The following is a 60,948-nucleotide window of genomic DNA, read 5'->3' on the forward strand; positions in this document are numbered from 1 at the left end:
TTAATCGAAATGATTACGTAATGATGATTCTCGCTAAACCTCCATTAGAGGGGGTTGAGAAGCCTTGATGAAATCTTGATTCCGATTAACGTAGATTCGTCGTAATTTCCTTTCCACTCTAGAAACGTTTAGTTCACCATGAGAATGGGTTTAATCGTTCACATGCTAGTTATTAATTGGTAGAAATGCCATGTGTAATTAGGGATTAGGAAGAACCAATTGTTCTCAAGCGCTTCAATTCGATTACGACGATTTATAGTTAATGGGATTAAGTCGAGTTAAGGTGGAATCAATTCCCCTCTAACTCCTTAATTATCATCGAATAAACGTAGCATTCCCTTAGTTATTCCCATCATCGACTAGTTGCATTTCGTGGGTAGTTGCATCGTAGTCTAGTTGCCTTTTTCGTAAATCTCTCATTAGACTTTAAGTAGAGAGTACGAACACGTGAGAACACATCATACGGAAGGACTAGGAGTGGAACGAATCACTCTACTCCACTATATCTCATAGACTTGAGAGTAGAATCTTTGATAAAACATAGACCCATAAGTTTAAGTTTAGTTTTACTTGCGTTTAGAGTTCATCGCTTTATTTCGTAGGTAAGACTATTCATTTTATCATTATCATTCTTCATGCCAGTATCTTCACTCTTGTATTTCTTATCCAAAGAATCCCAAAGTTCCTTAGCCGTCTTAAACAAACTATACACATTGTATATATAATGATTCAGCCAACCCGCTAAGGACATAATTTCTACACAAGAAATCAGCATGAAACTAATCATCCTTAGCCAAAACCTTCTCCTTGTCGGTTTCATCAGGGCATACATTAGGAGCTTTATCCCATAGAAACCTTGCCAAGTTAAGGGTGGTCAGATAGAAGAGCATTTTCTGTTGCCAGCGCTTGAAATCAGTTCCATTGAACTTTTCAGGCTTCTCCCCATGAGGAACATAATGGAGAACAGCAATAGGTACTGCAACATGAACAACATCATGGATAGCAGTAGTAACTGGTGGTGTTGTCATTTCTTTTATAGAAATACACCTTGTTAAAAAACCAAAAAAAAAAAAAAAAAAAAAAAAAAAAACACACAGAAACAAATTATGTTTGGTAAAGAAGAAGAAGATAGAGAAATCAGTCTTAAGTTGTTAGGAATATACAACTTAAATGTACTTACTCTTTACCAATCACCAAACAATACAAACATTTTGTCTTGTAAGTGTCCTGTACTTCTTTGTTAAATCTGAGCCTATTGTAGAAACACTATGTCCTTAAGACAGATTTTCCCCCATCACGGTGCTTGAAGGTTGATGGGAAACTGTCTCCCAAGATAGAACGAATTTCCTTCTATAGAAAGCTAACACTTCAATTCTACAGAATCAGCGAACACAACATAGTATTTGACTAAGAATAGAAGGAGAAGAGAAAGATCAGAAATGTGTGATCTGGTGTGTCTTTCTCTCCAAATTCGTCCACTATTTATAGGTGAGTAGTGCCTTTTCGAAACAGCACAGTGACTCTTGGAAAAAGTTAAACAACTCTTTGAAAAGTCACATGTTTCAAAATGACGCACCATTTTGGCATTAATCACTATTTCGAAAGGTCGCACTTATTTGGCATAATGCACTATTTCGAACAAGTGCACCCTTTCGGAAAGGTGTATCTCACTTTACTGTTTCAAGAGAAACTAACTAGCCTGTTGGACCCAATTCGGATTGGGCCTTATTAAGAAATAAGAAAACTGGTAGTCCAAAAAGAATGTACACACTAACCAAGCCCAAGCCCAGACCGAAAACCAAGTCAGACGGCGGCGGCGCGCGTGTGTGTTTTTCATTGACCTTGACTATGTTCGGCTCCACGAAAAATTAGTGGTACCCCTTGGGGCCCAACCTAAGTAGCCACAATTAGGCCTTATCTACTTAACAACTCTTTGGTTTTCTTCCCATATGGGACTAAGTGTGTCACACCCCGAATTTTGGTAATTCAGATAATATAAATAATATCCTACTCCTCGATATCCGAGATGTGACAACAACCTCAAAACCCAATCTATTTCATAACCCTAATGAATAATAACACATGCGGAAAATCTAAATAATAGAAATACTCAAAACACTTAACTCATCATTATGAAAACTTGTGATCAAAATTAGGTTACAAACTTCTTCACTTAACAATTCGGAAAATAAATTAAAGCATATGTCCCTAACAAATTCCACTACATCTCTGAGGAAAATGAAATGACATCTTATTAAAAATAAATGCTAACATCAATCACGAGCAGAGTGGGTCCTTTCTGCAAGAATAATTAGTTTAACCTACTCTCCTGCAAAGCAATTTGTAATAATCATATCATAAAACGAAACTTAACTTGTAAGTCTTAAATCACTAACCACACCGGAGGAAAGTATCATATCAGTAACATTTATCAAGTGTCCCTAATAACACGTCGTCTCTATGTTTTACCTAGTTTCCCTAGCTACCACAATCGCTTCCCTATGCCGAACATGTACATCCACATGCCTCCCCTCACATAATGAACCACTCTGTGCGTAGTTACCCTAAGCGGGATATCGCATACCAGGTAACCCCCACACGAACGCCATTATGTGGGTATTGCCACTATTCAGCATAAAATATCGTGCATCTCGTTCTAATTTTGCGAACGAGATAATCAAGCCACTATTCAGCTATGATTGCCCTACACATGGGTCAATCAACATCTTATACACCCTATACAAGGGCCAATCATATTATGTACGCCTTACACAAAGGATGAGTTGTGGTAGCTAGGTTCTAGGATTTTCGTTACGTAATTTATTCAAATTTATGTCTGTCTCTTAAAATTTCCAATCTAGTCACGTGTCACAAAATTTCACAATATCAACGTCAAATCTTTCTTAGATAATGACAAACCAGTTTATATAGGCTTCCATAACATTATACCATGGGATTAGTCCATAAAAATCAATATAACAATGTAACATAATAAACAGTCAACACTCAATGGTCAACAGTTTGGTATTCATCCAAACAGGTCTTATCGCAAACCCGTAGGTAAAACTCTTCAACCCATGGTCCTAATCTAACTAACCAAAACACAACCCAAAACCAAGGCCCAAGCCTTTATAACATGGCCCCCCAAAAGTCTAAATAGATTTAAATGACTCAACTTGACCCATTTTAAATCATGTGAGCCCAGCTCAAACAAAAAATAGAATCGGCCCAAAGAAACAAAACTGGTGTGGTCCTGCCCAAAGTAACAAAACTGGTGTGGTCCGGCCCAAAGAAACAACACTGCTATGGTCCGACCCAACCAAAATAGAAACCAAAACAAAGAATCAGGAGCACTGGATACCGATCTCCTTCACCCTCACCAGCGCGAATCCCGGCCACCACCAGCTCTCCTCTTCCTCCCCTTTCAACCCAGTGGTTTTGGTCCTGGAGAAAAACCCTACTACTTTAACAAACACAAAACTCCAATACCTAAACTTCGAAATCACTCCCAACCATAGATTCGACCGCCATTAACGCCTCCTTCCAGCTTTTCAACAACACTCAAACCCCCCACCACCACCAATCCTTAATCAACCAACACATAATACAAAATAACAGTTCAAAATAAAATATCAACACCACCACAGTTCAAAAGTATAAAGGATAGGACGATGTTTGGGGATCACGCCTCCATGAACAATCACGTAAGAGTTTTCCAGTCCTAAAATCTAACCGGTTTTAACAATAACAAGCAGAATAATCACAGAAGAGAAAGAGCATAAAAAAATAAGCGGAAACATTGTACTACAGTAAAACTGTTATCTCTGTATAGACGAGAAAAAAATAGAAAACTAAACTACTCACCTCTCTGTTATCGCGAAAAAGAATATAGAAGAAAATTATGCGAGAAAACAGATTCCCAAGCTAGCTCGCACAATCCGCCCTGTCTCTCTCTGTCCTTCTTTGTTTTAGCTTGTGTGTGTTGTTTGTGTTTTAAGAAAAACCTACTTTCTCCGGAGACCATTCTAAAGAATTTACCTACCATATATTTTGTTTAACTTCCGATTTTACTAAATATCCCTATTCATAACTATGGAATATTATTTTCTATTAAAAGTAGTATATCTATTATGTTCCTTATGTTAATATCTTGTTTCCTCTTTTATTTGAAACTTTCCGGATATTAAAGATAATCTATACACAACATTCAAAATTCAAAATACTAGTTTCCTATAGTAATATTTTTCGAAATTACTATTTAGTCTTCCCTCCTTTCTCTTTCTATCAAAAGTCAAACCCACATTTTACTAGCACGTTGACCAGAAAAATAAATATCAAATACATAAATACTAAATATTGTTACGAAATAATGTAAAAATAAATAGGGGTCTTACAAAGTGTTTTTCACACTTTCTCACATTCATTTCTCTATAATTTCATCTCAAGTGGGGTTTGGGAGACAAATTCCTCATTCATTTCTCAATGGATTTGAGTAATTCCAAGTTCAATGTGTTCACTATACTTTGAACTTTCAATTACAACAATTTTTCTAACAGTCAGTGCATACCAAGCATCACAAAGAAAATGGTATGCACAAGTGTCAGTGCATACTAAACATCACAAAGAAAATGGTATGTACAAGTGTCAATGCATACCACCTCTTGGTATGCGAGGTATGCACAGATGACAATGCATACCAAACATTACAAAGAAAATGGTATGTACAAGTGTCAGTGCATACCACCTCTTGGTATACGAGGTATGCACAAACGTCAGTGCATACCAAATATCACAAAGAAAATGGTATGCACAAGTGTCAGTGCATACCACCTCTTAGTATGCAAGGTATGCACAGACGTCAGTGCATACCAAACATAGAATGGTAAAATTGGAAAGAGCAAAAAAATTAAAAAAAAAAATCAAGTCTGTCCTTATTAATAATTAAAATGTGAAATTTGGTTTTTATAGTAGTTCTAAACTAAAAGATGTCCTTATCAATGGTTTCAAAACCCAGCTATCGTAGACTATCTTCATGCATATATTTTATTTAGTTGCGGCATCTTCTCAATCTTCTGGAGGACATAGTAACACCCTGCTCCACTCACGCCCCACTGCTATGCAGTATTACAGTTATACTAGTAGCTCAGATTGTTTACGCGGCCTTCTTTTTATGAACCCAGGGTTGGCATACCTCTCAATCTGATATAAGAGTCTAAACTCTAAAGTCCCTAGATTCTTTCCTGGCGAGTCATTTTGCCTTGATGAAATCACTTTAAGACCCCAAAGTGTGTTGCTTGTATTTTGTTAAGGGTCTTTTTGTAGTACGTCACACTATATTAGTGCGCTTTTGAGTTTAGTCACACGAAGTTCAAAATTTTGATTTTAGTCATACTCCGTTAACAAGTCTGTCTCAAACCGTTAGTTAACGTATTTGATAGGTTTGACCATACGTTGACCGTATTTCAAGATGTTTTAAGGGCTAATTTTTTGTAGATAAGATGTTCTCACCATGGATATGATCTCCACAAAAAATTGGGTCCTTTGAACATTTCTAAGTTTGCCAAAAAAAATTTACAAAATCGATATTTCTGAACCGTTGATAAAAATTCATAGGTCGAGAGCAATCTTTCTCATGGTTAAGAGTTTTCAAATGAGTTGAATTTTTGTGGAGATCATATCTACAAGGAATCAAGGCTTAATTCATATTTTTAAGGGGTATTGTATAAAAAGTGTTGTAAACATAACTTACCCCTATACGGTCATTTCTAAATTATAACCTACCCCTATACGGTCATTTATAAAAAGTGTTATATATATATATATATATATATATATTAGAAATTTTTTTTTTTTTTTAAATTAATGAACCAAATACGGTCATTTCTAAAAAAAATTAACCAAATATAATGAACTAAATACGGTCATTTCTAAAATAAAATAAAATATATATTGTAGAAATTAAAATTAAAAAATATATATATATTGTAGAAATTATTATTTTTTTAATTTCTTATGATGGATTAGTTCATTTCTAAAAAAAATTAAATATATATATAGTCAACATACGGTCCAATCTAGTCAAATACGTTGACTAACGGCTTCAGACAGACTTGTTAACGGAGTGTGACTAAAATCAAAATTTTAAACTTCGTGTGACTAAACTCAAAAGCGCACTAATATAGTGTGACGTACTACAAAAAAACCCTTTTGCTAATCACTCAGAAATGAACAAAATGTAATCAACGTAAAAACTCTCCATCAACATGTTTTTATTTTTGTTTTCTATTTTCTTGAAATTTAGAAACACTACCCACGCGTCCCTAAAATTATACTACCACTCTCCCACTTTTCTCTACTTCCTGAAATATATTAGAAACACCCTTCTAAGTTTCTTGCCAAAACGTGGATCAAAGACAAATTGTTGACATTGTTGCCATTTTCAGTTACGCCTTGAGTCCATACCTTCAAACAATACTAATAGGGAGAAGATAGAGATGTTTTATCCAATGTAATGTAAAACAAAACAACGGTTTCCCTTAGTTCAGTTTTATATAAGATTCTCCTTCAGCGAACTGAGCAAAGTCCAGGGGCACTGGCACATTAAGCTCAGAGCAGACGAGTTGTACTATACGCCCAGTCACAGCTCCAATGGAAATTGTATTTACAAGCACTGCGATTGAAAACTTGTGTTTTATGTCACAAAAGCCAGTTGATCCACCAAGACCAGAGTGCCCAAAACCAGTGACCCCCTCTTTCGAACAGTTCCTCACAAAACCTAGCCCGAACGCCCCACCTGGAAGAGCCAAACTCCCATAATCGCCTACACCCAGGAATGCATCATGAACATTTGGACCGTGGAAGATTCTGTTGACACCATCCTTGTGACAGGTGCTATGGTTATGGTCTCCAGTCTTACTTGTGTCCTTTGAAGCAGCTACCTCATTTCCTCTCTTCTCATAGTGCGACGATGCAGATTTGGGGATATGAGGATTGCTGCCAAGTAGTGGCTTGGAAGAAGGTGAATGTGGTGGAGGGACAATCCCTCCAGCAGCAAGGCTAGCATAGTACCTTGCTAGCGCTCGGGCCGAAAAGTGCCCATTTGCTGAAGGCACGATGGCTCGGCGTACTTCTAAAGAGCTGAATAGGTTTGCAAGCAGTGGAATCAATTTGGCAATTCTATCAGGCTGAAAAGTGGAGGGGAGGTCAATTCGAGTGACAGTCCGTTCCCTCGCTTTCAAGTCTTCAGTATCAAATGTAAGTGATGCTAGTCGGGATTCCACACCTGAGATAACAGTAAAAGGATTTCTTATAAACAGATGGAAGCAAATGAAAACTCAATAAACGAAAAGGTTGAAGATCAGAGTGCATTTGGTAATTGAATATTATTAAATAATTATTTAAACATTGCAGTAGCAGAGATCGTGACTCTTAAAATTTTACCTGGAGGAATACCAATATAAAGTTCGCCTTCAACATTGAGAGGGTGAACAATTGCTTCTTCCAGAACCTCTTGAAATTTCTTCCCAGACGCATGCTGTTTATTTCCAAATGACTTATTTAAAACGGACTATGCACAATAGTATTCGAATAGGGACAAATCAGGATCCCCATATTCAGTGTGCAAGGATGCATTACTCAGATGTGGAATATCAAAGAATCTATACTAGAGCCACAAGGCAATGCAAACTTCGGATAGTCCGATACATGAAAGTAATACATGATTGGAAGAAATTTAACATGTCTCACGTAACATTTAACATGGGTAGGTAAAATTACATACCAGAGGCAGAACATCGTGTTAAAGTCTGTTTTTACCAGTACATTTAAGTACCAAGAATAGTTAAAGTTAGTTTTAAAGGCACAACCATAGTGATGGATGCACCGCCTTCTTGATGACAAGCAATCAAAGCACCAAATGCGTGGAAAGGAACTCATCCCCTTTTGGCATGAAACCCAACTGGTTTTTTTCTTTTGCTGAAGGTGAATTTGATGTGGATAGTCGTGGTTAACGGTAATTACGACATATGAAAAAGGTTCAACATGATACATTTTCCCAACAATTTACTAATTCTTGTAGAGGCAAGGATATTTAGTACTGATAATAATACATCACTGCATAAAAAAATTAAGATGGCTATTGTGTTGGAAGGGAAATAAAGTAAGGGATACCTCAATAATACCACCACATAAATAACCAAACGATGAGTAGTGATACAATAGCTTGTGGCCAGGTTCACTTTCAGGTGTGGACGTTTGAATACTGTTTAAACATGCATTCCAGTCAGACATCAATGGAGGATCCACGATAGTGTTGGACATTGCATTATGCAAACCAGACGTATGGTTTAGCACATGATGGACCTAAAAATCAGTCGTTATAAAGAAATTACTTTCGAACGATATATGAATATTATATGATTGGCGCATAGTTGATAGATTTAAACTTTTGATTCATATATAAATGTACCTTTATCAAGTCTTTTCCATTTATTCCAAATCCAGGCCAAATATTTGCAATGTTTTCTTCAAGATTTAGCTTCCTGACAAACAACATGCGCTAATATAATTATGGCGACATGCTACGATAATCTTAAACACTGCAAACTTTAATAAAAGAAAGGAAACAACAAATGCAAGCCCTTAAACAAGATGTGGACGCTATGTAATGCTGATCACTTTGTATCTAGGAAAATAGATTCAGCTCAAGCAAGCATTTAGAGGAATAATCTGAAAATAAAACAAATTGTAACAGCATCACATAGACACAGAGGGTAGTGTAGCAAACAAATGCCATCATCTCCTATTACCGTAGCCTTTTTATGTACAGCACATCTTTTTTGTAGTGCATGTAAGACTTAAGATTCAAGCACCATGTTCCTACCTAAAAGTCCATGTTGTCCAGTGTGCACATATTTATCATCTATTGAACCAATTGAACCACTAATCTTGTTCAGAACAATTCAACCCAGGGGAAAAGCGGAAAATACATTAATCGGGATAAAAAAGAAGAAATATATATTGTCAAGATGATCTTATGTATATCAATAGTTATTTGTACCATACCCATTATCAACCAGCCAATGTAACATCCCCGCAGCGACTCCCTTTGTTACCGAAAAAACTGGAAATAGGCTGTCAAGCTGGACAGGGCGAGGGTCATCTTTTCCAAGCATACCAGCAGCAGTATCTATAACCACCTCTCCATCTTTATAAGCACAGACCTAATGAAAACACAATTCAACACACTAAGCTCAACACAGAGAAGCAGATTATCTGGCTTCTCTTAGCCATTTTTCTTTTCATTTTGTGCCCCCGTTAGAGCACTGATTAGTGTAGAGGAGGATGCTGCTAGTAAAAACATTATAAGATTTTGTTTGTTTGTAGTATATATTACTGGTAGGAGTGGTGGGCCTCTGCGTAACCCCTGCTTACGCTTTGGGAAAAAAAGGAGCATTACTGATGGTTGTTTCCTCCTCACATGGTCGTAAACTGTTGTTTGATGAGTTATGAATATGTTTTAATGCCTATAAGCTAATACAATCCTATCGAACTTTCCTATAATTTTCACAGAATTTCAGTAATGTCCTCGTCCAATATTGTACTTCAAACCATGTTATATATATAAATTGTTGACCGACTACCATTTTACACAAAGAATTGAATGATCAAAATAATTAAGAAAGAGCACTAGGACAAGAAAGAAAAAAACCTGAATGCCACATATTTTGTTATCAGCAGCGAGCCTAATAAGGAGTTGCCTTAGCTTGGCCTCCACATCAGAGTGAATAGGTGAGTCGTAGATAAACTGATGCGCATTTAGTGCCGATCCATTTTTAACATCTCTGCCATCCAAATAAACTCAACAATTAAAATTTAAAACAAGAAGCAGTAACAGCAAATTAAACTGAGACTCATATATAAGCAATCACTCACCCGTATAGTTCGGCTGGTTCCATATGTGTTACGTTAGTATGTAGATAGCAATGATCTGAACTCTGAAAAGAAAGAAAGAAAGCAAGTTTTCATCTGAACCACACGTTTGGCTCTATCTCATTTATCCTTAGCCGTTATTTTATTATATTTCAACCACACATTTGTTGGTGCTTTCTCTAATTTCAAAAGAGGCGGCAATCGAACGTTTTGTTTAGTGTGTTTGTCCATTAGTGTTATTTTAAGTTCTGCTTGCTGCACCCAGTAAGCAGCATGGTCCTTTCGACATGGTACACCCGTAGTTCGGGATTTCAGAATTTTTGGAATTCCAACAAATCAAAAAATTGAAATTTATGTTGATCCTATTATATTCGGATTTCGAAATAATTAATATTTCAACTCTATATTTATAATTCCAGTTTTTAAAAAAACTGAAATATTATCCTCACAAACACTTATATAGTACAAAATATCTCGATATATCGGATATTTGGAGATATCTATCCATATTTGAGGAAAAGATATTTAAATATCAATATGTTTAGAGATATATTTGCAAATATCAATTATATTTCTAATATTTGCGATATTTGTATATTTTCATGCGATTTTTGTGATATTTGCGATATTTTGTATATATAACAATTTTATTTAATATTTATCATTATATTTCAAATAAATATAAATAATGTATCATGATATATCAAGAAATATCCACAATATTCACGATATTTGTCGATATTTTGGATATATCCACGATATTTGCATGTGAAACAATGTCAAATATCCCCAAAGAGAGGGATATATCCACGATACATATCCAGAAATTGAATATCGATAAATACCCATATCCTGATATTTTGTACTATGCTTCAATCTATTTAATCTAAGAATGAAACCATTCTCCTCGGATCAAATTTCTGCTTGTTTTGTTTGTTTTCTTACGATTAATTAACTATTGTGTAATTTTATTCAGAAACAAATTAGGGGTGAATTTATAACCCTAATTGATGAAACCTCGATCTACTGATTTTACAGGCTTACAGCTATAACTTGCTTGTTTTTTTGTTTTTTTTTTTACTCCTCGATATTTCATATATATTAGTTTTCAAAATATAAAGACTTACATGTCAAAAAGTTTGGTGAAGGCTCCAAACCAGACAATGTTGCTGCCCATTTAGCGATAAAATGAGCTTCCCCATTACAGATTCTACTTATAACTTATCCACTTACAACAAAAGGAGAAATCAAATGAGCTAGTAATATTTGATATTTCTAATACAAATCAAGACAGGAGTACAATTCTCAACTGATGTCCCGATATGACCTTGATGAGTGGAAAGAAAAATGTAAACTTTCATGCGCGGTTTCAAATTGACGTTACATAGAGTCATAGACACAATGCTACTCTTATTTATCAACTTAGCGGTGCTTACTGACTTGGTACCAAGCGTCCAGGTCTTACTTTATATATGAACCCATTTACTTTATATATGAACCCATTTAGTCTAGCCTCTAGGTCGCCATTCCTTAGGTTTGAATCGTTGGCGTGGAATTTACTCTGGTTGCAAATTTTAAGTAATCAAGATGATTATTTAGATCAAGATAGAAACATTACTATTGTCGATATTTGACAACAACTTTTTTTTTTTCAGCATGAAAATTGTACCAAACGCGATGAAGCCGTAATACAGTATAGCTATGTCGTTCTTAAATTGTTAAACTGGCAACAGTGTATATAAGCATTACCCTGATCATGCAAAAATCGAAACTACCACTGCACCGCTAACAGAACCGTACCCATAGTCCCATACCAGTGAGTGATTTTTTGCTCCCAGCGATATTGCTCCAAGGGCTCCAAGCGGGACTCTAGAACCAACCACTTGTCAGTAAAATTAGAAAGCCAGTTAGGCAAAAACCATGGAAAATCTTGACTTCCTATATTACCCTTATAAAATACAAAATGAAAAAGAGATAACGTACGGTGCTAGGTTTCCACTCCCCCTTGTTATTTCATCAAGAGAAAAATCAACAATGTTCTAGCCATAGCCCACAGTTTTGAGCAACACTACAAATTTTGATTTAGTTAGAAATATAAGTAGCCTTTCATTAATCAATGTTATTAGTAGTAGTTGAAATAACTCAAATAAGATTGAAATTTTGGAATGGTTATCAGTGGTAGCTTTTCATTACCACCGATTTCGAAGCCGGAATCACATACTCAGCGGAGAAGACAAGGAGAAATTTCATTTTGTTTTGATATAAGGTAAAGGACAAATTAAAAAGTCGAAAATAAAATCAGCTACAGCTAGGCTGGTTTTCAAATGATGTTGAACAAGTGGCTGGCTGTAGAGTCCCCTGGGAGGCCTTGGAGCAATATTGCCAGCTATTATTTCATTCACCGGATTAGTGACCCTACAGGGGCAATACTCACTGAAAGGCGCCAGATTGGAGATAGATTGACGGAATTCTTTGCAACTTTAATGACAACTTCTGAACCTTCTTTTGATTCGGAGATTCTAAATGTAGAGACACCAATTTTGTCCACTGAGGATCTTCTTTGTCTCGCGAAGCCAATTGACAATAAGGAGATCTTGTTTGCCTTAAAACAAATGCACCCTTTCAAAGCTCCAGGGCCTGACGGTTTTCAAGCAATTTTCTTCCATCATTTCTGGCACCTCGTCGGACCACAGGTGTGTGATGCGGTAAACAGATTTTTTACCCAAGGATCTTTTTCACTACAACTCAATCATTCTTTCATTGCTTTAATCCCAAAAATTTCACATCCTACATCCCCTGAACATTATCGCCCAATCAGCTTAACTAATGTAGTGTACAAATTAATCTCAAAAATTATTGTAAATAGGTTACTCCCTATTCTGAGGAAAATAATCAGCCCTTATCAAACCGCTTTTCTTCCACATAGAAGTATCCATGACAATGCTCTTCTAGCCAATGAGTTTTATCATAAAATTAGAGGTCGTGGAAATAGGAAATCCAAGTTCTTTGCTTTAAAGATTGACATGCAAAAAGCTTTTGATAAACTTGAATGGTCTTTCCTTAGAATTGTTCTTTCCAAATTTGGATTTCCTATTGACTGGATTAACCGCATTATGTTTTGTGTGGAGAAAGTTTCTTACTCTATTCTCTTAAATGGAGCTGCTCATGGTTTCTTCAAACCAACAAGGGGTCTCAGGCAAGGAGACCCTTTATCTCCGTATCTATTCATTATATGCACTGAGATTCTATCTTTGAATTTTCTGAAGTTACAAAGACAAGGTCTAATTCATGGCTGCCGTCTTGCAAGACATTGTGCTGCTGTTTCCCACCTTATGTATGCCGATGATCTCTTTGTATTTGGGAAATGTGGTCTGCCGGAGCAATATCACTTGAACAACTTGTTATCAGAATACTGCAGAGTATCTGGCCAGACAATTAACAGAGACAAGTCTCAGATTCTTCATCATCCAAAGCTCCACAGGAGGCTTGTTTATTTTCTCCCCAAATCCTTCAGAATGCCTTCCACCAGCTGTATGCCGATCTATTTGGGAATACCAAATCTTACTGGTAGAGGCCGCATTCATAAATTTGTTCAAGCACTCCGGTTTTCAAAATAAGCTTGCTGGCTGGAAGTCGAAGATTCTATCTAAAGCAGGCCGTTTGACCTTGGTAAATTCTGTTTTATCTTCAATACCGACTCACACTATGTCTTGCACTTTACTACCGGCAAAGATTGTTGACACTATGGATGTCATAAGAAGGTCTTTTCTCTGGGGGCACTCTCCTTCTGAACGCAAGATGCATTATTTTTCTTGGAGGCTTGCTTGTACTGCCAAGGGTAATGGAGGACTTGGCATCAAAGACCTACAGCTTCAAAATTATGCTCTGTTTGCCAAAAAAGCTTGGGATTTGCTACATCAAAATTCCATGTGGGCGATACAGATGAAGGGCAAGTACTTCCATTCAACAAGTTTTCTCAATGCAAAAATCCGAAGCAATGACTCCATCATGTGGAAGCAACTCTGTGCGGTACGAAAGGTGATTAGAGCTGGTTGTTTTTGGAACATTGCAACTGGTTCATCAATTAAAGCATGGGAGGATGCTTGGATTTTAAATGCTAACGAACCTCTGTCGATGCCTCCAAAACCACAGGCATGTGATTTGGAGTTAGTTGCTGATTTTATAAACCATTCTAATAACACATGGAATTTGGAATTGCTTCGTCAATTTTGGCCGACTGATTTTGTTCATAAAATCACTTCCATTCCATTGTTTCACACGACCGATAGTGATAAACTTGAATGGAAGTGGACCAGTTCGGATGTTTTTCTCGTCAAGTCGAGATATAATGGATGTCTACATTTGGTGAATTCGGAAGTAGTTTGGTGTCGCGAACAAAGGTTTTGTTCAAATTAGTATGGAGACTCAAGTTACCTTTTGAATTAGATTTTTCTTGTGGCAATGTTTGCGGTGTCATCCCCACGTGGGATCATTTGGCATCTCTTCATTTTCAAGTTTATGCTAGTGTACTCTATGTGAGACTACTTCGGAGACTCCATTTCATGTTTTTTCAATGCACTTTTGCAAAGGTCGTATGGTGTGGCACAAATTGCTTGACAATGATCGACGACGCCCTCTACTCTTATGCTCGGGGATTTTAAACAAAGAATTTTCCGGATGTTTAATACTGAAGGGAAGCGGCCCGAAGGGATATTCAAGTTTGCCTGCTAGGACTTTGGGTTTGTGGTTCATTTGGCTTGCAAGGAATGACTCACGTTTCAACCGCAATGTCCGGATCCTATTTTTACATCGAAAGATTTATGGACAGTACCGCAAATTCTTAAAGATATCCTTGATGAAAAGAACACAAGGAGCTTATCACTATATATATTAAGTGGCATCCACCTATTGAAGGATGGGCAAAACTCAACACGCACGAGTCGCCGCCCTTGCGAATCCGGGATTCGAGGTGCCGGTTGTGTTTTTACTTAATGGCTAATGGTCGGGGTTTATCATGGGTGCTGCGATCCCAATACTTCACACCTCCAACAATTTGGCTGAGTTTTTTGGCTATGTTATATGGTATCCTTTTGGTCGTGAGACTCGCATCCGCAAGATTGAACTGAAACCGATTCTCACCATTGTACAAATACATGACCGCTACAACGGTCGATACAAATTGGTCATTGGCCGAAAATAAACAGGGAAATCATGTCCTTGTTACAAAATTTTGAGGAATTCAGAATTCTTTGGTGCTACTGGAGGGGAAATTCAAGTCGCATCACTGTTTTGCTTCTCATCTTTGCTAGTTTGGCATCGTCGATACGTGGAGAACACACCGAAGTTGCAGAAAAACACTTCTTGGTCTTTAGATGACTTAAGTTTTTACCTCCTTTCTCTTCGGTTTGGTTACATCGCTCACCGTTCTTCTTTGCTTCCTAGCTTTTGATGCTTGGGGCTTTTGTAAATATAGAATTATAAATAAATAAGATCTTAGCTTTCGATCAAAAAAAAAAAACAGCAGTAAGCCCGTAACAGAAACCTACAAAAAGCTGTTGCGTACTACTCAAGCCAAACAAACCAATTTCTACATTCTCAAAACCACTACTGTTAACCATTTTACCCAATACAACGTGTACATTTTACCCAATTCTAACGTAATAAGTCTATCCTTTTCCCAAAAAATAAAGAAAATTACCATGCCATCATCATGAAAATGAAGCAGCTGCTAGAAATCACATAAAGCTATCATTTCAAGAGCAACACCAAACAACTAACAAATCTACGTAAACATACTAGATAGAAAACATGCAACAATACTAATTGAAGAACCTTGATGACCATGCATATAACACCCCGTCTTTTTCTTTTATTTTTTCATAGTATAATAATTATTATTATTATTATAATGGATAATAGATAAAATAAAATAGGATAAGTGTTAGTGGAAATAGGAGACGTGGGTTTATGGGATAAACCTTCCCTATTTTGGGGGTTTTTTTTAATAGAAAATAAACAAAATAGGATTGGTAAAAAACAGAGAATTTTATAGAAAAGAGAAGTTTTTATGGAAATCTACGAATAGCTAGCTGACAGTCGAAGCTAATCACGGGTGAGTAGTTTTTTTCTATTTCACTGAATCTAGAGTTTGACATGTATAAAGAAATAATTTTGTTGTCTACAGTTTTCGCGCATTTTTACTGCCCTTCTATTATTATCCTTGGTACTGTTGTTGTATCGTTAAAACTTGTTAAATGCTAGGATATTGCTCGGTTGAAATTCTAAGATTTGAAATTAAACCGTGAAACTCTGAAAGTGAAGTGTTTGTTAACTCTGAAGTGATTTGTTAAACCCTGTTGAACTCTGAGATTTTAAAGTGAACTGTTAAAAATTGATTAATGAAACTAGGAAATTTAATCTGTTAGAGCTCGGACGAGGCTGTTAATGGTGGGCAAGCCTACAGAAATCACCCTGTATAGTATTTTTGGATTGAACCTTGATAATCTTGTTGTTTTGTTGTGGTATACTTGAATGAGGTTTGATTGCAGGGGGTGTGTGAGTGTTGTAGAGTGAGGGGAAGGCGCTGACGAAGCTTGTAGAAGTCAGTAATGGCGTCATCAAACCAAAAGAAGGAAATTGTTGAAATTGTTTTAGTTTGAACTCTTTTTTGTTTTGATTGTGAATTGTTGGTGGTTTATGGGTTGTTGATGGTTGTTTGGGTGCTGGAGAGTGTGTGGTTGAAGCTTTGAACAAGCTTTAATGGAGGTCGAAATTCCCAGATCTAGTTTAGAGGGAGTGGATGGAGTTAAGGGTTTTAGTTTACCTTTTGTTAAAGTTGTATGGTTTTTCCTCAGGAGCAAAACCGATCTGATGAGGAAGGGAGGAGAGGTGGCCGGAAAATGTGAGCTAGTGGTGGAGGGGATGACCGAGATTTGGATCCGGTGCTCCTAGTCTCACCAATTCTAATTCTATTTCGATTGGGCTTGAGCCTAAACATTAGTTTGTTTGTTGGGCCGGTTTCTAATTTTTTGTGGGCTTAAGATTATTTTAGATTGGGCTCGGGAAAGATTAAACCTTTTGGGCCTTCTTTGGGTTTTTGGTTAGATTGACCCTTGACCAGTTGACTGTTGTTGACCAGTCAACCCTTTGACTGTTGACCAGAGTTGACTTTTAACTCGGATTATGATTCGGTCTATTAGGATAGGTCTAGGGCTATTAGCATGTTTGTCTTTAGGCTAAGACCTTTCTATATACGGGTGTACGTGTATTAACTACTATGTGATATTTCAGCTTTTATAATATACGACGTTATGACACTTAGACATCGATATATTAATAACGCGTAAACAATAATACAAGAAACAAGATACTCTTTCGTTCTTTGAAATAATATATGCAATAAAATTCAATAATGCGTAAACAAATTTACCGTACTCTTTTAGAACTCTCCACGCCTCAAGTTTTGGAAATAAGTTTTATGACTGATGATGTCATATGTTAGGTGGCATTTATTGAATATGCCATAAATGGCCCGTTAGCGTTATAAATGAATATTCATTGAATGTGTCATGAATGACCAGATTGTTTGGACTGCCCTAGATAATAACTAAGATATTCGCCTTGCGGGTTAGTTGTATTCATTGATTGTACGGGTGTGCTTGGACTTGCATTTGCATAATGATAGGATATTTATATATGTTTATTTAGAATTTCTAACTTCCGTTTACAGGAGGGTATGACTTAATAATATTTTGTGCAGGGACGCGGTCCTACCCTTATCCAGAAGTGGATATCAGTAAGTTTTAATTCAGTTACCTAGTTATAAAAACGAGTTATGATAATGAGTTAATAGAATGGAAGTCTTGTTTGGGAAGAAACTATGCCAGTTGAAATGACGGAACTACCCGTCTTCTAAGCTGAAAAGGATTAAGTTATGGGAAAATATAAAGTGATTGTTTGGATAATTAAAGTATGATATTGTTTTATGTGGTTAATCTACTCAGGCCAGCAAATTCCATTTTGCTGACCCATACACTACACTAGAATTTGTGATTTGCGACGGTCAAATCCGTCGTTTTTTCTGATTTGCGATGAATTTTAGTGTCCCACGTTCCCGTCGTTAATCGCCCTGTCGTTAATATTTGCGACGGGATAGTCCGTCGTAAATGGAATTAGGAAACGACGAAAATATCCGTCGCAAGGTCGTCGCAAAGAGAAAAGACAGCCTTAGCCGTCGTTGTTTAGAAAAATTATTTTTTAAAAAAATATGCAGGCCAAATGACCTGCAACTGCTAGAGTGGCTGATTCAAAAGAGATCCCCCACCAAGCTACACAAACATACTAGACAATTGTCACATACCAAATTTTAACTTCATACCAAAAGAAGACCACATAGGAGTTTCTTAGATAACTATGAATACATTTAAAAAGCACATGGTAACTCCATTGCATAAATAGCATTATTTGCTAAGTGACTCTTTCAATCAATAATTTAAATGAACAAATGAATAAAAATCAAAGAGCTATTAACTAAACTTCATAACAAACTATAGGCTTTTGCTTTCCATCACTTGCACCATGCTTCCATGCATATTCTCGATAAGCCAGCCCTTAAGCCAGTGTAACGTAAGGAGCCTGCACCAACACATTTTTTTAAAAAAAGATATAACTTGATTCTAGAATCTAAAAATAGGACATATCTAATAAACAAAAATTGTTATAAAAGGGAGCAATACACGAGTTCATCATATTTGAAGACACAAAAAGCTAGAATATAGTTTATTCTTTAGACAATTCTAAGCATGAAGTAAAACAATCTTCTTCCGGTCAATACCTCACACACATAGCTGCATACACTTTAACATGCATCATAACCTTATAAAATAATAAATATACTAGCCCTTTGATAAATCTAACTTCAGTAAATCATTTGGCTTATATGATACTAGAGGCATAGGGCTAGAATTCTGTCAACATCAATAAGTTACTATGTAAAAAAAATGTATAACCTTAGTTACACTAGGATACACGAAAAGATAACTTACTTGGATCAGTTAAAACAATCAGTCCATCTACTCCGAGTGGTTGTGTAGGCACATGGATGAAAATACATGGCTTACTAGATAGTTTGATGTGTAGCATGGGCAACAATCTTTCTATACATTGCTACATAATCAACCTGAAAACAACGAAGTAATATATTTCGACTTAGTGAGGGCTATTTCACCATAAAAAGGTACATATCCATGCAATAAAAATGATATAAAGGTTCCTCAACCCTTTTGCTATCCATTATACTATTCTAAACTACAAACCAACCCATCTAGAAATCAAGTCCATCAATTTAGGATTAACTAAACCATGTTGTAATATCCAACTTGGTGATAACCTGAATTCATTCTCTCTGGCCATAATAGAAAGTCCAAGAAAAAAAAGACAAGTGAACAACCCTTACTCAAAAACCAACAAACAAATTCAAGTTCAAACGATTAAAATGCTAACAAGCTATAAGACTTCATTGAAATGAAAGGTTCACAACTAAAAGTAAAGATCAGAAAAATTAAATCATCACAACCAACAATAATATTGAATTCAAAAGAAAACAATATAGAGTAAAGCTCAATACTAGTTTAGTAACTTAGCTACAGTTCTGCGCACTTCACAGAGTTAAAAACTTATTTTGTGCAACATTGCCAGAACTTACCTGATTCAAAGAATTCTGTGGAGTTGCATATTCAGCTGCCAGAAACACAAAAACCTGCAATATTTGGAAGGCAATTAAATGAAATATGAACTTCAACATAAGAGTTAGTTCCAACTTATTGTACATAAACTTCTCTTTATACTAATGTCTGGCATTGAAATTAAAACTACATTAACGGTATCAACTTAGAATGCCTGAGAGCAACACTTCCAAGCAAAACTAATTTTATCCGAAAATACATGAGAAAAGGAGATGGACGACAAAATAAAAAGTTTTAGGAGCTCATCCTACATTACATGAACAAATTAATTTCATATAATTGAATCCCTACGGAAAAGGATGGATACTATTTGTTTAACAGTGAACAGATGAGGAAAGGCATCCCTCAATTCATCACTGGCTGGCTGCGTGTCTCTCAAACATTACAGCCCATACCAACAAAGAAAGCACCAAAGAAGTCCATGGCGAGGCGCACCACCCGGCAAAGAAAGAACACCCAACAAAGAAATAAGCACCAAAGAGGTCCATGGCGGCGATGGCGGCAAAGACACACGACACCCAAAGACACAAAGACAAAACAAAATAGTTAGAATGAATGTCTAGAATGGCATAACCAAAAGCAGTTAGAATGGAGCAATTTGAACAAACCAAAAGCACGTACTTTTCAAGAATGGCATAAGAAAAACTATTGAAACTAAATGACACATGAGTACTCACAATTCCATAAATCAGATGAGTAAAGCAACAAAAATGCTCACACCAACTGAACAATAAACCATCATCTTTGTCTCACAAAACGCTTCAACCTTGTCCCACTCAAACTCAAATCCATTCCCTCAAACCAATTGCAAGAGTCAAACAACAAAGAACCGTCTAAAACCAATAGACAGGACATTAAAGGTAATAACAATAGGGTATTTACTCATTACCAATATAAGTTGATTTTTTTTTGCAGCTCATTTCTTTGCCACGCACTAAAGTCTCTAAAGGTGTTTTGCCACCAAAGGAATCACACGCATCATATATTCATTTAGAGAAAACCACCATTCTAACAATAAAATTTTATACTAATCCTAGAAGCATTTCATTTGGAACTTAAAATTAACTCAACACACTAAGAAACAATAGAGACAATACATTAAATTGTATCTACATACCTTAATAAACTCTTCTGAAAGACCAGCTTCGTAAGAATAAGAATTCACTTCTATTAAATGAAAGAGTTTGACGGGAATTGTCTTGATCGTCGGATATCCTGGAGAAGAAGAAGTGTTATAGAATGATTTCCTGCAATTCTTACCAGTATGGAATGAGTAAAGAATCAAGCTACAAGTCTCGATCTATATGAAATGGGTTTCTTTTTCAGCTATCCTTACCTAAAGGCACCGGCCGGTAGGGTAAGTCAGACCTATACTAGGAGTCTCAGACATACTTATGAAAGCCGGCGAATATAGCAGCATTTGGGGAAGCACTAACTACTAGTTAGCGGCTATTCGCAGAGACTCAGACATGTACCAAGCTAAATAGGACTAGTACGGCTACAGTACCTAGTCGTTGGTTCTCAAGTTCCAGCTGTTGGGCCTTACTTAAAAAATAGAAAATAAAAAACGACCCAAAGTACAATTGTGACTTCTGTTGAGTAAAACGACTTGAATAATTAATAGGATGTAATGCAAAGAATGAAGGTTGATAAAAACATTGTGACTTGCCTTTGTATCCCCGAAATGTAGTTTGAATTTGAATTGCTGCAATGTTCTCAATTGGCTTTTCATTAAGTCCGGGATGAGAAGTACCATTACTTAACTCTTTAAGAGATATTTTTCAGTAGTTGAAGATACCTAACACAATTACATATGATAACAGATGGGAAAAGCAAAGCAACAATAGTAATGATGCTATTTAAAGAGTTAAATACAAGAATGCCCTCTCTAGTTCACTAATAAGACAAAATGGCTCCCTAAAGTGGAATTTTGTTAGAGGAAGGTGTTAGAAGCCCTCTCTAGTTCTTCTTCCTTCCCTTCAAGGATTTCTTCAACTAAAAGAAGTAAATAAAAAAAAAATAAATTAACATGATAAGTGCACAATTTAAGTTCTGAGCACAAAGGATTTTTTAAACCTTTCGTGGTATAAGCTAGTTAAAACTTAAAACCCGGCAGCTATAAGCATCCTAACTACTGGAATTTAAGCTCCCTCTTGCTTTTACAACCAACTTCCACCACTGTGTTACAAAAATCAGTAAACTCAATCAGAATCTATCCTGTATGAATGCTCTAACTACCAAAATAGTAAAGAGTCATGCGTTGACTTCTGAATTTTCTATGGACAACTCTTTCCTAACTTAACTTCTAAGTTCTAACCAAGCACCCAGTGCTTTGATATTTGATCTAGCAAAGCAGACCGGATACTTGAAAATTATCTAAACATAAACAAAAGGGTTAAATTAAGGCCTACATGGAAACTCTTTAGTAGTTACTTCCTAATTCCATCATATCATCATAAGCAACCAAATCATAATGTGTGAATCCTCTTTTCTAAACCATGTCCTCCATCTGAATAGCTACATTTACCACATTCACCCCTAAAAGACCATACTACTAATAACAATACTAATTCCATTATTGTGTATATTGGAAAACCATAAACAAAGGCTTGAGACGTATCTAATATATCAAGTGAGCCTCATCGAATTGAGCTCTGAAATCAAGATTGCAGAACTGTATTTAGATGCAAAATCACGTAATGCATTCAAAAATAATCTATATAAATAAAATTCGAAATCTTTATGTATGAATTTAGATATGTTTGTATGCATTCCGACTTGACAAAAGTTGCAAAAATGTTAATTAAGTAAAAAATGCCTCAACATAAACCACATGTTCTCAATTCCTTGACAGCAATCTCAACACCTAGCTTCTCTCCAACCAAGTTCACCAATAAAAACCAACCTTTATAACAAATACCACAATAAACGCACTAACAACTCAATCCCCAACTCCTAATTCCTTCAAAAAATCCCTAAATTACTTACTTAAAGTAAATAATTCAAAATTTTACCATTTTTTACTCAAATAAACCATAAAAACAAAAAAGAAAATAAGATGTAGCTGAAGACCAGCTCGTGATGAATGAGAAACAAGCTTCTTCTTATCCTTATCCTTATTTGCAGCTGTTGTTTTACCTGCTAATAATTAGTACAAGGCCATACATCATGTTAAGCTGATCTGAGTATAATTCAACATTGGAATTTTCTGCTCCAAATGAATGTGACGCAACACGTTCTAGGATTTTCTTGTCAACCCCAACACGAAAATCAATTTCTCAGCACCGCTCAACCAATTTTTTGAACCCTAACCCACAAACAAACAAAAATTAAAAAGAAAAAAATCAATCCAAATGCTATTAACAATTAAATAGAGTGTCTCCAATTAATTGAGAAGAAAAAGTATACCTTGAAGCAATAAGAAGGAGATGAAGCACACTGGTTTCGAGCTGAACGAAGAATTAATGCTAAACTTTATTTTTGAAGGGAAATAGGGTTTAGTTGAGTAGCGACGGCATCGAAGCAAACTAGAGACACTTTCGCCTTTCTTAGATTAAGGACAAAAAATGTGGTTCGCTTATTTTTTGGGCCAAAGCCTGGCGACGGGTTTTCTAATTTTGAGACTCAAAATCCCGTCCTAAATTTAAGACAAGGATTTATGTCTTAATGGGTCGTCCTAATTCAACAATTCTAGTGTAGTGATGTTTGCTTTGTTTTGGCAACGTGGGTGTGTTCTTGGGAACATAGGTGGAAGGCAATAGAACCGCGGCGTGTGATTTGGATTATTGTATGGAGCAGTCAGTTAGTTCTTTTATTAGGTCTAATCTTTTTGGAAGTATGTAATAACGTAGTTTCATATTCATCATGAAATGAGAATACGATGTTAAAGACCTATTATTTTTAGAATGTTATATTAATGATTTTTGGATGGAAAATAGTCTTTTAATAAAGTGAAACTGAGAAATTTTGGAGATTATTGTGCAGTTTAAATTGATTCTTTTATGATATGGGTTTTAGATTTTGACATGTGTTGTATCCATCCCGTCATAGCGTGGGTTTTACCGAGTGATGTTTGTGATATTTATATTTCAAATATTCACTTTGTAATTGTTTAAAAATTCGGGTGTGACAACGGATCTTCTACTTGCCTGCTTTAGTAACAACAATATGATCACCAAACTTAACCCCAATCTGATTCAAAAAGAAAGCATGAACAGTATTCCTTATTAATAATTGCCTGTACTTTATCAAAAAAAACAATCATAACTATCCATCTCACATCAAACTCTTTCCCTAATTAAACAAATCTTCCCAATCTCAACTAAACCCAAATCTTCAACATCTCTATAACCCAACTCTCTCTTCACGACTTCACCAAATCACGTACATCAACATACCTACTCACTTTCACTTTCTGCTCATTCTCTAACTTGTTCACAACTTTCTCAACATCAATACCAATGAAAACATTATTCGAATCAAATAAAAAGTCTTTCAAACACTGAGGAACATTATTATCAGTATCAGTTTCATCAAGTGAGAACCAATACAAAGAGATAGAATCTCGAATGGGTTCTTGTTAAGGCCTTTTTTATTGTAGTGTAGTTCCCGGTCGACTGTTAAACCGATGATTAGTGGTTGTTTTTTGTTCTTGTTTGATTTTTGAACTTCGTTTAGCCATTTCTTCATTGTGAAATCGGTTCCAGCATAGAGTGTTAAAAATTTTGTTGGTGAGTTGTTATTATTGGTGGTGATTTCGATTGTGAAAACTTCGAACCTAGGTGACGGTTGTCGATGGTTTCTTTTCACTGTTATTTCCATTACTGGTGTTTTCGCTAGTTTTCTTTTTGCAGAGAGAGTGAGGGTGGTAAGAAAAAATAAAGAGTGAATACCTCTGTTTATAGGGAAGTGGTGGTCTGTTTAGTCTCCAGATTCAATCCTAGCCGTTAATATCTCAGAAGTTGTGATGTGGTTTAAGGATTGAAATAATTAATAATGTTTGTATGATGTGCAATTGTGCAAATACAATATGGTCAGTATAAGTATATCAAGCGACCAATGGTTGGCATTTATTTGATTCATAAAACTTAACAAGGTTTGTTTTGTAACTTTAAGATGCCAAAAAATTGTATACACACGCATCCCTTGGTATGAGTGGCCCAGATTTGATAGCATAGCATACCATACTACGACTGCAAGACCATGGATTTAGCCATTAAGAAGCGTATGCTTTCTTGATGATGTATGGTGCATTGTGATATAATGTGGGCCTTTGGATCAGTATTTTTGCCATGCAATACACACGCACCCCTTGGTATGAGTGGCCCAGATTTGATAGCATACCATACGACCTGCGCACCATAGATTTAGCCATTAATTAATGCCCATAGCTGAATTTGTCCACAAAACTTTGTCTCATACTCTCATTAGAGCTGTCTGACTCTAGAAAATTCAAATTAAACCGAATTATAGACTACATAGGATTTTGAAGTTTCATCCTTGAGAAAGTGCTGATTTATGGATTTTAAATCCAAAACTCAAAAAGTTCTAATTCGGTTTTTAGCTTAGTTGATCGTGGCCTTACAGCTACAGGCTACTAGTAGCAGGATATATATACCGGAACATTTCTCTCCAAATCTCTGCTAAGAAAGAAAAGATGGTGGGGCTATATAATGTGGCCTAGTAACAAAATTGTACTACAAGTACGTCGCGCACATTCACACCACAATATGCGGCTAAAGGGCTAAACAGCCTAATTCACATTTCACCAGCCCAATTCAGGCTAATGGATATGTAATTTTTTCTGTTTTAGCATTCTATTGCAGTAACCAGTCTTGTGTTTGGTTAAGCTGAACATTGAATAATTATTCAGCTTATGATTTTGGTTAATATTTGAGGAGTACGCATGTTGTTTTACGTACTTAATATACAAAAAGTAAGCATATCATTTTACTTGATATCTATTTTGATATATATACAGTGGTAACAACATTATTATAGCTTATGGTTTTAGTTAATATTTTAGGAGTACGCATGTTGTTTTATGTACTTAATATACGAGGAATAAGCATATCATTTTACTTGATATCTATTTTGATATATATACAGTGGTAACAACATTATTATGTATTCATTTGTTTATGTTCTTCCGTCCGAGTTTTAAATAACGATTTTGATATATATATATTGGTAGCAACTAATTTGTTGTACAATTTTGCTTCAATATCATAGGTGCACCGAAGGCACAATCTCTTATATAATTTTGTGAATTGAAAATATTTCTTATATGTCACACTTAATTTGAAATGAATGTGACATCTCATTTCTCTAAATTAAAGTATACTTTTTGCCTTCTTAGCTTAGTGGTAGAGCGCGTGGTTTTAACCACGTGTCGTTGGTTCAATCCCCATAAATGATGCAATTTTCATGAGTTTGTACTAATCACAAAAGATAATATAAAATATTGCCTAGCTCTATGTACTACTTGAGTGCTTTTTCTAACCATTCAAATGAAACTCGTAATTGATTTTTTTGTTAGCATTCCTTTAATGGCTGCACCTAATGGGCTTTATGTTGTATGCATCAACTATAACAAGGCTATGCTTGCACTACTATATTTCTTCATTGTGTGAGATATATCTGTCAGAAATTTAAGGGTTGGAAATCAATTGATGAAGTTCAGTACAAACTCATTGATATTTTTTTTTACGAGTATTGTCATGTTGAGCTAGAACTTCCCCTAGCACTGCTTCAGTGGTAGGAACATAATGTATGTTTACGTCCACAACATCACACTGTAGTTGTATTATTTACTTCCGAAGTTAAGATTGATGATGTATGTAAGATACCTCATCCTGCAACTACTGGTCACATAATCTATCTAATACTTACACACTTTACCGATCTGGAAAGTAAAAAATAAAACTCCACGTAAAAAGTGGTACTTAATAGGAAAGTTCCATTGGGTATTTCCATCATGTAGAAGACAATCATCATGTGTCTCTATATTCCTAACGGTTCCAGTTACCTTCTTCCTGATACACGATAGATAATAGAAAACCACTTTTTCATTTTGTCCCAGTGTTCTATATTACTTTGATGTTGACGATGCTTTATTTTTTTGGACAATTGTTTTAGAAGATTAGCAGTGCTATAATTGATGATGGCCTGATCTGTTGTATGTAGATAAAAGAAAACAATAGAAGACAAGGACAAAATAACAATGTAATAACCAAAGCGCCAGATAGGGTCAGTCCTTAAGAAAGATTTCGCCCCTTCAATGGTGCGAAAAGGCAACGGTGGCGTCTTCCTCCACAGGATTCAATGGTTAACAATGCCCCGACTTTGCACTAGAAACGGACTACCCTCTAGAACAAAGAATATAACTCTCTCGGGCGGCCGACGGAAGAAAGAGAATAGAAGAAGAATAAAGCAATCAATGGTTTCTGTTTCTCTGATTCGTTTGGGTTGGGATGAAGGGATGTGTATTCACGATTTCTGGTTTTCTCTTGGATTGGATTCGCTGGTGTATAGAGGCAGCAGCAACAGCACGACTTCTGTCTCTCTCTATACTCGAGTTCTATCTCCTATCTCTCTCTGCCTCTGTATTGTAATATGATCTCTCCCTCTATGAACACAGCAGTGTTTATATAGAGGGATCATACGGTTACCAGATGGGATGGTAGAAGGACACCTCTCAGAGTCGGTTTCACAAACCAATTCGAAGTAGAACTCTAGCTAGCCGAAACTTGCTGCAAAAGCAAAAACCAAGTTTAGGCAATTGGTAATCCACTACCCACTAGACAATAAGCCCAAGCCCAAGCCCGACACAACGCGACTCGGCTCGGTGCGGGGCAGGCGCGCGTGTGTGGCTTTGGGTGAGTCCTCCCTCATAACACAAAAGCCTTTGTACCCTAAGGGCACGCCCTTATGTTGGAGGAATTTCTCATATACCTCACTTGCTAGTGGTGGTTCACCAATGTGGGACTAAACAACACACAAGTATTTTGAAATACTCTTGGAGATTCCAACAATCCCCCACTATTTCAAAATACTAATAGTCCCCCACTATTTTGGAATAGGATATTACAAAAGAAATGGGTTAACAAAATGCCAGAGAGAATCGAAAAACCAATGCATAAGATATTGGTGCTTTTCGGGCTTGAACCAGTTATAGGATAACATGTCTTATAATACGTGAAAGTGGTGGATTAAAAAATCTTTGAACCAATATTCCCTTGTAGTAAAATAGAGGACATGCACCCACATTGCTCTTTCATTATATGCCCGTTTCAAGGTTGTTGCTTTTTGCCCCTTTACGCTGCGTGTTCTATGAATGCTCTAGAGTATTTGCCTGAATACTCATAAGAACCGACCCAGTTCTACATTCACGTAGGTGGATATCTATCAAGTGTACATTGCAGTTAGAATACACTATCTCATAAAAAAATAATGGACTATGGATTCCATTAAGAGTAAAATAACTCATCCTTTTCTCATTGCAATTCAAGTTATACAAAGTATACAATAATGCTATCTAGTCATAGGGTGGGACGTCTCAAAGAAAGACAATAGCATACCGTGAGCGCGGCAGGTGGTGACTTGTTTTTCCCTTTGAACCTACTTCATGAGATCTCCAATCACATAGGTGGGGTTGTCGTCAGTGTCGCCCTCTATCTAAGGCAAAAGTCCCATCCCTCTCGACGTATCAACCACTTGTCTCCCCGTGGTTTTGTCGGAGGATCGCCAAATTTAACTCGACCTCACATAATCTAGAGCCACAACTCCAGTTCCAACAAATGCTTTATAGACTGTAGTCTCGCATTTAATATGCCTGCTTTTCCCATTATACAATTTGCTCTTTGCCTTTGCTATCGCGGCCTGACAGTCACAATGCATAGGTACAGCTGGAGGCGGTTTTGTACCAATAGGAAGATCTGCCAAGAGGTTTCTAAGCCACTCAGCCTCAGCACTTGCTTTATCTAAAGCAATAAGCTCGGACTCCATGGTTGAACGAGCTATCAAGGTCTGCTTTGAAGATTTCCAAGCGACTGCACCTCCACCTAGGGTGAAAATATAACCACTAGTGGACTTGATATCATAAGAATCAGATATCTAGTTTGCATCACAATAACCCTCTATCACAGGTGGAGTTTGTCTAAACCGTATGCCGTAATTCATTGTTCCTCTCAAGTACTTGGCTAATCTTTCTAAGGCACTCCAATGTTCCTGGCTAGGACAATGAGTGTATCTGCTTAGCCTGCTAACTGCATAAGCAATGTCAGGTCTAGTGCAATTCATCAAGTACATGAGACTACAAATAATTTGGGCATATCTAGACTGAAGGACACCATGTTGAGCATTTTTCCTCAAGTTCACTATTTGCCTCATAAGGTGTCGACCGCGAACTTACTATCATAAAAGTTAAACTTCTTCAAAAACTTCTCAACATAATGCTCTTGTGAAAGCGTATAGCCATCATCAAGTTTTTTTATGATTTTGATTCCAAGAATCACATCGAAACTCCCAAATCCTTCATTTCAAATTGGGAGGATAAAAACATCTTGGTGTTTCTCACAACATCAAGGCTTTGGGACTCATGATTAACATGTCATCCACATATAGACATATAATCACATATGTATTCACATCAAAAGATTTAAAGTAAATACATTTATCAGCATCATTTATGTGATATCCATTAGACATCATGACACTGTCAAACTTTTCATGCCATTATTTTGGTGCTTGTTTCAACCCATATAAAGACTTAACTAACTTGCATACCTTATGCTCATTCCCTGGTATTATCGTATTACCTCGAACGCATCATATATATTTCTTCATCAAGATCACCATTCAAAAATGCAGTTTTTACATCCATTTGATGAATAAATAAATTATGAATATCAGCTAGAGCCATTAGAACTCTTATAGAAGAAATCCTAGTTACAGGAGCATAAGTATCAAAATAGTCAATGCCTTTTTTCTGGGAGAATCCCTTGACTACAAGTCTAGCCTTGTATTTCTTAATGGAACCATCTAGTTTCAATTTCTTTTTGAAGATCCACTTGTAACGTATAGGTTTCGCCCCAGGAGGTAGATCCACTATCTCCCATGTGTGATTAGCTATAATCGAATCTAGTTTTGAGTGTATAGCATCCTTCCAGAAAGGTGCATCTCGAGAACTGATTGCCTCATTATACGTCACAAGATCATCATCAAGAAGAAATGTGTAAAAGTCATCACCAAAATTGGTGGATTTCCTGTCTCTTTTATTCTTCCGAATTTCTTGTTTAGAAATTTCAGGATCTGTTGATTGTTGTTCACTAGGAGCAACCAACCTCTCAATGCCAATTTTCAAAGGAAACAAATTCTCAAAGAAATCAGCATTTTTACTCTCTATAATAGTGTTAGCATCGACAAGGTTATTATTAGATTTTACTACTAAAAATCTATATGCAGCACTATTATGAGCATAACCAATGAACATACAATCAACAGTTCTAGGTCCCAATTTTCTCTTTTTAGGTTTGTTCACAAGAACCTTAGAAAGACACCCCCACATTTTGAAGTATGTCAGGTTAGGTACATGACATTTCCATAACTCATATGGTGTCTTATTCCCTGTTTTCTTGTTGGGTATCCTATTCTCAGATATGGCAAGCAGATATGATTGCTTCCCCACAAGTTCAGGGAAGCTCGAACTTACAAGCATAACATTCATCATCTCTTTTAGTGTTCTCGTTTTTCCGTTCGGCTACTCCATTAGACTCGTGAGAGTATGGTGGAGTAGTCTCATGAATAATGTCATTCTTGTCACAAAAAGTCCCGAAGGGGTTAGACTCATACTCTCCACCCCTCGTCGGACCAAGTCTTTTAATCTTACAGCTTAAGCCGGGTTTTCAACTTCACTTTGTACTTGAGAAACATCTCACCTGCCCTCATGCTTGTTTCTAAGTAAATATACCATGGTGTACCTAGAGAAGTCATCTATGAATGTAATATAATAAAACTTCCCCTCTAGACATGGTACTTGAATTCACCCAAATCCATTATGAATAAGAGTTAGTAATCCAGTTTATCTCTAGAAACAGTTCTGGGGGTTTCTTTCAGAGCTTTAGTCTCAAAGACATATCTCACATTTATCATTAGAAAAATCAGAAATATCGGACAATAAACCACATGCTTTCACCCTTTTCATATCTTGAACATTCACATGTCCTAGTCTACCATGCCATATATTAAAAGAGTCAAGCAAGTAAGCGTAAGCATTCATTCATTCTTATTAATAATAATGTTGTCAAGTACATTCAACATGAAAAGACCAATTGTTATTACAATAACCTTTACCAACAAAACCCTCATTCTTTGTCGAACAAACTTGTCACTCTCAAAAGTCACCTTGACGCCTTTTCCCATGGGGACCACGAAATCAGATTCCTCGAATCTCGGGAACATGAAGAACATTACTAAGTGAAAGGGTTTTCCCCGGTTAACTTCGAAAGAATCTTGCCTGTTCCTTCAACAGAACGGACCTAGAGTCACCCATATAGACCTTTTCATCTTTCACTAGTATGTAGTCCGAGAAGGCTTCAACATCACCACAGACGTGGCGGGTGGCACCAGAATCTAGTACCCAGTTCTTCTTCCTAGTGGCCATGAACACTTGTGACACCACAGCAGCAATAATATCATCTCCCTCAACTAGATTAGCATTGGGAGGATCATCAGTGTCTTTCTTGTGTCTGCACTGAAAAGCCCTATGTCCAGGTTTACCACAAACATAACAATTTCCATTGCCAGTACCACTCCTTTTAAAAGAAGTCCCTTTGACCTTGAAATTCTTATTTTTGTTGTACTTCTGCTTTTTAGAGGTTTTGTTAGATTTGCTAGGATTACCTTCAATGATATTGGCTTTAGAATGAAATTCCTTAGACAACACCTCATCCCGAGTCTTGTTCTTTTCATCTATGTGAATGTGAATGATCACATCCTCAAGAGTCATCTGCTTACGCTTATGCTTCATACTATTTTTATAGTGTTTCCAAGACTCGGGGAGTTTCTCAATCAAACATCGAGCAACAAAGGTTTCGGGTAAATTAATACCCTCAGTTTTCAAATCATTAATCAGCATATGAAAATCATGGATTTGAGACGTTACATCTCTATCCTCTCTCATATGAAACTGTAGAAAAGTCCCAATAGCATATTTCTGAGTACCAGCATCCTCTATTATGTATTTCTTGTTCAAACTCTCCCATATATCATGTGCATTCTTATTTGAACAATAAATATCAAAAATTTCATTGGACAAGGTACTCAAAATAGCATGACGACATACCTTATTCCCATTGAGCCAAGCAGCTTGATTTCTTTCGAAATCATTAGAACCCTCCATGGGTGCTGTATCAGTGAGATACCTTGCATAGTTGAGTACATCTAGGGCTGTGAACACCCTTTCTCTCCATCGCTTGAAGTGTGAACCGTTGAAGGATTCAATCTTTGACACATTGGGTAAGTTGCGAGCATTCAAGAGGGTGCAAAGATCTCTCATAGGCGAAGTAACTTCCATGACTCGAGCATTGGTTTCTTTGATCGGGCGTGGTGTCAACAGTGTAGACATCTTGTTCTTTCCTTAAGATTGTTGTATGCGGATAAAAGAAAACAATAGAAGACAAGGACGTAATAACAGTAATAATAACCAAGGCGCCAGATAGTCAGTCCTTAAGGAAAGATTTCCCGCCTTCCAATGGTGCGTAAAGGCAACAAGCGATGCGTCTTCCTCACAGGATTCAATGGTTAACAGCAGCCTGACTTTGCACTAGAACAGACTACCCTCTAGAACAGCAATATAACTCTCTCTGGCGGTTGACAGGAAGAAGAGAATAGAAGAAGAATAAAGCAATCAATGGTTTCTGTTTCTCTGATTCGTTTGGGTTGGGATGAAGGGATGTGTATTCACGATTTCTGGTTTTCTCTTGGATTGGATTCGCTGGTGTAGGAGTGTAAAAAAAAACCGTTGACCCATCATCCGGTAGGGTACCCGGTCTTCACCCGCCACCCAAACCCGCATCGACCCGAAAATAGACCCGCCCCGCCCCGCCACTGTTTTTATGTGGTCGGGCTATGGGTGTAGGTTCTATGTTCAAACCCGACCAGTCAAGCCGCCCAACCCGCACCGTGTCAAAAGCCGTTGACCCACACAATTTCAAGACTCTAACTCTAATATTTTTGTATTTTGTTTATAATTTCTTTTAACTTTTGTAGAAATTTGAGAGATATGAATACAAACTTATGAGTTCAACATCAATTTCACATATTCAAGTTTGAACATTTGGAAAATATCAAAAATTCAAATTCAACTTTCGAATTTTGGAGAAGATAAATCATTCATCCTTGTATTCATTTTGAATTCTTTTAGTTTATATTTTATTGTTTTGTACCATAAAATATAAACTAAATATGAAAATATGGTAAATCATTCATCCTCGCTCCCATCTTCATTTTATCATGCTATGGAAAATAATCAATTTACAAATGGTAAATCACGATAAATAAGTTTCAAATTAACAAATATGGTTTTGGATTCAAATTCAAGTTTTTTTATTTTTGTTTATTTTTTATTGATTGATTCCATTTTTTCTCTATGCTGTGAATTGGAAATATATATAATTTCCACCCGACCCGCACCGTAAGCTGACCCAACGGGCCGGGTGATGGTACTAAGACATGACACTTCAACCCGCCCCGCCCCGTCACACCTCTCAGAGTCGGTTTGGGCCCGAACCCGACACGACGCGGCTTGGTACGGGCGCATGTGTGGCTTTGGGTGAGTCTTCCCTCCTAACACAAAAGCCTTTGTACCCTAAGGGCACGCCTTTATGTTGGAGGAATTTCTCATATACCTCACTTGCTAGTGGTGGTTCATCAATGTGGGACTAAATAACACACAAGTATTTTGAAATACTCTTGGAGATTCCAACATGATCAACAAGGTGGATATATTCCAAATTGCCCAAGTTATTTGGTATACATGATTAGGTTAACTGCTCTTCTCTTCTGTTGTATCATAAGTTGACTTGACCTATTCATAGGAGTCATAGGGTATGATTTCATACTAAAATTTGGCCTTACATGTAAACAAAGTGCTGTATCTAAAACTTGACGAGAATTTCACTACCCCTGCTTCATTTAAAAATGTTTTCGAGTGCACATAAAACCTGTTTTCCATCATGTAATGAATGTGCTTTATACTAAAATATATATAATCATCTTACAGGAAGAATTCCAATTGGCATTGTTCAAGACAAACAAGAAGGAAAGCTTATTCGCAGATCGGGTATTCTCCATGTCCAAGTTTTTTCCTTTTTTTTTTGTTTTATTATTATTCAAATTGTTTGGAATCCAGGAGTGACAATTGATCCAAAGGCAAAATCATCTAATGAAAAAAGTTGACAGGACCAGAAATTTAATTCGACTACATTGGTAATAAGCTTTTTTCTTTTTTACCAAGTAAGCTAGGGGAGGTAGACTCTCACCTGCATATATAATTAAAGTCTTTGATACATTGGTAATAAGCTTTAATTGTTTATAAACCTCTATAATTTGAGCAGTTCATTCTTCCTTAATTAATCATGTGCATGATTAGTCGAGGCAATTTAAAAGCTCCATACTTGCCACACATGAATTGTCCAAGTAGAAAGCTATGATAGTAGACATCTACGACAACACAAATATTGAATTGCCACGCATAAATTGTTCATAATGGAAGGAAGTTGTCCCGGTAAGAGGATCCCTCCACACGCAACTTTGAATGACAGTCCAAAAGGAATTTAGTTTACAACAATCCTTAGTTTGCAGATTAGTGATGGTGTGGGAGTGGTGCAGGTTTTGGATGATAAAAAGTTAAAGGTTGAAGGTTGAAGGTTCAGACTGGGCTGTATTGCTTTTGGTGGCTTCATCTTCTTTTGATGGACCATTTACCAAGCCAGTGGATTCGGTTTCTTCCCGAAAACAGAGAAAACAACCTCTTTAGGTAGGCTCTTCTCCTCCTCTCCATCCCATCCTGTTCTCCTTCTTCCACACTTTCTCTATACCATATGTTGTTTGACAAAATGCCAAGCAATATTCTAGTGAGAATGTTCCTTTCAAATATGTGCAATTAATTATTCCTGATTAGTATGATTAGTACTGTTGTTTAACAACACTGTATTGTTTCGTTTATAGCAGCTCTTCTTCTTTGTATTAGATATAGTAGAGTTGATTGATATGTTTGTATCTTTTTTCAGTTGCAGCTCAAAATGAAGGCAACCACTGTATAAGCTTGGATCTTCTATTGATTGATGAATATGTATGTATCTATGACTTTATGCTTTTTTTGAGTACAGTAGGGTGACATATATTTTAAGTTGCAGTCCTTTGTCAAGGTTTAAATGCTTTAAATGACCGCCACTCATATACCTTGCTCACTTCTTCACTGGATAGTATTTTTTGTTGTTCTTCATTTACTTAACTATTTTTCCATTTGGTTTTATTAATTATCAGTTCTTACTGCATATTAACTTTTCTACTTCAAACAGTAAAAGAAGTAAAGAGCAACAACACTTGATTCCTCCAATAGATAGACACATGCAACATATATACACTTACTTCCGAAGATTTTTAGTTTTGCGGAAACTTTTGATGAATGGTTCCAAATATCTGGCGAAAATGACCAGCAAGAAGTTGTTCAACAACTTCACAAGGTTAAACTTCTACCTACATTGCAGGCGATAAACATTTTGTTGACTTTAGTTGACTCAACAACTTTCTGTGCTTCTTGAAGGTCCTTCGTCCATTTCTCCTCCTGAAGATTAAAGTCTGATGTTGAGAAAGGTTTACCCCCTAAAAAGGAAACAATACTTAAGGTAGGGATGTCCCAATTACAGAAGAAGTTTTACCGAGCTTTGTTGCAGAAGGATCTTGAGGTTGTTAATGCTGGTGGAGAGCATAAACGTCTTCTGAATATAGCTATGCAGCTTCATAAATGTTGTAACCATCCATATCTATTCCAAGGCGGTGAGCCTGGCCCTCCTTATACTATAGGAGATCATCTTATTACCAGTGCAGGTATATCTTATTTCTGTAATGCTTCTGGATTTATTGGGATTTAATGATCAATCAACTTACTTGCAATTTATCCCCCCTCCCTCCCTCCACCAAAGGGAAAATGGTTCTTTTGGATAAGCTACTTCCAAAGCTGAAAGAACGAGATTCGAGGGTCCTAATATTTTCCCAGGTCAGTATTTGTCCCATGCTCTGTGGTGTTTTATTTTTCTCAAAATAGTTCTCGTTCATGGTGTAGTGATTTCCTTTTAAAATTTGGCCTTTGGCACATTTACTTTGTAATTAGATGACTAGACTGCTAAACATTTTGGAAGACTATTCAGTGTTACGTGGGAACAAGTACTGCCGAATTGATGGGAATACTGGTGGAGAATATCGTGATGCTTCCATTGAATCCTTCAACCAGCCGGGAAGTGAAAAATTTATCTTCTTATTATCTACAAGAGCCGGTGGCCTTGGTATTAATCTTGCCACTGCAGATGTTGTCATTCTTTATGACAGTGATTGGTGAGTTATAGCATCTTTTGGTACAAATTGCTTGCTACTTTGGTATTTATTAATCTACCCATTTGCTCTTCATCTTCATGTTACACGTGATACAGGAATCCACAAGTGGATTTGCAAGCACAGGACCGTGCTCATAGGGATATAATTGGTCAAACTAAATAAGTGTTTATTTAGTTTGACCACTTATATCCGTTTCTGGTATTTAGTTCAAGTGTTCCGTTTCTGCACAGAGGTTCATCAGCTTTTGACTATCTATATGCTTTATTCCGGTGGATACCCGTGTTTTCTTAATTCTCATCCTCTTAATTTATGATGACTCAGTATACTATAGAAGAAAAAGTAATTGAGAGGGCTTACAAAAAACTTGCACTTGATGCTCTGGTGATCCAACAAAGGTCGATTAGCCAACAGTGTTTGTTAAAAACTAGCCAGCTTAGATGTATATAAGTAGAAGAAGTGAATAGTTAGTAAATTTCCACAAAGTAGTACATAAATTAAACATATCTTATTTTCATGAGCATATCACAAGGGAATGTTATAAGGCCTTCATTATTGACATTAAACCTCAGACTGGCCCAAAACACTAAGTGCTTAAAAATCTACCTTTAGTTCATTTCCTTAAAGGATCAACACGACAATGTAACAGTGTACTTACTCGAGCCCAAAATGTCCAGATCCTCCGATAAATCAATTAATATTTGTCTTTTTAGTGTTATAAAATATGTTAATAAATATATATTTTTTAATAATAAAGTGGATTTTTTTATTAATAACGAGTTTTGTTGTTTGTTGTTTGTTTATTTTTATTTTTCACTTAATTGGCATAGTATACAACGTATCTATACATGTTTTTGCACTTTGGATACTATACAATTTTCTAGGCACTAAACTACATTGTACTATCAAAAAAAATTTCAGTTGCGACTGGGCAAATATTCCGCCAAAATCTGTTTGACGTGGCCAAATTTGGAGGTTTTATAATCCTATGTGGAGACATGTCATTTTATTTATTATAAAAACGCGTGTTTACATTTGCCACAAAAAGTCAATAGCCAACAAGCATTTCCCGTGATTTTCCTCTTAACTTTTCCCTCTCTTTTGATTAGCTTCAAAAATTGGAGATTTCATCAAAACCCTAATTGACCAAAATTTGTTGTCTTTAAGATTAAATTGTCTAATTCACACAAACCCTAACCTATATAAAACACGTAAAACCCCCTAACCTTCTTTTGCGGCAATCGTGAATCTAGTCCATATTAAAGTAAGTTAATGTTTTTATTCTTAAGTTAATGTTTTTATATTGTTGTCGGCTATTATACATGAATATTATACTATGATTGTTGTTATATTATTGATATATTGTTGCTAAATTACTGCAAAGTGGAACAGTTGTAATTAATCTCCATCATGGGGGTTCATTTGTTACTAGTCCAGACCTTCGTTACCTTGGTGGTAGGATAGAGTGCTTGGACAATATTGATCCGGATAGGTTTGGATATTTTGATTTAAAATCAATGGTGGAGGAGTTGGGGTATTATAATGTGAATAAAATGCACTATGGTCAAGCCAGCAGTAAGGGTTATATGTTAATTTTTGATGATACTAGTATTATGAAAATGCCGCAAAAACTAGCTAGTATGGGAATAGAATTGAGGTATACATTGAACATGATGTTGAGGTGGATTCAAGTGAACAAAATGTTGTGCATGATATTGAAGTAGTTGAGTTAGAGAATGGAGAAGACATTGAGATACAAACTCAGTTACAGAGTGATAAGGTTTGTATTTCAGATGATAATGAGTCAGATGAGGAAGATTTTAGGTTTGAGGATTTGCCTGAATTGTCTGATAATGATGAGGAGCTTATTGAAGTTAGGAAAATGATAAAGAAAAAAAACGAAAAAGACTTGAAAGAATGAAATCAATTTGGGATGATGGTGATCATGAACCTGAAGTGAATGGTACTGGAGCTGAGCAAGCAATGAATGCTGAAGGTGATGATGATGTTGAAGCAATGAACACTAGTACTGGTGCTGTAGCAGTGGATGGGCTTTATGTTGATGAAGGCAACAATGTGTTTATTAGTGATGATGAAGTTGACCATGGGGATGTTGATAGTGACTATATAGATTCAAGTGATTATGAAAGTCCAGATACTGATGAGGATGATGGTATTAGAAAAACCAAGAAGTTTAGGTACCCTAGTTTTGATCCCAAGACTGATGTATTTCATGTGCAACCAAGACTAGGGATGGTGTTTGCATCCCCTAATCAGCTCAAAGATTGTTTGAAGGATTTTGCAGTTGCTCATGGGTACCAACTTTGGTTGAAGTTAAACAACCAGAAAAGAATCCTTGCATTATGTGCTGAGGATTGCCCATTTAGACTATATGCTAGTTGGATGACAAGCAAGAGAAGCTTCCAGATAAAGTCCTATATAGAAGAACATAAGTGTTCAAGGATATTTGATGTCCAGATTGCTAACTGTAAATGGATTGCTAGGATATATGGAGAGAAGATACTGAAGTATCCTAAAATGAAATTGAAGGATTTGAAAGAGCATATTATGCACAAGTTTAAGCTTGATGTGACATTGTGTCAGTGTAGCAGAGCTAAGCGCAAAGTTCTAGATGCAGTGGAAAATAGGTTGGCTGGTGTATATGCAAAGTTGTGGGACTACCAATTTGAACTAAGAAGGAGTAATCCTGGGAGTACTATTGAGATAGAATTATTTCATCCTACACCTAATGAACCTGCAGTGTTCAAGCGCATGTATATAGGGTTTGCTGCACTTATAAATGCATGGAAGAGTGGTTGCAGACCAATTATTGGAGTTGATGGATGTTTCTTGAAGGGGTACTGCAAGGGGGAGCTATTGGCAGCCATTGGTAGAGATGCAAACAATCAAATGTTCCCAATAGCATGGGCAGTTGTAGAAGTGGAAAACTCAGATAGTTGGATGTGGTTTTTGGATTTGCTGATGCAAGACTTGGGTTATAGTGAGGGTCAGGGTCTTGGGTTGACTATTATTAGTGACCAGCAAAAGGGTCTTGTACAAGTGATAAAAGACTATTTGCCTTTTTCGAAAGCAATGAAATTGTGCCGCATATGTATATGCCAATTTCAAGAAGACATTCCCCCGGTTTACTGATAAGTTTCTGTTTGGAAGGCTAGCAAATGTGGGACTCCTCAAAGAGTTTGAACAAAACATGGATGAAATGAAAAAGTATTCTGAGGATGCATATCACCACTGCATGGTGAAGCAAAACCCAAGACAGTGGTCAAGAGCTTTTTTTAGCATGTTTCCTTGTTCGGATTCTGTTGACAACAACATATGCGAGACATTTAACTCAACAATAGTGGAAGCAAGGGAAAAGAACATCATAGAAATGCTTGAGGATATCAGATTGCAAGTAATGGCTAGAATGCAAAAGAAGATTGCAGCAATGGCTAACTGGAAGACTGCCTTTTGTCCTATTATAATGCAAAAGTTAGAAAAAAAATAAAGAAGATCATAGGTTTTGGGTTGCACATTACAATGGAAGCAACTCATTTGAGGCCAGGAAGAACAAATATGAGGCCTTTACTGTGGATGCAACTGCTATGAGATGCAGCTGTAGAATGTGGGAAATGAATGGCATCCCATGTCCACATGCCATTTCAGTTATGTATTATCTCAACATTGATCCATTGCAGCATGTATCTAGTTGGTATAGTGTGGCAGAGTACAAGAAGATATATAGTCATGTGTTACCTTTGAATGGTCAAAACATGTGGCATAGGACAAAAGGCACTATTTTGCCTCCCATAGCAAGGAGGATGCCCGCGTACCCAAGAAGAATAGAAGGAAGGAAGGAAGAGTAGCATGGGAAACCCAAAAGAGTGACACAAGTGGGAACTGGAAGAGTGACGTAAGACAAGGCTTCTCAACTATGCAGAAGGGGTAGGAAAATGCATTGTTCTAGATGCAATAGTGAGGAACACAACATAAGGTCATGCAAGTCTACGTACCCACCACTTAGAAAGAAACAAGTGAGTATGCATTTGTCTTTTACTTTTATAAGTTATTTTTACAAGTGGTTTTGATTGTATTTAAATATGTTAATATAATATTAGGTGAGGAAGAAGAAAGGAGAAGTGAATAATGTCCCAAAATTGAGGATGCAACTAATGAAGGGCCAACTAATGTAACAAATGAGAATGGCAAGAATGAAGGTAGGTGTACAAAAGCGCGAGATACAAGGGGTAGAGGTCAAAGAGGGAGAGGAAGAAGGGAACCAGTCCTATAGGCTTTGAGTATACACTAGTCCCGAAGGAGAAACTTACATCAATGTGAGTCTTCTAATATATTTAATGTATTTTTCATTTATTATATTTTGTGCATTATCTTATTCATAGTGTATTATGTGTAGATCTGCTTCAAGATTGACACCCTTGAATTCAAATGAACCATCTCCAAGTAATGAAGGGCCAAGTACTTTTAATGATGATGAGTGCAACTAATCGCAACCAAGTACAAGGGGTAGAGGTACAAGGGGTAAAGGTACAAGGGGCTAGGGGAAAGAAAGAGGAAGAGGAAGAGGAAGCAATGAGCCATTCATCGTTCCACTTGGTGTAAACACTAATACTATTGAAAGAGAAGTTGACATCAATGTGGAGTGTTTTAGTTTAGTTTTTTCAATAAATTAGTTTGAGTGCATTGGCTTATTCATTGTGCATGACTGTATGTAGACCAAGATTAGTCGCTCCACTTGCACCAAAGAGTAATGTTTGGAGTACACATATTACCTCCAACTGGAAGAAAATATTTTCATGTAAGTTATTACTTTAAGTTTTTTATTCATTTAAGTGTATGCAATTTAAAATTTAGTTTAGTTTATGTCTTTATTCTTTAGTTTAGTTTGGTAAGTTTTTATTAATTATGCTTTATTTCTTATATAGCCACCACAAGAAAGGAGAGTTGTACAAAGGAAGACTTCAAGTGCAAGTGATCAAGTTGGAAGTAGTCAAGGGTCAAATAATACACCACTTGGAACTCAGGAATCAAGTGCTGCAAAGAGTACATCATAAGGCATCCCACGAATTATTTGGTAAAATTGATCTAGCTCATTTTGGTGTTTTAAGAGTGTATTAATGGTTTCTGTTTCAAACTTGTTGCTTTAATGAACAAGTGTCACGTTTTGTATATTTCTCTCAAATATGGTCATGCAAAGAACAAGTGTCATATTTTGAATGTAAGAAAACAGTTTTTTTTTCAAAGAGAATGCTTTAATGAACATATTGAAAACTGATTTGACTAATGTCTTGTAAATAGTGTTATAGTTTTAATTTTGGACTTTATAGTTGGTGATAATTAATGGTGTTTGGTATGCAATCTATAAAACCATCCTAGAGGGGTAGAGGTCAGATGCAATAGGTTTAGATTCGAAAAACAATGCCCAAGGGGTCGATGATCCATGTTGAGGGTAAAGGGAGAACCCAAAACTTTTGAAAGAGCATTGGTTGCAGTTTGGGACCTCATCAAAACAAAGGAGGGGAAGAGAGTGTTCATGGAGGTTGTTTATGAGAATGATGTTATTAATTTGAAGCCTTGTGATGACCGTGGAAGCGGTGTGCATCATTGAGCTGTTGGAAGAGGGAGAGTCAAGTCGACCTAGAGAACCAAGTCCGTAAGTTCCACCTGATTCAACATAAGCTCGTGAAATCGCCAAGGTTACCAAAGCAGCAGTGAAAATGAAGCAAAGAAGGAGGGAATCAAGACTACCAACACCATCCAAGCGGCAAGTTCAAGAGGTTATCCCTTGGTCTTTTCACGCTGCCGCAATCCCGGTTTTGTATGAAGTCCAAGAAGTTTAAGAAGTCTAAGTCTAAGAAGTGAACCGATGTTTGATGTGTTGAAGTGTTGAAGAAACCCGATGTTAGGTTTATCTAGGCAGTGTATTGTGTATTGTGTCTTGTTCTTGTTTCTATGTTTTGATGTTTTTTTAGCTTGGTTGTCTTGTTCTATGTTAAATTATCAAGTCTTTTTTTTTTTGATAAACTTTCCATATTATATATTAAGCCTTAACATGGATTAGGGACAATATATTAAGTTTAGAGTTTGTCTCCACCATACACATTGGCAGAGCTGTGTAGTGTAGTGATGTTTAACCCTGATACAGAAACTTAAAGCCACAGGTTTTTGTAACATGGTTACACAGGGTTTTCTGGTTTTTTTAAAGACCAAAGGCTACTATTAAACTTAAAGATACGTAACATTACGTAAAACCAGGCCATACAGAAACTTAATTCCATTTTCATTCCAACTCTACAAGCCACAGAAACTTAAAGATACAGAAACCAGATAACTCTACAACTTCATTCCATTTTCATTTTCATTCAACTCATTACATTACAAAACCATGTTACGTAACATTACGAAACACGTAAAACCGTAGATTCAACTCATTACATTACAAAACCATGTTACGTAACATTACGTAAAACACGTAATCCGAGAACTCTATAATTTCATTCCATTTTCATTCAACTCATTACATTACAAAACCATGTTACGTAACATTCTGAAACACAATGCACTTCACTTATTAACCAAACAAATACTTGTAAAGCAAGAATACAATGACCAAAATCAAACAAGTTTTCTTAGATGCCTTATAATTCGGCATTCCAAAGTCAGTCACCTTTTTTTCAACTCGTTCTCTTTCTTCTCTCGAGTAAACAATTACATTCAATTTTCCTTGCAACTCCACCTTTTTCATGTTAGCTTCCTCCAAACTTTCTTTCAATTCCAAATCAATGAACCTTTGCTTTGTTGATTTTGGAACTTTGTCCTCCCAATCAAAGTAGCCACAATCGTGAGTTTTGTAATTTGTACAACCAAAAAAAAATCTTCTTCCCAAATTTCCAAATGATTTTGACATTACTAAAGGAGATGGCTCTCCACAAAAAGCATGAATGATTTGAATTGATAGAGGTGGATCTACATTTTGAACTATTCAAATTGATAGTTAGGGTTTCAAATTGAGAGTTAGGGTTTTCAAATTGAGGAAGAAGGTTAAACTTGCAATTGAGAGTTAGTGTTTCAAGTTTTCAAATTGAGGTACCACCAAGTCAATGTGTATTTCAAAAATGCCACATGTCTAGATGGCGGACCATGGCATAAGTACGGTGGCCACATCAAGAAAAAAATTGACTGGAAATACTTCCAAGTCGCAGAAATGAAATTTTTTTGATAGTACAATGTAGTTTAGTGCCTAGAAAATTGTATAGTATCCAAAGTGCAAAAACATGTATAGTACATTGTATACTATGCCAATAAAGTGTTTATTTTTTATAACGAGTTTAAAAGACAGATACAGCCCTGCCCTAAAAATCGGCCCTTAGTTCTCTAAAGCTATGACTATCAATTTTCAATCTGTGTCACTTGAAAACTCAATTAAAACTGTCGTACATTCATTCCCATTTGGACGGCCCACAACCGACGTGTCTTAAAACCAACTATTTCTTAAGTTTGTCCCTCTCGTTTGCAATTCTTAAAAATCAGAAGATACCAAAACATCGATCACTCTTTCGCATGGTAAGTCCAACTCAAATTTATAATTGTTACAATGTTGGAACGTAGAATAATAGTTGTAAACCTTGTATTGTTGATCTCAATCTCAATAGGAACAGAACAATAATAATTTATTTTAGATCCATGTCAGAGTTATTTATCCCGACTGAAATGTGTCTGGATAATTTGATTAAAAAAGTATGATGAAAAGAAACTAATTTGTTTTGCTGTTGATTCCGTTTTATTGGGTTCAGTTTGCAAATATGCGGGGATTTGTTCTTTCTCGGCTCTGTGGGTTTTTTATAATGTGGTTTATTATTAACCAAAGCAATTTATTTAATGAAAAATGGATCAAACGATTGGATAGATATTTTAGAATTATGTTACAATGTTTCAGATTTACGAGAAATACTCAAATGAGAATTCGGTATTTACTGAAAAACTGTAACAGTCCTTATTCCTTAGTAAAAAGCCCATGGTCATTTAAGTAATTCAATAAAGAGACCCGAAACATTAAAAAAGAGGCGGGTACCACCAGAAGACCTATATAAATTAGGGTTTCAATTACTCAAAAATTGTAACAATCTCAAATCTCAAAATCAACGCGTTGGGTTTTCGATTAAACCTCTTTCATCATGTACGGATCAAGGTAAGCTTTCACAATTTCGAATTTGGTTATCGATTGATCATTAAATCTTGTTGTTGCATATTTCTTGATTTGATGTGTGAATTAAAGTTGCTTATATCGCGGTTCATGCACACATGTTTTATTTAGGTGTAATGATGAATGAGTCATTGAATTTGAAACATTGGGTCAAAATGAGAAAACTTTTTTCGTTTTTAATTCTGTTTGGTAAGCTTGGTATTATCATTGACAAGTAGTAGCCATGGCCATTCATGACTAATAGAGTGGATCACTTTCTGGATGTATGATACCTCAACAAAAATATTTTGAGACTGTCAATTGCCTGCCTATATAAGAAGTTGTATTCGCTGGACGGTTACAATGTCAGATATGCATGTAGTTAACTTGGGCTTGTATTGTGTGCTTCCATCTCATTTTGTTTATCGTCATTGCTTCTGTTTGTTACTAAGTTTAATTGCATTATGCTCTTGGGCAAAAGATAGTAAAAAATTATTTATGCATGAATACGTTACAAGTAAGAATGTAGGTTTTAGGAAATTGTGGGTTGGGTCTGGTTTTATTAACAGGGTTAAGTGTGGGGGATTGTCTTTTTGTTTTTTGGGATTGATTAAATGAAGGGCAATGTTGGGAAGCGGGGGGTTTTCGGATGGGTACGAGGTCGGGTCAAAGAGACAGAGAATGATCGAATCACATCCCTACTTCGCAGTGACTGGCGGTACCAGCAGTTATCAGCCTTACAGCTACAGCGGTGGATTGAACCGTGCTTTTCCTGTCATCCGGCTCAGAGGCCTGCCTTTTAACTGCACCGATATTGACATCTTCAAATTCTTTACTGGGCTTGACATTGTAGATGTGTTGCTGACTAACAAGAATGGGCGGTTCACTGGCGAAGCATTTGTTGTCTTCCCAAGTTCTGTGCAGTCTGAGTTTGCATTGCAGAGAGACCATCAGAGCATGGGGAGAAGGTATGTAGAAGTCTTCAGGTGCAACAAGCAAGACTACTATCGGGCTGTGGCTGCGGAGGTAAAATATGAAGGAATTTATGATGAGTACCGTAGCAGCCCCCCTCCTTCTCGTTCAAAGAAGTCTGTGGACAAGGACCAATTGGAGTATACTGAATTTCTTAAGCTCCGAGGCCTCCCTTACTCTGTGACAAAGTCTGACATTGTGGAGTTCTTTGATGAGTTTGAGCTGGCCGAAGACAGCGTACATATTGCATGTCGTCTTGATGGAAAGGCAACAGGTGAGGCGTATGTGGAGTTTGGATCTGTTGATGATGCTAGGAAGGCAATGGACAAGGACAAGATGACAATTGGATCACGATATGTGGAGTTGTTCACCTCAACACCAGATGAGGCAAGGCGTGCCAAATCTAGATCAAGGCAGTGATGCAGGTTAAATTTTGGAAGATTCTCTGACCGGAATGTTGCTTCTGTGAAGTATATATGCTCATAGCTCATTGGTAGATCCTGTCTCAGTTTTCTCATCTTTTCTGCTACTGTTCTTTGATTGGTTTATTTGACGTGGAAGGGAATCTTCTGTTAAACATTTGGAATATGGATGATTAAGCATATTGATGGTAGAATACTATGTGCTAATTGGTATATATGAAACTAAGCTTTGTTTGATGTTTGGAATTTTTTTTAAACTTAAAGCAACTTGTTTATGCTTATGTTTCTTAGGTAGGAACAATAAACTGTTGAGTTTCCCACAGAATTCCAACTCGCATTGTTATCACAATTTTTCAGTGGATAGGTTGAGGACACACACAATGCTGAGAGCTGTTACATACACAAACAAACACCGCTTGAACAAACACACAGTGAATACCAAAACATTTTTTTGTCTTTTCCAAAGCGTTTGATTACACTGTATTCTTCGAAATATTAGAGTGCACTCTCGTCTCAGAATTGTTGGTGAGATATAGCAAGGTATCTATTCTTCATTTCGAAATAGATAATTAAGTGCTTATATAAATTGAATGAATACTTCAATGTGGACTTATATTCAAGTACTTTTCATCAAATGTCTCGCATGCTCCTATTCTGGCCATTGTTCTTATTTATTTACGAGAAACGAGGAGCATAAACAGAGCCAGCACAATGCAACATCTCTGCTTTACGTACATGGATTTGGTGTCCTCTTCCTGTTCGCAAGTGCCATTACTGGTCACTGGAAGAAGTTCTGAAGGGAACTATCCCAGTCCCAACATCAGTATTGAATCTCCATTCCTTCTTTTTCTGTGTCTGGTGTATAGATAGTCTGTCTTCAAGCGACCTGTAATTATTGGTAACACGTCAAAGTAGTGTAGTCCTTCGCATATTTGGTGAAACAGCACCTTCAAATTGTACTTTAAAGGTGAATGGTCGGCCTATTGAACCAGTTACTACCTGACGGTGCTTCTACCACACCTCTTTCCAAAAAGTATTTGGTCCAAGACTCCAAGCCATGTAATTCACTTGTCGTTGTGAGTTATTTGATAGGGTGCTGGCTGCGCCATCTGATAGTGAAAAGGATAACAGTGTTGAAATGAATCAACTTCTTATTTAAAGAAAAAAATGGCTCCACTATGATCTTAAGACTTCTAAGATTAAATAAACCACTTTACGCTTTACATAACAAGTTAATAACACTTGCCAACTCTTTTACAATACAGTCAAAAAGAAAAATACACTCTGAAGTACTATCTTGATTCTTAAACTGTTCAACATTTATTGAATCAGGTCTTTGGCCTTTACATCAAATTAGCTTCTTAATCACCTTCTTTATTTGGTAAGTGACTGTATGTTCCTTCCAACTTTCATTCTCTATATACTTCTCGTAAAAGCTCACTTCCCCACTTGCTTTCACAGATATTGCAATTGTGCTCCTTGTGCCATAGCATCCCTGTACATTGAAGATAAAGTAAATAACTCATAGGGTGTTGAAATCGAATAGTTGTTTAAAACAAAGACATGCACTTGTTTTACGGTTTTACCAGCGGAGTGTCCACTTGGACAAATATGGAACTTAAGTGGATTTCCCAGTCAGGAGAACAAATGTTAGGCAGTCTGTTCCTATCAGCCTTAACTGTGTCCTTCATCAGCTCCTCAACCAACTCGTTTAATGGAATCTCATCCTCACCATATATTCCAAATAATTCATTAAAGTTGCGGTGCAATCGTAGAGCCTGGAGACGAGTTCATTGGAGAATTTTATATGTCAGTTCTCAACCAAGCTGGCTAGATTTTTAAACACATGTTTGCACAGTTATAAACAGGATTGAAGGAATATGATCATTTGTATTCTCATGACCCTATCCACAAATATTTATTGATGCAATAATTAGGTCGAATGGTATCAGAGTGTTCTGTATTGATTTGCAAATGGGTACTGCAAGTTTACTTGTGGCATATAAAATGTTGCATATGGTGGAGTTGTAATCAGGTAACAAATAAAGGCGTTCAACGATTTACAGGATTTTAGAACTTTGAGATGATGAGTATGCTTATATTACCTTATGCCAAGGGGAATCTAGTTTTGCATTTGTAAGAACATGGATACCAGGTGAAACTTCTTTAATGGAAATGAGCTCCCCTTTTGGCCTGTTTGATATATAAATCATAGTCTTTGCAGAAATATCAGCTAGTATCAGATTGAAGCCATTGTACTGATCAGCCTCCTTCATCACTTCCTCTGCAAATTCCTTGGGACTCTTCTTACTCTGCAACCATCCGTATATGCACTAGAATTCAGAAATAATCATAAATTCTTTAAGAAAACAAAATTGTAGTCAGCGTGAAGAAAATCCGTATATCAAGCATGTTGAGATCAGAAAACAGGATGCTAATGATTTTAGTAACTGAGCTAAATGTCCACAAATATGCTTTAGTCTATCACATGGTAATAGCATGCTTGATGTCTTAGTTTTTCTTAAGCAGGTCAGACAAAACACATAGACATATGCGCACTATTTACCGGTGATAATTAGTTTTCAAGTCTTTCCAAGCTCAAGTCAGACAAAAAAAGAACGCGTTCAAAAACAGTTAAATAGGCGATCAATAGGTAGAATTGATGGATAGGTACTTGCTTACTTTGCTTAGTGATATACATATAATCAATTAGTCAACAGTGTCAGAAATCATGATTAGTCAAAAATCTGTTTTACCAATCTTTGTTGATGTATCAGCTCCTTAAGCATAAAAAAACATAGAATCGCCATAATATCAACACACTATAGTGCATAGTCGAGTAATGCCGATTTATGTGGAGCTTTTATACTCTTCCAACAATGCATTGAAGTAAAGGCGACAAAAAGACCAAAGTTGTATTCAATCTTGGGAAAATCCCTGTGATCAGATTTTGGTGCTTAGATAAAGCACAAAAACCAGATCAAACTGTGTGAGCTCAGTTACTCAGAAGAAAAGTGTACCAAACACACGCAATTGGCATTACTTTCGAGCCAAATTTTACCTCCAAGAAACGCACTGGAAGGTCTCCTCTGCTTCTTGCCTCAGGCAGTGTACGAGATTCCAAGACATTTGTAACAAAAGCAAACTTCCCTTCTCTTGTACAAGCCAACCATGTTCCACCAGCAACTTCATCTCTCCCTCCCAAAATCTCACAACCTTCCCACCATGAAACTGGCTTTGTAGGCCTTAAAACACAGCAACAAATGAACAAAGCAACCAAGACAGTGTCACATGCTCATTACGTTAATCCCATAAAAAACAAGCCCAAAAGTCGCAAAAAGGACAAGAAAACAAGGCATGGAGACATACCCATGTTATTTAATTATTGAAACAATAGAAATTATTTAAAAATATAAAGGAACCTACAAAAATATACAAAATATATCTAATATATACCTGTTGTGATATTCATCCCTATTAAGCAATAGAAGAAATGGATATAAAGGGTGAGCTTGCCAAACAAACACAGCAATGCACATGGCTTCAACTTCAAACAACTAAAAATGTTATAAAAACTCTATTAGTCTTTAACTCAAAATAGCTCAAACTGAGATCAATGGAACTTCAAAGAAACTAAAGATAGAGAGAGCATCGATGGTATCTTGTTATAAACAAGAGTAGGAGTATAGCTTTTATAGAGATTCTTAATGTGCATTAAAGCCTCGTAAGCATGCTTAGGTGGGTGGTTATGTCAGATAACGTTTTTGATGTTAGCACGTACAAGTCGTCTTTCATTTACATTTTTAAATTTCTCTACAACATTAGTCGGCTATTTAAAGCTGTTTGTAGTCCTAACTCCTAAGTCGATCTCAGTCGTCACCTAAGTAATTGAAAGGCTGAGGACCATCAACCATGATTTTGTTTTGATCAAATCGTCCCATAACTATTGTTTCTAATAATTCTCTTCGGAGACATTGATACTGCATTGCGAGTAATATTTGTTCCACCTAATGTTTTAAAACAAGAGTGGTGATTGGAGCAATATTGTGTTCAGTCCTATTTTCAATCAATTATTGAAGCAGTATTGTGTTCATTCCTGTTTACAATCAATTATTGAAGCAATATTATGTTCCTTCATATCAGGACTTAGTAGATAAAACGATATACTGTTATCGCCCTGGCGGCCTGGCCTATTGATAAGATCGCTTGACATGTATTTGTTACTTGTTGCCTAGTTACAATTTAAAATTCACATCCATATCAATAAACATTTACATTTTAATAAGTTGTTTTACAAAAATTTTGAATCATACAGAATGAAGCTGTTGGTTTAATCACTACTCACTAGCTCATAGTTTGCACCATTCGTTTTCACAAAACCACCAAAATTTTTGTCTTCTGTTTTCTTGAATTATCTAGAAGCAAGCTGAAATTGAAGTTTAGACTTATCCAGTACCAAAAACAGCAGTTTCACCCATGGTGTTATGTGTTTTAACTAGCTAAACGTATAGTTACTTAATATATTATGCTTTGTCGACAGAATGATGACAAGGAAATGAACTAGAGAGACAAAGAAATTAAAAGAATCCGGCCAATATAGTTGGTTAATATAATTTATTTTCTACCCATATTTTATCTATAGGAATGAATTCCGTTTACAACACTTTATACGACATTTAAACACAGCATTCTTGTCTTGTAAAACGAATTAAGGGCCGCTCCTTTTCGGATATGATCCTTCCATTACGGAGACCGGCTCCACATAAACCATCTCCTTTCAAAATTCAACACCTTGTTTTAGTGTATGAAATTTTATAACGATGGAGAAGGTCCAGTCTGAAACCTATATTTTACAATGCTAGAAATGCTTAAATGAGCTGACTTTAAGTGAACACAATTTCGACAATTAGAAGATGATATTTAGCAAAATTAGCCCTTGATGGCTTGATCAAGGAATCTTACGAGCAAGAATAACGCAGAGTTAGATGTTCTAACTTGGTGCAGCTGATCCCAATTAACTAAATGTTCTAGCTTGGTCTACGTAGTTGTATTTTTGAGCTTGTGTGGCACAAAATGAATGGGATGGGATTGGAACAGTACACATGCGATTGATGTGTACTCTTTTGATTGGTACCAGACTTTGAAGACCTTACCTGTTACATTAATTTGCACGTGTTCTTTAATTTTGCTTTCTATTTATAAATCCCTGTTCAGTTGATTAATAAGCATTGTCACCTTCATCAGGTACTTAGCAAAGAACACTAAACCCAAGTTTAAAACAATAAAACGTATAATAGAAAACTTGTGTACATTTTTTGTACTATCAAATAAACACATTTCATCGCTTATTGTGGAGTATGAGGCTAAATTTGAGATAGAGGAGGCTCTCTTGAAATTGTATCTGAGGCCTTTTATGAAAAATTTACAAACAGAAGCTTTCACTTGCTTAACCAAGTACGTCTCAACTCTCAAGTGGGAACAATATTTGTTCAATGGCAGATTCGATCGTAAGACTGAATGACTGATGCCCTAGCCACATTTTGGCTGGGTGTGTAACTGCAAATCTTACGATCCAGATATAGGGGACCATAAAGAGATAACAAGTTGGAAGTAGATCAAATATTAGTCCTACAGCATTTACGTTAAGTTCCTGGATAGTGGCCTATGTTTAGTTAAGACAGTGGATCCAATTACTATTCCATTAAAACCCAGACCATACCTTCCAAAGTGGTTAAGTGGGACTATATTGACAATGAGAGATCCATGGTCCTTAACAGTTTATCTCTTCATATGCTTGGACTTTTCTCTTTTTCTTTTTGAAATAACTTGATATTTCTTCTGGTGTTAATGTGGTTAGACGACATTTGTGAGTTTTCATAGTGACAACTTTTTCTTTGCTATTGAAATTACGTAATTTCCAATTAGCGTGCATAAGACCAATTTACAAGTTACAGTAGTGACGGATTGTGAAAGAAAATAAATTAGCATTTTCATTTTGTGGTGCTGTGTAATGAGTGTTCATATCAATTACACACTGTTGATTAGGAAAATTAACCATGTGATGGCGTTTTGTGGTGCTCGTATCAATTAACATTGTAGATTAGGAGTATCTTGCAGTATGTTTTGCTACAATTGGAATAAATGGGAATCCCCAACTGACCAACGCCCCCATCCACTTAGAGAGATATACCAGAGGCATAATAATAAACATCCTCATTAAGAGTTGTATTTGGTGTCATTTCCATTTCCATTTCCATCTAAAACATGCATGTGAGAATGGAGTGTGGGACATATTTGTAATACTGCGTGTGTTAAATCAAGCATTATCTACGTTCAAAAGAAAATTAAGGTGTTAGGTTATGTGTTGCTATAGGTTTCTGCTTTTTACTAATAATGAGGTTCTTTTCAATCATCAAACTATTTGATGAGCAAATTTAATAAAAAAAAATGTTTAAAAGAAATTTTGCTTGCATATGTGGCTGACTGGCAGTCAAGCAATCACTGTTTCTCCTAAAAATTGTTCGCCCACAAATTTATCATGAAGGCAGTGCAAAGTAACGTCATGTATAAATTTTTTTACACAAATGAAATTCTTTGAAAAATTAGTTTAATTACATAATTATAATTAGTAAGCGAAGACCCAGTCATCAACAATTTTTCTTAAACTAAGGAATTTAAAACACAGATCGAGGTCACCACTTTTTTTTCAGATTTGGTTTTCAATTGGACAAGGATTATTAATAAATGTACCCTTGAAGTGGTGGTAATTTTTTTTTTTGATAAACTGCCCTGATTGTATTAATTTGTACATAAATTCTTACCATCAAAACAATTAACATTAACCTGAAAACAAGAAAAAAAAAAACTGAAATTAAAACAGGTGGTAGTCTCTGTCCACCAAAAATCAAAGCACCAAAGTGACACCTCGACCACATTGTCCTTTTATCTTGGTCACTTCATAGTTGCTCCTTCTTCCACCGGAAAATACTCCACAACAACAAAGTCGATTAGCAAACTAATGCCCCCAAAAGAAAGGAAAAAAAACCAAAGAATAAGAGTGTTCCACAAACCCGAAATCCGGACATTTTCCGTCGATAGAGAGAGATCTTTGGACCCAAAAGAAACTACCACAACCCGTTGTTTAAAACCAACTAAACCCAACTTATTTAAGGTCTTGAGATAGTGTAAGATCTGCAAAATGTGGGAAGGTGGTCGCACCAAAGGAGACAACCACAAAAACCCACCTCCGAAGATAGAGACCAATGTTTTATAAACCATTTTTTTTTGTGGAGGCTGGTAAGCTCTTTGGATAAGAGAGTTTAAAGGAGGAAGAAGGGGAAAGGGGTAGTGGAGAGGTCCACTGCTCCTCAATGGAAATCAAATTGAGAGTTTTGGGTTGTGGAGGGGCGGTAAGCTCTGGAGGTGGATAAAGAGTTTAAAGGAGATTGGAAATGGGAAAAGGTTTTTCTTTTAACTTATTTTTTGTGTTTGTTATGATGGAAACACTATGGAAAGGAAAGAAAAATAAGAGTGTTCCACCTTTTCCATAGTTTAAAAGTGTTTGTTTACCCATGGAAAGGAAAAAAATGCTTTTTTATTGAAATGGAAAAGGTTTTAAAGCTAACCCCCGAAATTTTTTGGAAAAAGGAAAAATAAATAGATAGGGACTTACTACTAATACACCCATGACCCAACAATACAATTATTCATTTCCATAGCTTTTGCAAACAAACATGATTATTCCTTTCCCCAGTTTTTACTTTCCTTTCCCTAGTTTACCAAACACATACCATTTAAAATTATTTCCTTTCCATTCCATTCCATAGTGGACCACCCATTTTATTTCCTTTCCTTTCCATGAGTTAAAATTTAACAAACACACCCTAAGTGTATAACCTGTGAGGTAGAGGTGTTCATCGAGCGAGCTGAGTATTGGCATGCTCAGATTCGGCTTGTGGGTTTTCGAGTCAAGCTCGAGCTGAGCTCAAACTCAAGGTTGAGCTCCACTTTGCACTAAAACTCGACTCGTTTCGAACAACACATAGCTCGAGCTCGAGCTCGGCTTACAAAATGAGCACGAGTGCAGCTCGAAACTCGTAGCTTGTGAACTAGATCTGGAAACAATGGCATAAACTCCATTTTTGTATGAATTAAGTACAAAAAATCCAAAACACATTACATTTCAGTTTTAGGAAAATAAAAAGTGCATCCAAATCAACATACAAAAGCATTACAACAAGCTATTACAGACCAACTAACACTTTCAAAAAATGAAAGCGAAAAATATAACAAAATCAGCATTCCCATATCTTTGTCTTCTAACTTTCTTAGCTGCAACACCCTTGTTTGGTTCAATTGCTTCTACATTAGCAGAAAGTCGGCAACACTTTAATTTCTCACGGTCACCTATTGTGTATCAATTATGGGCTATGACACCCAAAAAAAAAAAATGAAAGGAAATAAAATAGTGAAATTTACCCCATAAAAACAAATATGAAAAATGAAGGAATGGAAGTTCAGTGATGGAGGTGTCAATAAGTTGATTAGCTTTGAGATGGTGGTGTGGGGTGTAATGGTGTTTGAGAAAAAGATACAGAAAAGAGAAAAATATCCAGACCCACAAACCCATTAACCCATTAGTCCACTATTGTGATGAAACTTACTTGAATAAACAATATGAAACACTGCCTACTCAATAGTTTAATCCACATTGATTATTTGTTGATGCTACTTTTAATTCCTACTATTTTGCTATAATTCCAAAAAAAAAAAAAAATCACTAAAGAAGAGCTGTCTCTTCAAAACTAGAAATACAAATATATATATATATATATATGATACAATTGAGTTATGGATTATACTAATCACAATGTAGAAATTAGTTGAATAGAGGGCCTTTAGTAAGCCCAATTTTTCTAGAGGTAAGTAAATTGTTTGAAGATTATTAGTTGGAGCATTTTAGAGGCTCCCCAAGACTCATTAGATTATAAACCTAAGTGGTGAATTCCATTTATTGTGCTATGTTTATGAGCCTTTGATTATGAACAGTTTGGTGACGTGCAAGAAAATTAGTGCCACCACTAAAGGATTTTGCAGGTGTTGACTAGCAAAGTCAGTAAAATCTTTGGGTGATGATTCCAGAGGTCTGGGGCTCGAACTCCGCTAGCACCAAAGAGTTACTGATCTCATTTAAAACATGCTTGCCAAAAATAAAATAAAATTATGCACTCACTGATTTAGTGATTGAACTACCATGTACAACTTCTTTGTCTTTCAGTTATGTGTATTCTTAATAAACAATGAATTACAATTCATTTTGAAGGAAGGTACACCAATCATATTGCACTTTGCAGCTTTCAACATATTGCTTCGCCATGAAGAGGTTATAATTTTTTCCCCTAATCATAGTCTTCCTGATTTCATCCAGTAAGCGTTTTCGTTTCTTTAGACTCACAATCTTAAATGCAGCGTACATGCACATTTACCATTCTAAACATACTCGGGGGTCTTCTTTTCATTTACTAATATTCTCATTACTTCAGATAATCTAGGTTTTCTTTCTTCTAACTGTTTTTCTTGAATGGGGTCCGTGCTCTCTATAGAGATTAGAGACACATTAGTTGGGTTCTAAAAATTCATTGGTTTTCAATTTGGTTAAATGGAAGCATGGTTGGTTTCTATGTTCCCTTCGGAATGAGAATGATTATATGCAACTTTCACCTGTTTTTTGTATGTGACCTTCACAACATGCGGAAAATCTTAACTATTCGATTTTCTTAATATGTCGCTCATAATTTCCATTACTTCCTTCCATTTTATCTCAGAAAAAATGTTTTGTTTTGATATCTTCGTTGCATTTACTTATATATATGTTTTAAGTTTGCCGTGGTTTATTTTCGCAGGATACATAAGAGCGCGCATCGCAATGTTCAAACCAATTTTACAGAATAACAAAGATGCCAAAGAGGACGTCGACGTGACAACGACTAGCTCATAATGTAACAAGGACAAAATTGTTGTTTTAGGGATGGGAATCGCTATCAAAGGCAACTCCATCAATCCATTGTCAATTAACATGTGCAAGAGTTCTCACTTTATCGTAATCAAGGTATTGATCTAACCTAAAATTATTCATGTTTATTTCTCTTATTTTCTTTTCGAGTTCTTGGTTGGTGTCATATGTTTAATAATTTAAAGTGCATACTACACTTGCTATAGCTGAATTGATTGATGATAAAGAATAACAATTGATTGAGTACTGACTATTATTTATGATTGACAGCTCTTTTATTTGTAAATCCCATCTTTAATCTTCATCACATGTGTTGAACTTGGTCCTAGTCTAATTTAGAGGGTTAAGTTCTCAATTAGAGGATTTTTTTTCCTTTTGTGGTTCTTCTAAATGAATTGAGATGCCCTGACCCTTCCGCCTTTACTGTGTTTTTTTTTTCGATACTCTTCTGTTATGTCTACACTCTAAATAAATTTAAACTGTGTTTATACACTATTGTGGGTTGTTATTAGAATCTACTAGGAGTGTTAAATACTTTTGTGCATGGATTGTATTAATTCTGATCCTTCTCATTCTGATAAGTTGGAAAATACTTATGATGCAGAACATGTGAGCCGTCAAATTCATTGGGAGAATAAACCATTTGATTTGGGGTGTCTGAAGTGTTGCCCATCAAGTCTTCAATGTGTAAACAACAAAGGACCAAACCAACAAAATGTCCTCATTCATAAAGACTATGAATTTGTTTCGGTGGGTCATGATGGGTCATAATCATCTTCTTTTAGTGTCTCAAATGCTAGCTGCTACATCATTGATTTTTTTTAAAATAAAAATAAAATAACACCATTTTTGCATTTTTGCTATTCTTCAAATACGTGTTATGTGTGTTGTAAATAGAGATTGATGTTTTTGTTGTGGTATATATATATATATATAAGGCCGGATCTTAGAAGCACATACTTATTTTAAGTTAAAATAAGTACGTAAGTAAAACTTCACCTAGAAAATGAATTCAAACCTAATTTTTTGTGGATATCATCTACTCACCATAAACATCATCTCTATAAAATTTAAACTCATTTGGAAATCTCTAACTTATTCAAAAGAAGATTGCAAAAATACTATTTTCTGGACCGTTAGAATTCTTTTTAAAGATAACAATAATTTTTAGCTAGGTTAGAGGTTTCCAAATGAGCTCAAATTTTGTGGAGATGATCTTTATGGTATGTAGATAATACCCACAAAATATTAGAGTTGAATTCATTTTCTAGGTGATGTTTTACTTATGTACTTATTTTAACTTTAAAATAAGTATGTACTTCTAAGATCGGGCCTATATATATATATATATATAGCAGACTAATATATAGTAGTGCTCATCCGGACTCCCTTAACAAAATAAAGTCAGGACCTATTAAAATTCACGTGAGCACTCCCACTTTTCTCTCGGTTTCCAATTCTCTCTCTTTTTTTTTTTCTCTCTCCTCTAATCATTAACTATTTCTACATTATCTCTCTTTAGCACATTCTCTCTCTAGCAATTTCCTAAAACATATTAAAGACTCCTACTTGTTTCTCTCTCTTAGCATGTGGTTACCTTTTTCTTCACGTATACCAATATACCACTTTTAGCTACTTTCTCACACTTTACAAACAATCTCACGCAATTTCACCATCTTCATTTCTTTTTTAAACTTAATAATTTCTCTTTATTTACTATACCCTATTAAGTTCTCCACCTAATCAATAATCTTGTTTTTGCTGAGAATTATATTCAGTATCATTTATGAGAATGGACGTGGATTCTGAACAATTGAATTTGGAAGAACAGTCTAAGGATTTGTTTTTCATGCCTCAAGTAAAAGATGATTGTAAACCGAAAATTGACCAAGAGTTTTAGTGTCTAGATGAAGTTTATAATAATTATGCAAAGGAGGCTGGCTTCAGTATACGAAAAGGCGTCGTGGGATAGTATGTGAAGGTTGCAACAAAGTTGTCAGTTGTAAAAAGCAAATTGGGATCTAATTACAGAGTTAGCCAATTTATCGAAGGTCACATTCATTCTCTTTCAACCCCCCATAAGGTACATTTATTGAGATCTCATCGTGGCGTATCTGATGCAAAAAAAAAAATCATTATCTCAACTTCTTTCATCAACCAATATACCTATAAACCAGCAAATTAGCATTCTTTCAATGGAAGTGGGTGGAATACAAAATATTGGTTGTACAGAAAAAGGCATTAGAAACCTTGTTAGAGATTTGAAGAAATCGGTAGATGGGCATGATGTCGAGTCATTAATGGAGTACTTTATATCTTAGAAAGAAAAAAATCCATTATTTGCTTTCAAAATAGAAACAGACGATGAAAATAGATTGACCCACTGTTTTTGGGCTGATGCAACGTTGATAAGGGCGTACAAGCTTTTTGGTGATGTGGATGTGTTTGATACTACCTCCAAGACCAATAAATATGAAATTATCTTTGCACCATTCACAGGGGTAAATAACCATGGTCAGACTGCAATGTTTGGTTGTGCATTCTTGAGTGACGAGACAGTAAGTTCATTTGCTTGGCTATTTGAAAGCTGGATGGAAATAATGTCAGTTGGTCCACTGAAAATGATTATCACCAATCAAGACCCTGCAATGTCAAAAGCTATTACTCACGTTCTGCCTGATACATATCATAGATACTACATTTGGCACATTCTTAGCAAGTTTTCTGAAAAGTTAGATGCAGTCATTTATAGAGATCACTTTATTGAGTTTCAAAGATGTATCTGGGATTCAAAAACCGTGAAAGAGTTTGGGGTAGGTTGGGGAGAGATATTACAAAAAAGTAAGTTAAAAGATAATACTTGGTTAGCTGCGTTGTATGATATTCGTTCGAAATGGGTTCCTTCATTTATGAAACATATTTTCTCAGCTGGTATGCCAAGTAGTCAAAGAGCAGAAAGTGGGCATGCATTTTTTAAGAGATATATCTCCAAAACAATTCGTTAAATGAATTTGTGACTCGGTTTAATCGGGCACTTGAATACCAACGTCACAAAGAACTGGAAGCTGACCACGTTGATAACAATGAACGTCCGGTGATGAAGACACCAATCTCCATGGAGAAGCAGATATCTAAAATATATACCCTGTCTATTTTTCTTCGATTTCAGATTGAGTTATGGCAGAGTTTGGAGTACTTGATTGAAACCTCAATAGATAATGAAGAGCATATTGTTTACATGGTGAAAAGGGCAAGTGCAATAAACTCTAGAGCTCGTAAGGTTGTTTATGAGAAGGCCTTAAATTTTGCAAGTTGTAGCTGTAAGAAATTTGAATTTGAAGGAATTCCTTGCAGACACATTTTGGCTTATTTGAGAGCCAGTCAATTGTTTATTTGCCAGACTTATATATACTGAGCAGATGGAGAAAAGATGCAAAGCTGGAAAAAATATATAGAAGATGGCGAGAAAATGTGAAAGAAAATAGCAACAACTTTGTGCTATTGCGGCATAGAAAATTATATCAGCTTACTTCAAGGGTAATCGATGATGTTGTAGCTTATGAAGAGACAAGTGAAATTTACGAGCAACATATGAAATTGGTTCATGAAAAGATTAAGGAAGTGATCGCTAATAGAGGGGCTGGAGTAGCTCTGAAGGAAAAAAAAAAATCGGCAGTGGACTTTGGATGAACCAAATATGGTTAGGGCCAAGGGATGTGGGAAACATAGATTACAAAGGGGGAAAGAGAAAGCAATAGCTTATGCTAGGCGTTATAATGGATGTGGACTCAGTGGACAATCACATGACAAAAGAAATTGTCATATGTTAATAGGTAATGTTCATTGTTATTTAATTCATGTGTTTTTCCCAATTTTTTTTTTATACTGATATATACTGGTGGAAATTATAGGTTCAACGGATGGTGGTAACTCGGAAAATAACAAGTGAGAATGGAATTGGAGATGAAGTTGTTTTTTAAATGAGCATGCATGTCAGACTATGCATGTGTTATGAAGTGTTAAAACTGAAGTTGTGAGAAATGGAGTTGGTAATAGTAGTGAAGTTAGAGAAATAAAGTTGGTTGGAGTGTAGGACCGTAGGGAGAATTACAGTGAGAATTTGCGTTAGTATAAAGTGAGAGATTGCGTGGTGTGTTATTTTTCTACTATGAATTTCTTGTGAATGTTATTGCTTTTAGTAGTAAAGAACTGATTCCAATGCATTTGTACATTGCTTTTGGTTTAGCCTATGTAGTTAATTAATTTAGTCAACACTCTAGTAAAGAGAGAGAGGGGGAGAGAATATGAGTGAATAAGTATTCATTGAAGAAAAAAGTAACCAGATGCTAAGAGAGAGAAACAAATAGGAGTCTTTATTATGTTTTAGGAAATAATTACTGTAGAGATAATATAATAAAGAGAGAGAATGTAGGAGTAGTTAATTATTAGAGGAGAGAGAAAATAAAAAGAGAGAGAATTGGAAACCGAGAGAAAAGTGGGAGTGCTCACGTGAATTTTAATATATAGGTCCTGACTTTATTTTGTTAAGGGAGTCCGGATGAGAGCACTACTATATATACTAGCAAAGTGCACGTGCTTGCACGTGGCCAAATCAACAATGTAATTGAAAATGTCTTGATTGGAAGAATAATATACACATGTATTTATTTTATATCCAACATGGTTGAGTTCTTCTTTTAGAAGCATTTTTTGTGCCATTAAGGCGGTCAATATTACATTTCTTGTTCAAAGCATTTGAAAACTCATATATGACAATTGTATAACTAAAGGATAGCAAATTGAATCAGAGTTCAATTGAAAATATAGATTTGTTGCATCTCTTAAAAATAAGTACACGTTGATGTAACCAAAAAAGAAAGAACACATTGATACATATCAGGGACATTATTTCCCATAAAAAAAAAGTATCAAAGACATTATCTCTCATATATATATATCTAAGATTGAAAACTTGTATTCTACGCAACATTTTCCAAGATCCAATATAAATCGAAATGTATGATTTATGCAACAGCCAAAAGTTATAAAGAGAATGTT

At 36.0% G+C, this 60,948-nt stretch overlaps 5 protein-coding genes across 12 annotated transcripts; 3 read left to right on the forward strand and 2 right to left on the reverse strand.

Annotated features, from left to right (window-relative positions):
- Nucleotides 1–6,407: 6,407 nt before the first annotated feature.
- LOC147491661 (uncharacterized) lies at nt 6,408–10,111 on the reverse strand. The gene is made up of 7 exons (XM_086566025.1): nt 9,934–10,111; nt 9,710–9,842; nt 9,064–9,221; nt 8,468–8,540; nt 8,170–8,361; nt 7,441–7,534; nt 6,408–7,282 (listed from the first exon to the last, which is right to left on the reverse strand). The coding sequence occupies exons 1-7, from the start codon at nt 9,954–9,956 to the stop codon at nt 6,537–6,539; spliced, it is 1,419 nt and encodes a 472-aa protein (XP_086422151.1). The 5' UTR covers nt 9,957–10,111; the 3' UTR covers nt 6,408–6,536.
- A 23,593-nt stretch (nt 10,112–33,704) lies between these two features.
- LOC147491662 (ISWI chromatin-remodeling complex ATPase CHR11-like) lies at nt 33,705–36,769 on the forward strand. Of its 8 annotated transcripts, none has more exons than XM_086569088.1 (10): nt 33,792–34,014; nt 34,084–34,160; nt 34,289–34,710; nt 34,964–35,025; nt 35,255–35,419; nt 35,500–35,783; nt 35,879–35,952; nt 36,067–36,287; nt 36,383–36,426; nt 36,488–36,769. In XM_086569088.1, exons 6-10 carry the CDS (start codon nt 35,588–35,590, stop codon nt 36,598–36,600), a joined length of 648 nt encoding a protein of 215 aa, XP_086425214.1. In that variant the 5' UTR covers nt 33,792–34,014; nt 34,084–34,160; nt 34,289–34,710; nt 34,964–35,025; nt 35,255–35,419; nt 35,500–35,587; the 3' UTR covers nt 36,601–36,769. The 8 variants fall into 8 exon arrangements, with proteins under 8 accessions (XP_086425218.1, XP_086425214.1, XP_086425215.1 ...); XM_086569089.1 differs by having other exon boundaries at nt 34,563–34,710; XM_086569085.1 differs by having other exon boundaries at nt 33,792–34,160.
- A 1,414-nt stretch (nt 36,770–38,183) lies between these two features.
- Nucleotides 38,184–40,012, forward strand: LOC147491663 (uncharacterized). Its single transcript, XM_086567301.1, has 2 exons — nt 38,184–39,396; nt 39,461–40,012. The coding sequence occupies exons 1-2, from the start codon at nt 38,202–38,204 to the stop codon at nt 39,790–39,792; spliced, it is 1,527 nt and encodes a 508-aa protein (XP_086423427.1). The 5' UTR covers nt 38,184–38,201; the 3' UTR covers nt 39,793–40,012.
- Nucleotides 40,013–44,246: 4,234 nt separating this feature from the next.
- On the forward strand, nt 44,247–46,115 carry LOC147491664 (RNA-binding (RRM/RBD/RNP motifs) family protein). The gene is made up of 2 exons (XM_086565358.1): nt 44,247–44,490; nt 45,105–46,115. The coding sequence occupies exons 1-2, from the start codon at nt 44,477–44,479 to the stop codon at nt 45,874–45,876; spliced, it is 786 nt and encodes a 261-aa protein (XP_086421484.1). The 5' UTR covers nt 44,247–44,476; the 3' UTR covers nt 45,877–46,115.
- A 942-nt stretch (nt 46,116–47,057) lies between these two features.
- On the reverse strand, nt 47,058–49,548 carry LOC147491665 (uncharacterized). The gene is made up of 5 exons (XM_086565357.1): nt 49,335–49,548; nt 48,940–49,123; nt 47,984–48,190; nt 47,465–47,656; nt 47,058–47,373 (listed from the first exon to the last, which is right to left on the reverse strand). Exons 1-5 carry the CDS (start codon nt 49,415–49,417, stop codon nt 47,227–47,229), a joined length of 813 nt encoding a protein of 270 aa, XP_086421483.1. The 5' UTR covers nt 49,418–49,548; the 3' UTR covers nt 47,058–47,226.
- Between the last annotated feature and the right edge of the window lie 11,400 nt (nt 49,549–60,948).

This window comes from Coptis chinensis, chromosome 6, assembly GCF_015680905.1.
Source record: "Coptis chinensis isolate HL-2020 chromosome 6, ASM1568090v1, whole genome shotgun sequence".
Classification (NCBI taxonomy): Eukaryota; Viridiplantae; Streptophyta; class Magnoliopsida; order Ranunculales; family Ranunculaceae; genus Coptis; species Coptis chinensis.

Bases quoted from the DNA above. Each gene is read 5' to 3' on its own strand.
- LOC147491665 (XM_086565357.1), bottom strand. From the start codon at position 49,417: ATGTGCATTGCTGTGTTTGTTTGGCAAGCTCACCCTTTATATCCATTT. The intron at 47,657-47,983 runs GTAATATAAGCA...ACTCGTCTCCAG, and splicing joins TAGATTCCCCTTGGCATAAG to GCTCTACGATTGCACCGCAA. The intron at 47,374-47,464 runs GTAAAACCGTAA...TTCAATGTACAG, and splicing joins TCCAAGTGGACACTCCGCTG to GGATGCTATGGCACAAGGAG.
- LOC147491663 (XM_086567301.1), top strand. From the start codon at position 38,202: ATGAAATCAATTTGGGATGATGGTGATCATGAACCTGAAGTGAATGGT. The intron at 39,397-39,460 runs GTATATGCCAAT...TTGGAAGGCTAG, and splicing joins AATGAAATTGTGCCGCATAT to CAAATGTGGGACTCCTCAAA.
- LOC147491661 (XM_086566025.1), bottom strand. From the start codon at position 9,956: ATGGAACCAGCCGAACTATACGG. The intron at 8,541-9,063 runs GTATGGTACAAA...GTTGTTTGTCAG, and splicing joins CATTGGCTGGTTGATAATGG to GAAGCTAAATCTTGAAGAAA. The intron at 7,283-7,440 runs GTAAAATTTTAA...CTGTTATCTCAG, and splicing joins TTATATTGGTATTCCTCCAG to GTGTGGAATCCCGACTAGCA.
- LOC147491662 (XM_086569090.1), top strand. From the start codon at position 35,588: ATGTCCCAATTACAGAAGAAGTTTTACCGAGCTTTGTTGCAGAAGGAT. The intron at 35,784-35,878 runs GTATATCTTATT...CCTCCACCAAAG, and splicing joins TCATCTTATTACCAGTGCAG to GGAAAATGGTTCTTTTGGAT. The intron at 36,427-36,487 runs ATATAATTGGTC...TCCGTTTCTGGT, and splicing joins ACAGGACCGTGCTCATAGGG to ATTTAGTTCAAGTGTTCCGT.